The following is a 68974-nucleotide window of genomic DNA, read 5'->3' as shown; positions in this document are numbered from 1 at the left end:
CAAACATCTACCCCATCCCCGAAAAACGCCCACCTCACCCAGAAAAAAAAGAAAACACTTCCCTCAGAAATCCAAGCACGCACACACACATGCCAACGATCCGGAATGAAGTTCATAACAATTACTGGGGGCATAAACGGGCACAAAAGATACATTCGCATCCGAAAGATACATTCTGCAATTGCTGCAAATGACGCTCGCCTCCAATCGGACTTTCGTTTGCTGAATCAGCTGGAAAAGCGGAGGAGCGGAAAAGTGCAAAAGCAAAGGGGGGGCATCGAATTTTATGTCCAAGACACGTGCAAATGCAGGACTAAGGCCATCGTCCAAGTGGGGATTCGATTCATTCGGCCAGGGGATTCCCCCAAAGGCAGTCCATTCTCCATTCTCCGTTCTCCGATCGGAATGGAATGGAATGTGAGTGCGTGTCTGAGCATATGCAAATTGCCGAGAAAAACCCATGGGGCAATCATTCCAAATAGCCATTCACGTCAATCGCAATTTGCACGTCTCTATGAGTGTTTTTTTCGCCCTTGTTTTTTGTGCTGTTTAAAGTTAATGAATATGGGGATTAGTGATTAAGGGAGTCGATTGATGGGTAAGGGTAGCATAGCACAAATAAATAAGAAAACGTTATCATACCTAAGCAACGTAGTAATAATTGCACAAAGTGACTTATAGGTAAACTCGAATTATATCCCATTTATTTGTTTATTTAGGGTTATATGGAGAAGGTATGCAAATAAGTTGCAGTGTATGTAAACTTGCCTCGTTGATTTTCCATTTATGTTTGGAGTACCCAAAACACCGATCAGCGAATGCATTCGTAAGCAGCTGGGCGAGGAATTTCCAGCGGCAGTGTGAATGCATTCACAGTGCAGTTGAAATGTATACGCTTCATCCGCATTCATTTGCGAGTTGCCTGAATTATTCACTGTCAGCTTTATCGGGCGTTTGTCCTTCGAGAGCGTTTTGTCCTGCGGTTGCTTGGCCGGCATACGCTTTTCCCGCTTTCCCAGAGCAGTTCCCCACCCCCCACACAAGTGTTACATTTCGCACATGCCACCGCCTGCGGGGGCGCAAATAAAAGAAAAGCGAGCGGGGCGAGAAAAAATTATGCTGCGTGAAAAAGTTTTTGGCTCGACTCAAAAATGGGCGACACCTCACGTACTGTCTGCTGGTAGTTGCGTTTGTGTGTGTGTGTGTGTGTGTTTCAATGTGTGTGTTGGCCAGGACACGTTTGGTGTGTTGGCCATGTTTACGAGTCCTTGGGGCCCACTTGATCAGAAGGAGTTGCCTGGGAGTTGTAGCAGCATTTGTCCGGCTATCTTTAAGCCCTTTTCCCATTTTATTTCCGGCTGAGCTAGCCATTTTCCCCAGATCCTTTCGCTCCTTGCCCTCTTTCCTGCCCGCCTAACCACTTAATTAATTAAAAAAGAAGAGGAGTAGCACAAACAGCGACTTCATCTGGAATCAATAGCTGGGTGAAGCTCATAACTTGGCTTTTTGCCAAGGTGCGCTTATCGGCGCACACAAATCATCGAAAGCCATAATGAAAATGTCGCCGGAAAATGCGTATATATATATGCATAAATATATATATATATTCATTATGGCAGCAGCAGCTCATGTTAATTAGGAAAATGTGCGGGAATCTCTTTGGCCATGTGGAAAACTCTTTTTATCAAATTCATTAATCAGTGAGCCACGAAACGAAGCTCAAGTTCGAGACTTTTGGGCCAGACAAAGGCCCAGAAAACACACCTACCCGGAAAATGGAAAACGGATAAAGAAAAGGACCTCAAGGAGTGGGAGCTCTCCAATTGACCAAATAGTTGGGTCTCAAGCAAAAGGAAATAAATTTTACAAATATAAAATTTTATTTAGCTAAAAAATGATCTACAAGTTGCAGTGCTTAAGTGTACATAAAATTATATTTTTCAGTCTTTTTATAAGTTTATGTCTATTTTGAATTCCCATATTTGCATCGAAAGGTCCTGAATTATTCCATAAATATTTAGAATATAAGAATGGTGTCTTAATTAAAACATTATATTAAAAACAAGAAACCGAACAAAATCGTAGTGTGCCCCAAACACAAAGCCTTCTACGTAAATCATAAAGACCAGAAAAGTATTCGCAGTCAAAGTGGCAATGTGAAGACCCCTCAACCAAGAGGTCGAAGTTCAAGTCGTAGGCGTGCCTGCTACGCTTTCTGGGTGGGCGTGGCCCAATAGGCTTAGGCCCTGACGTTTGATCAAAGCCCTTTGGAATTATGAAAGAAGCGACCGCAGCATTGAAATTATTTATCGCCCCTCGCTGCCAATTGCCTTAGAAGATGCGGAGCCGTGTATTTTACGATTTCGTATTCGGTGTACTCCAGGCCACGCCCCCACAGCCTCCGGAAGGCGGAAAGGAGTAGTAGGCACCACCCATCTCATCAACGGCCAGCGAAATTGTTTGTCAGCTCCCCGCCATTCACCCCTCGCGGCTTTTGTATCTAAATGCCGGGGCAAATAAATCAAAACTCTGTCGGTGGGCGGAAATCGGGCGTTTTCGGTAGGGGCAACATTATGTTATGGCCCTGAATGTCTGCTGTCTTTAATGGTTATGCCGTGGAGATGGGCCAAGTGCCTGTAACCCGGCTAAATTGACGAAGGACCAACTATATGGGCTGGCCATGAAAACTATGGATATCTGGCTGGCATCTTTCTGGCCAAGTTAAAGTTATCGCTGAAGTTCAGCGCATACAAATTGCTGGCTGAAATCGTGTTGTAGACAAATAGCTGATGGAGCTGTAAGCTGCTTATGGCCTAGAGGGAGGGATCAAATCTCTGTAATAATAGGTGTTATATAGTATATCGGAGTGTTGGTATAAAACCCGTAAGATATGAACTTATGTTTTATAATACAGTTAAATTGTAAATTACTACATTTTCTATAACTCACAAAAACTATAATTTTAAATGTTTAAGTACCACTCCTTATATCCTGGAGATATCTACTGTTTATGACAGCAACTTCACACCCCCTTTCCTACGCCCATTTTTCACCAAGCTAGCGCCTTCAGTTTCAGCCACCACAAACTGTCGCGCTTTGTTTTGTTGGTCAGCAAAGCCGCTTAAGCAGCATTTAAGTCCAGAGAACAGGGCCAATTTCCCAGCCCTCCGGGCCACCCGTGTTTTACCACCTCCCTCCCCCCCCCACACTCCTCACTGATTTCCACTGTTAGTTAGTTAATTTAGCTTTAAGCTCATGTACGGTCAATGTTTGGCCAACACCTTGTAATATCCGTTTAAGCTGCCCGCCGCCGTCTGACTGACAGTTGGACATTTTCACCAGGACAGGGCCAATTTAGCTACAGTTCATTTGAGTTTCAGGGGGTGGTGGAAAATGTGGGTGGAAAATGTGGCAGCAGGAGGCGGTGTGGGGGAGCAGCAGCAGCAGTCAGTGCTCTAAACATGACTTATGACCAGTACGTGATGCAACATAAAAATGCCATTACATTGTGCGTGTTTCGCTGCTGCTCTGTTGAGTCGCCCCTCGCCATTGTCCCCCGCTTTTTCCGCGCCATTTTCCCAACCATTTTCCCAGCCCCCCACCCCCCTCACTATCTATGTCTCTATCTCCCTCTCGCCTTCACTCACTCGCGTCTCAGTCTCGTCCAACATGACGTATGAGTGTTGCACGTTTGCCTCGCCATTTCAGGCGACTGCCACTGACAGAAGAAGCTGCCCCCCCCACCCCCTCTCAACGCGACGGTCCCCCTAACAATTTCTCATCTGCCGCTCACCTTGCCATCCCCCCGCTGCCATTCATCCCCCTGCATGCCACGCATTGTTTGCTTTATTAGTGAAATTTAATGTGAAGTCTATTGGCAAAAGAAAAACAACGCCAGCAATCGAACCAACAGCAGGAAAATGAATAAAGGACACTAAGAACAATAATAATGCATTTTAAGTAATTTATTATTAAATAATTTTGGAAATTTCATAGGTAGAATTTACTATTCTTTAATTCAAAACCATACTATAGTATAGTATCATACTATTGTAATTAGTATTTATTAATGATAATAGATAAGATACAAATAGTTAAATTGTGCACTTTTTTCGAGTGCAACGCCAGATAGATGGGCAATCCAATCGGCTAGCCCAGAATGGCAAAGAGCAAAGGAGCCCCCATATCATTCGGCATTTCATTAAAAAAGTTCTTTTTTCTAACGTTTTCGATTCGGCAAACTTCCAAGCATCGATAGGTGCAAATTACACAACAATCGAGGGAAAAAGACCATAGAGTTGTGGGAAAATGTGGAGAAAAAAGGGATGGATACCACTAGAAGAGCAGGAAAGTTTGTTTTGTGCTTCTACTGGGGAGGGAAAAAGAAAGGAAATACAAAAAATCAGGGAAAAATAGGATGAGCTTGCTTGTTGTATTTGCTGTTGCTGATTTTGTTCAGAAAAACGTTAGTTTTTTGTTGTCTAGACCTGAAAGAGGTGAGTTGCATTGTTTGATGTGTTCCCTATATGCATACGAAGTATTTTACTTAATTGGAAACTTAACCGAAATAAGCGGACAATATGGTATGAAAGCAGTCGTTTATTGGTATTACGTAGTTAAATATGAAAAGCTACAGAGCCATGGAACAGTCTTTCTGAAAACCCATTGAACTGCCCTCGGTGTGTTGGTTACCTGCAAAAACTTTGACGTTGCGGCAGAGTCAACGCTTAATGAGTTGCAATTGCTTGTTTAGAGTGGACCGCCCCCTTTTCCCGTGGAAGCCCACCCTTTTCCCGCATTTGGGTAAACTTTGCCTACGCAAAAGTTTGTTAAGTGCCTAAAGACACAAACACAAGTACACGGATACACACAGGCGCACACCCAATTACACACACAAATAAACGAGAGGGGTTACGCAGCATTTAGAATTTGGTTTATGTAGCTAATTTTCTGCTGCCGCAACTAAATAGCCAATAAATCATGCAGTCAATCAATCAATCAGTGCCGCAGCAATGTCTGCCATTCAAATGCAGATTCAGTTACAGATAGGCAGATACAGATACACAGATACGAAGACACGAAGATACACAGATGCAAAGATACAGATACGTGGAACCAGACACGCACACAGAGAAAACGAACGAGTAAAATTGCATACTACATTCGACGAAATGTATGTAACAGGTAAAAGATCGGAAATATATATTTTTTGAAGGGTTAATGTACATATATATTTTCTTGATCAGAATTACTAACCGGGTCGTATGACATTGTTGATATCTTGGTATTCATATCCATTTTTTACGTGCAGATACAAGAGCAGCTGGTGGAAATGGAGGAGTGCGGCACGCCGGATTTCACGAATCCACAGGCTCCTCTTTTTAAATGCCTGTCAATGGCCTTTGGCGCATTAATGGAAGAGGGGTGCAAATAGGAAAATGGCGCTACCAAGTGGGTGGCAAATATCGGGTGGGGGGTTTTGAAAACAGGCCTGCATTGTTGCCCATCTGACTTTCGGTGTGCCAATGTCGCCCCAAAGCGTCAATTGCAGCGTGACAAGAAAGGACCAATTGAGTGGTGAGGCTCGATGTCGATTGTCGCTGAATAGCTGCAAGGTCTCAGGACTCTGGACACTAAATGACAGCTAATTGCTGGCTTGTCGGCGCAGCAACAACGGCGACAACATCGGACAAAACCGAAAATAAAAGGGACGGCTAGTGTGTGGGAAAGAGATCTAAATTGAAGATGTCCTAAAAGTAGACAATACTATTCTTTTTTCCATGCCATGAAAATGTATAATACTACAAAGCCTTATATGAAGATGGCTTTTTCCCGATTTGGACAATTTTTGTTTAAATTGTGCCAAAAAAACGGATTATTTGATGACGAAGTTCTGCAATTCGTAAAATTCGATATTTACGAATGGAATTTTCTTCATAACTTGGCTAAAAATGCTCATATATAGAAAAGGAAAACTGTTTTGAGCAGCTAATTACCAATGCTAAATACCTCTATTACTTTTTGACGGATTTTGGGAAATTCATTTTTAGGTAAATTTTTGCATTTTTTGTAAGGGGTAACATCATCAAAATTTGCAAAAAATGGCAACAAATTTAAATATCTAGTTTTAAACACCGTTTTATTGGAAATTTTGTTACGAGCTCAACGAGGTATGGCATTCTATATTTAAACCTTTATTTGGAATGTTCTGACAAAAAACTGATTATTTTGTTCACTAAAAAGACAGAGGATGATAATTTCCAAACCAATAAAAATAAAAGCAGTGCATAAAATGCTAATTTGGTATAACGAATGCAAAACTGTGAATTTCGAAAAGCTGGCAGCATTGCGCTTCAAATCTCTACTCTTTCGGGGCCACCGGGTGCATCGTCGGCATCACTTTTTTTATCAGCAATTTCCTTTCGCCTGTAGCGTTCGTCTCTCGCCTGAAATGATACAAATTAATAATCTCCATATGAATGAATGTTCAATTAAAAAATGAATGCGTACCCTCTTACGGTAGCGACTCTTCTGGGATGCCGATAAACCCTGCCACGCCACCGCTGCTCTTGATACGATAACGCGTTGTTGTTTTAGGGCTCGATGTTTTCTACGGTATGTAGCCACAAATTCAAAAAATGGATTGATCGAAGCCATTTTCCTTTTTTCTATAGAATATTGTAGATTTGTTTTATCAAATTTTGAAAAGAAAAGGAGAGGGGAGTTTAATATGGTATTTATTTGTTGAACTGTAATTTTTCTTTTTACTTTTATTTGTAAGAATTTTAAATAATTTGATGTGTCTTACAACTGTACCAAGTAACGAATGGGGTTCGAAAAACCGAATTGCTAGCTGTATACGTGTACGGCAAACCCCACGCCAACTAGATGGAATAAAGTTAGATTTGATCAAAACGACGCCGGCGGATTCGCATCCTGGGAAAAATCCTTCTGTTAGGTGGGTACGCCCCCATGTCTTCCTTTGCCGTTGGCAGTGTGGTAAGTTCATCATATTAAATTAAATATTTATTTTCAGCTTATTTAAATTTCTAGCCGCCGCGCTAATTAACTCGGTGTGGCTAAGAAATTTTGGTCGAATCGTATCGATTCTTGATAAAACAGCATCTGCTTTGCTTATAATTTCATGGTTTTATTACCATTTTTTGGAAGCGCTTATGTCATGCTGGCGATGCTGGTATTGATGTTGGGCACGAAGGCGTTGCAGCCGTCGACTACCTCTTGGTAGCATTGACGTAGCAGGAGGAGGTGTTGGAGGGCATGGCGGCGCCCTGCTTGATCATCGTGTTCATGCGGCGGACAAGAGACATGGTGGCGCAGAAGGCCTTCAGGGGGCAACGCATGACGCTCGACAAGGTATAACATTCCAAATTCAGGCTATTATTTTTATAGTTATGGAAAAAAACTGATTACTTTATGACCGAAATTCGGAAAATCGTCTTTTGCCAAAAATTTGATATTTACAATCGGAATTTTCATCATAACTTCGCTAAAAATAGTCATATATATGTAAGAGTAACTGTTTTGAGCAGTAAATTACCAATGCTAACGATCCCTATCACTTTTTGAAGAATTTAGGAAAATTAATTTTTGGGTCAATTTTCGCATTTTTTGTAAGGGGTAACATCATCAAAATTTGCCAAAAAAGGCAAAAAAACAGAATTTCCATTTTTGAACACAGTTTGATTGGAAATTTAAATACGAACTCAAAGAGGTATGGCATTCCAGATTAGGAATATTATTTTTAAAGTTGTAGCAAAAAAATGATTATTTGATGACCGAAATTCGAAAGAACGGCTTTTGCCAAAAACTTGATATTTACAATCGGAATTTTCAACATAACTTCGCTGAAAATTGTCATATAGATGAAAGAATAACTGTTTTGAGCAGCTAATTACCAATGCTAACGATCCCTATCACTTTTTGAAGAATTTAGGAAAATTAATTTTTGGGTCAATTTTCGCATTTTTGGAAAGGGGTAACATCATCAAAATTTGCAAAAAATGGCCAAAAAATAGAATTTCCATTTGCGGATACAGTTCGATTGGGAATTTAAATACGAACACAACGATATGTGGCATTTCATATTCAGACAATTATTTTTAAAGTTGTGGCAGAAATACTGATTATTTGATGACCAAAATTGGGAAAAATTGTTGTAATTTTAACGACTTTAACGTCGTATTAATAAGATCAAAGTTACAATTTTTAGAATTTAAAGATATAAGATATCCTGAAATATGCGCAAATGAAAGGGGCAGGTAAACGGCGTTTCCATGACATATTCGAGATGAAGGGAAATTCGAGACAACATTTCCGCTTCACAGCTGCAAAATTGGGGTTGTACACATAAAGCTATCTAGATTCTCAGACACAGAGGCCCACTGATGGGCCAACGTAACCAACTGGACCAAACAGCTGTTCTGTTGACCACTTTAAGGACGTAAGGACATCGGAAGCAGGCTGTTTTTCGGGGTCGGGGTGCTGGCTGGAGCTCCACATGGATACAATGTAGCATATATTGAATACGGGATGCCCACACAGCAGACGGCTCGTTAGACTTTTGGCCTGCGGTCTGGGCCATCAATGCGTCCGTAGAATTACACCCAATTAAAATAATTCCGCAACTAAGCAATGCAAATTGTATCAAATTACCAATTAATGTCGACCACCCCTTTATGGGGGCCGGGGCCAATCTTATGGCCTCGTCCAGGCGCCAAAATGTGACAAATTAAATGCCAAAACATCAAAAGGCAAACACACAGCACGTGTGTTCACTGTGTCCTTTTGTGTGTCTGATTTATAAGCCTTATTATTAGGGACAGCACGAAGAGCAGTCGGCTGTCTGAAGGCTAATTTAAGTGATTTCAAGTGCCATTATGTATTGATAGAAGCAGAAACACAGGAGACTCCCTGCCTAGATATGTGTACATACACACATACTTCGGCATTCATATGCGTGTTTGCCCAATAGGCTCGCACATCTGTTTGCATTCGAGTGACTTTCGTATCGGGCCAAATGAGATAACAAAAAGGCCGGCATATCGAAATCCCTTTAAGAACATCCTAGAGGTATTTTGCAACATTGCCGAGGTAATTGTCAAATTCATTGGAAATCAATTGCACACACATATCTCATAGCAAAATGTTGCAACGCTAAATGTCGAATAATTAAACGGTAAATATATTGCATTATTATTTTAATTTTCGTTTTGTCATATCGCACAGATAATTTGCGACTTGTCTAATAAAATCTACACTTTGCACTGTGTGTGCTCAGCACTTAAATATTATTATTTATTAAAAATAAATATTTTTCTTGACTAACAAAAATGGGCAACACAACTCTTTTTAGTTGGCCGCTTGCACGCTTTGTTTGCCTGTCCTTCTGTTGATTTTTCAAATTTTCAAATTCACCAAAAGGTTGCTTTGCCAGGTATTAAAATTTACTCACATGCTAAATATTTTGTTAAGAGCTGTCCGTCCGCCTGTGTGTGTGTGTTGTGCGGCTTAAGTGTGTGTGCTTGCACTCCTTTGTATGCGTGTGTGTGTTGCTTGTTTGTTTGCGTTTGTTTGGGTGTTTTGCGTGTGTCGCGTGTGAAATGCTTGGCAAACAACTACTAAACTAACAATAAGGACCTGCAGTAATTTCTGGCGACGCCTTTTTCACATTCCCTGTACATTTCTGGTGTGTAGAAGAGGGCGAAACCGAACTTATTGAAGTTTAAATGTAGCTTTAGTTAAGGAGAAATAACATTGTTATATTAATGTCTTTATAGTATAATATTTACTTAAATTCTAAGGCTCTTGTTTAATTATCAACTTATAAAGCTTAAATTTAAAAATTTCGGTATACATCAATATATAGCATTTACATATATCAGTAAATTTTTTATTAAATGATTTAAAATATATATATTTTCCTTAGTGCATGATCCTAAGTCTTGATTGATCATAGGGTATGATCCTTGCTTTTCTCCCTTTCTTCTCTGCAAATTGCTTTGTTGCCTCTGATGCTGTCCTTTAACTGCACTGGCGTGTGTGTGTGTGTGCGTGTGTGTGAGTGAGGAAAATCCTTGCGTTAACAGTAATCAGCACGTAGCGTTTAGTTCATTGTATGTGCGTGCTCATTCGCGTGCCGCTGTGTGAGTGATTGTGTGTTTGTGTTTGTGCTTGTGGGTGTATGTATAGGTGTTGGCTGCTTTTTGTGCATAGGTGTTGGTTTGAGTTTGTTTAAACAAAACCCCAAAGCACAAGTTGCCTTCTACTTGGGCTTTGGTTTATTTTTTCATGCAACCGCTAATACTTCTCTCTCCAGTTTTTTAACTTGTAATTTTCGCCTACCGCTCTCCCGGTTTTACACTCCTCCCATCTTAATTTCCACCATTTTCCCCCCAAACGAATTTTCCTTCGCTTGTGCCAGGATTTTTTGGCCTCGGGCAGGTCGAGAGCTACTTTTACATAAACACCAACTAGCGTCCAAATAACTTTTAAATGACGTTTGCTTGTGTGTGTGTGTGTATGTTCTCTGGTGTCTGTGTGCCTCTGTTTGCGTGTGTGTGAGTGTGTGGAAAGGGGGCGTGGCGCACGCCTTTGCGTGTGAACTTTGCGGTTGTTCGCCTCCTTTGACCCCCCACCCCGCTTCATTCTTCTTCATTCGCACTTTATTTTAAACTTTATTTATGCGATAGAGGGCTGCAAATTTTTGTTTGCGTTTTTAGCGCTGCGACCCGCGAGTGAATTTATTCGCCGCCCCACTCCCGCCCCTTTGTTGGCTTATGTAAGGGAGGTGGTGGTAGCAGGGGGCGTGGTCCGTGTGGGCGAATCGCATTGTTAACTTTATACCATTGTAATCTATTTTTAAGCATGTTATGTGTGCTTGTGCGCTGAAGTTTGTTTGTTATTTTGTGCAAATTATGCGTGCTTAGCGCGTGAGCTGCTTACTCGTTGTTGTTAATTTTTATTTGTACTTGTAGTTGTTGTGCCATCGCGTCCGCATGCGAATGTATTTGTATCTCGTATTTCTATTTGTGCGCCCGACAAGCGGATTTGTCGCTAAGCTGCCACCAATCCCCAAAATCCCCTTTTCGAATTCCCCACCCTACGTGCAAAATACTCTTTATGATGTAAGCGATCATAATTTTTGGCTGCCACTTGAACCGGCGTCGCGAAATGTATTTCAATATATTCTCCAGCTTTAAAAACATAATACTCGAGGGGGGGGGGGGGGGGAGGGGGTGTGTGTGGGGCTTGGCGAAAGGGGGCGGTGCTGTGTAAGGAGGAAGCTGAGACAAACTTCAATCAAGCACATAGCGGGCAACGTGAAACGTGCGCACTGCGCATAAAAACAAATGCCAGCCGAAAAGTATGCAACACACTCCTGCGTCAGCGTAAAAAACGAATGGGTGGCAGGATAAAGGACCTCCGGCAATTCAGACAATTCAGCGAAGGGAACAGCGACAATAACAGCTAACGCACAATATGGCCAGCCATTGAATACCCTTTGAGTACTTGAGGAGATCTCGGACTTAATAAATGCGATAAATCCTACGTTTTACATAAGAAGGCAATATCAAAAGGTTAATCTCTATAAAAACCTTTGCATTAAATAAAGCAGAATTACTCAAACTTTCCAGCGAAACCATTCTAAATTTTCAGCTTGTGATATGCTTAATATTAGACGTACATTACTTCGAATATTTAAGCAGCCCTCTTTCAGGGTATAAAAACTGATTTAACGTAATTCGTTGTTTTAGTTTTGTCTCCGAGTGCATGCCAGCCTGCATGTGTGTGTGTGTGCGAGGTGAATGGTTGAACATGGCGGAACAGGACAGAATGAAATGAGGAGACTGATAAAGGCGTGGAAGGGGATAGCGAGGAACTGGAGCAGAGTCAAGTAGCAAGGCATCAGGCGTGGAAAATCGCAACACAGCGGCGGAATTTGACAACAGGCGAATAAAGTGCTGGAAATCAATTCGGTTTTTAAAAGGGGAAATTTTCAGAAAAGGTGTTGGTCAAAATGAAATGTCAGAAAGGCTTAAAAGAAAATTTGTAGTTGCATTTGCAACATTTGTAGCCACAGCACTAAATGATTGAAACCTTTAATCAGTTAAGAATCAGAACTTCAAGAAATACGATAAGTGTTTATTCAAGGTACTTTCCCTTCCAACTGTTTTGTCGCCTGAACTTTGGCATATTGTGATTACCTTCTCGCTACGTTGCAACAACGCGTTGTCGTTCATGACTCCGCCGTGCGGGTGTGTGTGTGTGTGTGCGCGTTTGTGTGTGACAGCGCCGTTGGTGCTAGCTGTAAAAGGGGGAGGTGGGAACTGTGACTGTGACTGCGACTGGTGACTGCTGAATTGGTGACCCCGACACTACTTGTCCTCCCAGCCGCCGCCACTCCAGCGATTCAACAAACGCCAGCGACATGGCAACACAGCGACAACAACAATTACACTGAAGGAAAATTGGGTAATATAAATCGTAAGGGATATATTAAACAGGAATTATGTTAATTAACATGACACACACCAATTTAACTAAAACATGGATAGCCAAAAAGCATTCACCCTAAATCTGAAGTAAACTAGGAGCTTAAACTTAACCATACAATTTTCGCAGTGCTTGCAACGGCAACAGTAAAACAAAAAAACGACGGGACGGGCAAAAAAACTACAGCAACATGCTCACGTCGCTGACGACGTGTCTCAAGTGCGCCCCTCTCTTTCGGCCCACATATTTTGGTCTCTTTCCACCGAATATAGCCGTCCCTGTCACGCGGCAGTAGTGCTTGTCTGTTGTAATTCACGAAATTGCCAGCAATCGATATAAACATCAAGTCCCAATGCGTTTCGATGTCGCCCCCTCTCTTTCTTTAGCCCGCCTGCTGTCTCCTTCTACGCTCCATTGTTGTTGCTGTCGGCTTCTGGCCATGATCCTGTTGACGTTTTGCTGTTGTTGTTGTTGTTGTTATTTTGGGAGCTAGTCAAGTATCGAGTATCGAGTACTTGGGAGGAAAACAAAAATTGTTTGCCTGGCTTGTTTTTATTTTCATTTTAGTGCTGGCGAAACTGACATTGATGATGATTATTGGGAGTAAATAGAATTGAAAATGCCACCAATAACCTCCCGTGCTCCTTGCTCCGTTCTCAAGGCCCAGGACACGTGTGAGTATCAACATCTATCCTGGCGTCTATAAAGACAGACCCCCCACCCTCCCCGACTTCCATCCTTCGCATAATGCGCGCAAATAAATTGCAAAATCAATTGAGCGGTAAAATAGTTTCCCTTCGCGGAAGATAACAACAACAAATCGAAAGTCAATGCTGCTGCCACGCCCACACCATCGCCTGCGCCTGAAAAGACTGAAAATTGAAGCCGGGAAAATAGGAAAACAGGAGCCACACTCCACTACCACTCACATGGTTACGCCGAGCACTTTGAACTCGCTTTATTTTAAGCCTGAAAATGGAGAAAATATAAAGAAAGAAGGCGTGGCGAGGCAAAATGAAAATGGAGCAGCAGATGTTTGTTTATAATAAAGAACAGTATTCCTATTCCTTTTAGATATTTTTTAAGAACTTTCTTTAAACCTCTTCGAACACAATTTTCTAACCACTGGCAGTACTACCAAATATTCCCGAATTTCTAGCCGCTGCAATTGAATTTATAATTTTATTAAAATACCCTAAATGAAAATGGTGAGCCCTGGCTAGCTAATGGTTATGCTACAGCAAGTCTGCTGCATGAACTTAATCTAATTAAAATCCCGGGAAATACCCCGTAATTATCCCCACTCGTCGGCGACTTGTTGCATACTTTAAGGAGCCTTTAAGCTGTCGCCTCGCTAAGAGTCGGTCGCATTACGCATACGCCGCATTGTGCTGCGGCGTTGGCTGTGGATTCATTAAATGTTATAAACTCATTACGCGTTTTGTCTGCCCGAATGGATATTGGATGAAGGGTGTGATAGGAGCTGAGGTGACGGGTGCTGGATGGTGGGTGGTGGGTGGTGGGTGGTGGGTGGTGGATGGTGTGGTGTGTGTATCGGGGGTGTTGAACGAGAGTTGTTGGCTTGCTGTAATAACCACAAAACATCTGCGAGCACCACATACTCGCACACAGTTTCAAATGAAAATCTTTGTGCAGAATTAATTAAGTAAACAATACGAAAATTGTGGAAATTGCTTTGAATGCGTCCCCAAGCACTCACACATACGTATGCAAAAGTTATTGCCAGCAGCTGTTGTTGTTGCTCTTGTTGTTACACATTATTATTATGATGCTGCTTAATAGGCAACGCAACTGTGGGCGAAGCAGGCGGCTGGGGGCGCCTTTTGGGGGCATCCTAGCCCCTTTGGCCCCCTCCCCCCCCTCCCCCCTCTCATAACAATATCCAGCCATTGTCTGCGGCAACAATTAAGCCGCACTCTGCCTTAATGATAGAGCCACATGAAGAAAATGGCCAAAACAAAGGGGAGCAAAACTCCAAAGTGCATGAAAGGAAACCCGAAGAAAATGGCTGGGAAAATTCAGCGAACATTTGGGGGCGGACAAAAAACTTTTGATCATTCATGAATATTTAATCGGAAAAGCGATTGTCCCACTTCACCAAGAACCAAATTAAATTCATGCATACAAACTCTATGCATTTTATTACAATATCCGTAGTTTGAATATTTTTTTAACATTTAAAGTCTTTTATTGTCTCTTCAACTTCAACAGAAAATAAAATACATTTTTTTCAAGACCTAATGTCCAGAGTTCTTTTCTTCTTTCATTCATTTTAGCATTGATCATTGTTTAGCTTTCATTTTGGGCATTTATCATTCAATCTCGAGATACATTCCAATCTGCACGTCTTTACCATATTTTTTTCGGCCGGATTGATAGTGTTGAACATAAAGTTGACATTGAGGCCAGATAAACAAAAATACAGGTGGACAGCAGAAAGAAGCTACAGATAGATATGCAAATCGATCGACTGCCAAAAGCAGAAATCGCCAAAACAAAGCCAGAAGAAAGAGGGGAAGTAGAAATGGAGATTTGAAGACGAAGCTTTGGGGCTCTCCCAAGATTAAGATGAAAAACAATGGGGCGAAGACAACGAAATTCGTTTGGCACTTTACTTGCGCATCATTAGCGTTATTCTCTCTTTGCTTTCGTTTAACACATATTGGTTAGAAAGCTCGGCCAAAAAGTTAAAAATAATGCGGATGGCGAGGGGCGTCAGAGGGCGGGATTATATTATGTTTTATCTCTTGTGAGCTGAACATATTTTATGAGCGCGACATAAAAAAAAAGTTTGTAAGTTCTCCGCCATTTGGGTTGTCGTAAAGGCACTGGAAAAAATCGATTCGCAATCAAATCGCTTAAAAATGAAAACATATCAGAAAATAATTAAGAGCATAGTTTTAAAGTATGTAAACGGGTCTTTAAGTATATGATATATTAGTATAAGGTGCTTAGGATTACATCCATTTTTCTCTCAATGCATCGAGAAAGCGTGTGCCCAGATCAACTCCCTCTGAAGTTTATGGATGCACTAAAATTAACCTATTCGATCCGAGATGAGGCCTGAATGCGCCGCCTTGTCTTTCGGTTTTATTATCGATTTCGATGCTGTGCGGTTTGCTCAGCTGACAAAGTAAACTATAAACCATAAACAACAGCCGTGACAAGTCAGAAATTCGTGGCTACCGTTTGCTGGCTTCTATGTCAAGATCAGTGAAGTGCCGAGTACCGAATACCAAATACCAAACACCGAAAACCCAAAGCCGAATTCCCATTCGAAAGAAATCGAAATCGAAGTCAAAAAGTCGTTACAAGCTTTTTTGTACTTTCACTTGTGCAAACACGCGGCCAAGAACGCCAAAGATGTTTAGAGCTCTCGGAGAGCAGGGTCATCAGCATCACATGCACTGCGCGAAAATATGGGAAATTCATGTGGTGTGATACATTACTTCATCCCAAGGCTTCATCCCATAATAAAATTCATATATTTAAGAAATTAATACTATATACAAATTTATATCTTATCTTTTGAATATTGCTTCTAGCGTTCTTCAGAACAATGCTGGACTCGCTTATGATTTTCCCCAGTGTACTTTTCCATCACGATAATCAGCAGCATGATGATCATCGTCTTCACGGGTCTTTTGGAGTTACAAGCGAGTCGGGTTCTTCAGTAGCCAGCCACGGGGCAAACCATTCGGTCCAGAAGAGCGTGTCTTCCGTCTTGAGATCTCGGATTACTCCCCCAATTCTTCGGTCCTCTATTTTTTTTTCTGGTGCTGCTCAGTGACAGCGGGTGTGTGTGTGTGTGTGGTGTTTTCGGTGGTGCATGACCCTTTGACCGCATGCCCGGTCACGTGAACCACCTTCTGCTCCTTGGCTGCCTGCTCTGCCTGCTCGGCGATGTGCCGAGGATCGAGGCTTTCCACCGCTGGAGTCCCATGATGAAGGCCTTCCGCTATCTCCAGGAGACCATGCTCCGGAATAGCCTGGAACGTGCCCATCTCAATCATGGCATCGTCTTCGAGTGCCGCACCATGTAAGTGGGTGTAGGTTTTGTATTCGGCATTTTTCACTTGTTCTTCGATTTCAAATTTAAGCAATATTAAGAAGTGGAGTTATAGTGGAGTTTCCATATCAAATGAATATTTATAGCTGAAAACTGCCACTTTTTTCCAGATCAGCTAAGGATTTTGGCAACGAAGTGCATTTCAATCTGCAGCTTGGAGACCTTCGAGGATTTCGTCGCCTCGATCCTAACAAAAAGTTGGCCCTATTTTTGCACGGCTGGAATGATCAGGGCAGCAAGGATTGGGTGCAAGAATTACTGCTAAGTATGTATCCTCCACATAATAGATAATACGGATATCATTCGAATTTCGGTTCTTATTCCCAGCTTGGACCCTATTCGACTCCAATTACAACGTGTGCGTTGTGGACTGGGGAAACCTGTCGCAGAACGACTACAAGTCCGCCTCCATGTCCATTTTCGATGTGGGTTTAACGGTGGCTGGAATCATCATGGCCCTGGAGGAGCTGCGCCCCAATCACTTTCATCGGCGCAACGTGACCTTGGCGGGCTACAGCTTGGGTGCCCATGCCGCTGGATACGCGGGCGCGGTGCTGGAGGGTCAGGTGGAGCAGATCATTGGCTTGGATCCCGCTGGACCGCTGTTCTCGCTGCCCGCCGAGGTGGCGCCCAAGTACCGCTTGGATCCAGGAGATGCGCAGTTCGTCCAGGTACTTCACACTTCCGGCGGCTCCTTGGGCACCAGTCTGAAGTGCGGCCACGCCGATTTCTATCCCAACGGAGGCAGGGCGCCTCAAACGAACTGCAAGATGTTCGCCAATCTGCGCGACATGCAAAATACCAGTAAGTCATAGCCATCTATATCATGGGATTATTTCGAAGATAGCCCGTAGATACATTACTGATAGCTCTTACAATCCATTATCATTCGGCAGATCCCGTTTCCTGCAGTCACTCGGCGGCTGCGATCTTCTTCCGGCAATCGATGGATCCCGAGTACCCGTTCGTGGGCTACGAGTGCGGCAGCTACCGGGAGTTCGCCGCCGGATATTGCGATGGCAACCGGAAGGCGCGCTTCGGGATCCATTCGCAGAGGCGTGCGCAGGGGAGCTTCTACTTCCGCACCGCCCCCCAGCAGCCGTACGTGCCGAGGCGACAGGCCAACTGGCTGAGCGGGGTGGGGCGCATGTCGTCGAGCAAGGTCAGTCAGGTCAGCCAAAGCCCCCTGGTGCTGCGCCTCTGGTCGAACAGCTGGCGGCGGCGGGAGCGAGCGAGAGAGCGACAGCGAAGAGACAGAGACAGAGAAAGATCGCTGTGCGCGAATAAGTAGTTCCTAGTGTTTTGTTAGTGTTAAAATAAACGCAGCCTAAATGTATGCAATCATTTTTTGATGGAAGAGAGACGAGACAGCCTAAGGGTTAATCAACAAGATAGCACATTGTTAGAAAAAGTTTACTGTAATAATATCATACATAAAAATGTATTTTCATTTCACTTTATTTTATACTACGATTTTAGTTATTCCTTCACAAACAAATATTCCCTTAAAAAGACGAAAGATGGATACTTAAGCTTACTTAAAATCTCAAGCGAGTTCATCGTAATCCGCCGACGTTTCTCAAAAGAATATAAATCTCTAGAGCGTTTTTATTTTTTTATTTTACCGAACGTAGCAGCAAATATTTCCGTTCAATTTGGCAGCCAGCCGGTTTTCGCCATGTTCTTGTAAACTGCATAAAAAATAACAAGAAAGCCAAACAACACACATGGAAAAGTCGTTGACTTGCAGCCACAAAACGGCGAAAAGTCGGCTGCATTTAACAGTTAATCGTAAAGCAAAATGGACAGAAAAAAAAAAGAAAATAGAAAATGGAAAATGGTCGAACAAGAACAAGCAGCAGAAAACAATAAACTGAAATTCAATTTTCGCATTGTAAAACATAATTTTCTACAAAACTTGACGTCAGCTTGGCCCGCTTTTTGCTAAAAGGTAGTTAATATTTTTGCAGTCCATTGCGGCCGTGCCCCGCCCCCGCGCCCCTCTCACAACACTGGAAAAAACTATGTACAGTAGTGAAGCAAATAAAAAAAAGACTTAATTCATAAGTTTGGGTACAACTTTTATTTAAATATCATAAAATTGAGAGACTTAAAATATAAATCCTAACTTTTAATAGTATTGATATTAAGCTAGTGGCTTGAATTAATCAGTCCGCTACTTATATGTTACTACGTTTTTTCGCCGAGTGCAGCTATCCTGTTGTACATTCCACTCGAGTTGTTCTTGCTTTTTCCCGTTGCTCCTTGCCACTGTTGTTGTTATTGTTGTTGTTGCTCCGCCTGCTGCTTCCTGTTTTGTAGCTGTTTTTGAAATTTATGGCGGCGTCGTCGCCTCTGCCGGCGTCGCTGCCGTCGCCGACTTCTTCGCATGAGTTATGCGCTTTTTATTTCCAGCTCCTGGCCACGTTAAGTGTTAAATTGTTTTATGCATGCACGTGTGTGGGAGAGAGAGAGCGAGGGAGGTGGCTGTAGAGCGGGGGAGAGAGGGAGTGCGAATAGGAAGCTCCGACTCGCCATTTAATTATGAAAGTTGATTTAAAGGAATAGCGAGGGCGGGAAAGAGAGGGCCAAGGGAATGTGTGTGGCTTTTGGTCAAGTGTTAGAGAAGGATAGCACTTGCAACAGGATAACAGAAATTTGAATGAAATTCTAAAAGGAGCAGCAGACAGCACTGTTATCTAAAAGGTCGCACCTTTTTGATTTGAATATGATTTTTATTTATACTTCTATGAAGCTATTTGTAGCATTTTTAAGCTCAAGAACTTAAAATGCTTTGTTTAAACTTTTAATTTAATCAGTATATGTGTTTTATTTGTTTTTATTGCCCTTAATTTCTGGGCAAGCAAACAAAGGTGAAAAAAGGAAGGGAACGAGAGGGAAAAGGAGCAGTTTTTATTGCTCCGCTGACTTGAACCGCTCAAGTAGCACGCGTTAATGCGAAAATCACTTACACACACACTCAAACACACACACACTTGCAGAGGTGTGCGAGAGAGACAGGGAAGAAACTCCTGTAAAATCTAAAGCAAATTAACGTTTTAAACACCTCAAAAGTTTCGTGCATTCTCATGGTCCTTAACTCTAAGACCCTCTCTTTCTTTTTCCTCCGTCCGTCTCATTCTTTTCTATCCTACCCTCTCATTCTTTCCTAGCCCGCCCTCTCTATTCATTGCACCTGACGTCCTTGCTGATCCTGGCGCAAAGTTAAGTGTTTCTTTAGCTTAATAACGGAAACATTTTAGTTGCTGTTATGGAAAGCAGCTGGAGAATGGAGACTAGAAAGAGAGGGATAGAGGGCAGCAGAGAGAGAGGCCAGCAGGCAACTTGAGCGATAGACGCTTACACATAAACACATTCAAACGCTTCCGGCAATGTGTAATAGCTGTACAAGGACGACCTGCTCCTGCTCCTGTGGAAAATGTAAAAAAAAAGTACTTCGGAGCGGAGGAAGCGAGGAAAGAAAGGAATGCCCTCCAGTGGCTGTAAATAACTCGCAGCAGGTGCCGTCCTCATCCAACGGTAAACGTCCAACGTCCAACTCCCTGCAACGTCCAACTCCCCAATTCCTGAAGACATCGTCAATGGGAAAAACCTGCGAAATACCAAGGATAGGGGCGACAGACAGAAAAGACCCGCCAGAGAATTGCACAGCTCGAAAATAATATCCGATAACGCTTTAAGGCGATTAAATAGGCAGGGAAATATACTTTGGAATTCAATTTTCTAATGATATATAATGGTATCACGAGATTGCCTTCCAATGAATATAAACACAATATCAGTTTTAAGCGGCTTTTATTGTTATACATTTCGTTTTACATTTTTTACCTGTCTCAAAAGGATTTGAATTTTTGTAAGTGTGCCAAAAGAACATCGGCTAGCGGCAACATTTTCTTTTGATTACACGGCGTGTGGTCCTACCATTGTTCTCCCCAACACCCACACTCTATCCACTTGGAAAACCCCATTTTCCACCGCACATTTCCCACAGAGGTCCCCGCATAAGTGCAAATGAGCATGAAAGATGAAATATTAAGAGTCGTCTTGGACTTTGGTTTTTTTTTTCATCTTTGGGTCCTGACTCCTAAGGGATTCCACTTCCCACCTCCTGCTTCCTCTTCTTCTTCTTCTTCTTTGGTCGCTACACTCATTTGGCCAAATGCAATTTTCGCTAAGAGCGCATATCCGCCAAAACAGACAGAGACGGCAAAAAAGTCGGCCAGCAGAAGCCAAAAAAAACAAAAAAACTATCAAGTCAGCAAGTCGGCCAGCTATTGCACTGCAATAAATATTTATTTGTTAATAACATTTAAGTTAACAGTTCCCTAAAAACATGATGATGGTAGCTAAGATAAAAATATACTAAACTATCCATTAAATTTGTATTAAATATATCGTCAGTTTTAGTGTTCCGAATCAAGCCTTTGCATAATTAAAATATGTACGTGTTTACCCCAAAAGTTCAGTTCGATTTTGCTTGCTACATAGTATCCATAGTACATAGTTGACAGTGCATTTTTCCCTTATTTCACCATTTCCTTTCCTAGCCGCGCTTTTCGCATTCCCCAGCTGACCATCAGCAACATTTCTGAGTGCAACCCTCGCTGTGCGGCATGCTGCAACATGGCCGCGATGCTTGACAAAAGTTATGGGCCACCCCTCAAGAGGGGTCTTGAGTTTTAGAGGGGCTTCGGGAAAAGTAGGATCCAGTGCCACAGCCTGTAATTGCAGAAGGCGGTCATCGTCTGTCTTGCTTGTCGCTGCCCCAAAAACTAGGTGCTGCACATGGACAGCAGGATGCTTCAAGTGGAGTTAGAATGCCGGGACTCTTTCCATCACATAATCTATATGGAGATCAGTTGGTCTTCAAAAAAGGGTGATAGGGATCGTTAGCACTGGTAATAAGCTGCTCAAAATAGTTATTCTTTCATCTATATGACAATTTTCAGCGAAGTTGTAACGAAAATTCCGTTTGTAAATATCAAGTTTTTGGAAAAAGCCGTGTTTCCGAATTTTGGTCATCAAATAGTCAGTTTTTCTGCCACAACATTCAAAATAATTATCTGAATATGAAATGCCACATATCGTTGTGTTCGTATTTAAATTCCCAATCGAACTGTATCCGCAAATGGAAATTCTATTTTTTGGCCATTTTTTGCAAATTTTGATGATGTTACCCCTTACAAAAAATGCGAAAATTGACACAAAAATTGATTTTCCTAAATTCTTCAAAAAGTGATAGGGATCGTTAGCACTGGTAATTAGCTGCTCAAAACAGTTATTTTTTCATCTATATGACAATTTTCAGCGAAGTTATGTCGAAAATTCCGTTTGTAAATATCAAGTTTTTGGCAAATGTTGTGTTTCTGAATTTCGGTCATCAAATAATCAGTTTTGTTGCAAGAACTTTAAAAATAATTACCTGAATATGGAATGCCATATCTCGTTGTATTCGTATTTAAATTTCCAATCGAACTGTATCCACAAATGAAAATTTTATTTTTTGTCAATTTTTTGCAAATTTTAATGATGTTACCCCTTTCCAAAAATGCCAAAATTGACCCAAAAATTAATTTTCCTAAATTCTTCAAAAAGTGATAGGGATCGTTAGCATTGGTAATTTACTGCTCAAAACAGTTACTCTTACATATATATGACTATTTTTAGCGAAGTTATGATGAAAATTCCGATTGTAAATATCAAATTTTTGGCAAAAGACGATTTTCCGAATTTCGGTCATAAAGTAATCAGTTTTTTTGCCATAACTATAAAAATAATAGCCTGAATTTGGAATGTTATACCTTGTCGAGCGTCATGCGTTGCCCCCTGATGGCCTTCTGCGCCACCATGTCTCTTGTCCGCCGCATGAACACGATGATCAAGCAGGGCGCCGCCCTGCCCTTCAACACCTCCTCCTGCTACGTCAATGCTACCAAGAGGTAGTCGACGGCTGCAACGCCTTCGTGCCCAACATCAATACCTGCATCGCCAGCATGACATAAGCGCTTCCAAAAAATGGTAATAAAACCATGAAATTATAAGCAAAGCAGATGCTGTTTTATCAAGAATCGATACGATTCGACCAAAATTTCTTAGCCACACCGAGTTAATTAGCGCGGCGGCTAGAAATTTAAATAAGCTGAAAATAAATATTTAATTTAATATGAGGAACTTACCACACTGCCAACGGCAAAGGAAGACATGGGGGCGTACCCACCTAACAGAAGGATCTTTCCCAGGATGCGAATCCGCCGGCGTCGTTTTGATCAAATCTAACTTTATTCCATCTAGTTGGCGTGGGGTTTGCCGTACACGTATACAGCTAGCAATTCGGTTTTTCGAACCCTATTCGTTACTTGGTACAGTTGTAAGACACATCAAATTATTTAAAATTCTTACAAATAAAAGTAAAAAGAAAAATTACAGTTATCATACAACAAATAAATACCATATTAAACTCCCCTCTCCTTTTCTTTTCGGAATTTGATAAAATAATCTACAATATTCTATAGAAAAAAGGAAAATGGCTTCGATCAATCCATTTTTTTAATTTGTGGCTACATACCGTAGAAAACATCGAGCCCTAAAACAACAACGCGTTATCGTATCAAGAGCAGCGGTGGAGTGGAAGGCATTATCAAAGTCGCAGAAAGGTCGCTACCGCAAAAAGGTACGCATTCATTTTTTAATTGAACATTCATATTATGGAGATTATTAATTTTTATCATTTCAGGCGGGCGATGAACGCCATAGGCGGAGAGGTGCTGATAAAAAAAGCCAGAAAAAACCGATAACGGCAGTGAAGAAGACGATGCACCCGGTGGCCCCGAAAGAGTAGAGATTTGAAGCGCAATGCTGCCAGCTTTTCGAAATTCACAGTTTTGCATTCGTTATACCAAATTAGCATTTTATGCACTGCTTTTGTTTTTATTGGTTTGGAAATTACCATCCTCTGTCTTTTTAGTGAACAAAATAATCAGTTTTTTGTCAGAACATTCCAAATAAAGGTTTAAATATAGAATGCCATACCTCGTTGAGCTCGTAACAAAATTTCCAATAAAACGGTGTTTAAAACTAGATATTTAAATTTGTTGCCATTTTTTGCAAATTGTGCAAATTTACCCCTTACAAAAAATGCGAAAATTGACCCAAAAATGAACTTTCCTAAATTCTCCAAAAAATTATTGGTATCGTTAGCACTGGGAATTAGCTGCTCAAAACAGTTATTCTTTCATCTATATGACAAATTTCAGCGAAGTTATGACGAAATAACTATCCGCATTTTTAAGTTTTTCATATGTCTAAATAAATCAGCTAAGAGAGATTTTCTCTTGTTATATCGCGCAAGTTTTTAAGAACTTTTAATAGATCTTAAGTGTAATCTGGTATCCACTTTCTCTCCTAAATCTTTGCCTTTCTCATTAGGGAGTCCTTTGTTGTGACACTAAAATATTGTGTTGCAACCTTTGCTGGATTATCATTTGCCTTTGCAGTTGCACTTTTGCGCTGACCATTTGCACACCTGACCCCCGTGGAAGCGGCGCCTTTTCCACAGCTATTCCCAGGTCCTTTTCCCAGCACTTGAGGCGATTAAATTTCCGCGAGCGGCTGGACAAAGGAAAAGTCCCCTAACTCTCCGCCGGCATTCAATTTCAAGCGCACACAATTTAGTTAATAACTTTTAAGCGGAGCGCATCATAAACCCTATTTTCTCCTCGTTTCCCAGCGCCTTTTTGTTTTTACAAATGGCGAGCAATAAACTAAACGCAGCGGATTACGTTTGGGAATGATTTCGGCAAGAAAGAGACGACGGCATGATGTCAGAGTGAGAGGTCAGATCGGACTCAACGCCTCCAAAGAGTTGTGAGTGCAATTGCGTGGGTGATAAGTTGATTGCCAGTGATGAGGTCGTGATTTTACTATTTAAAAAGGGGTTAAAATTATACATACTTAAGCATCAAAATCAATTTAGACTTTCTCCGTTTGAACTGTTGGTATTAATATGCGTATTTAGACAATATCAAGTTCAAGAAGAAAGCTATCGCTACTTCTGTTTTCGCAATTACCCCCATCCATCACGTAACCAGCTCCAATACATGTGATTTTCGCATCCTGGTGCCCTCAGCATTGTCCTGGATATGGTTGTTCCGGGATAAGGATGCTTTTAACCAAACTGCAACAAGGCCAACAAGCAACTGCTACAACTTAAGCTTAGCAATGACAGTGGCGTGAAAGTGGCCAAGAGAATGTGGATGAAAAAAAGGAGTGGTGGAGGGGAGGTGGGGGGAGGCGGCAGTTTGGGGGGCTGTGGAATTGCAAGGGCAGGACGAAATGGATAAGCACAAAAACGGAGACAATGCGGAAAATTGTAAGACACTAAAATTGGCTAAAGGGACTCAACAGCCAGCAGGCGAGTATGTTGATGCTGCCCCATCACCACCACCACCACCCACTCGATCTTCCACCCCTTTCTCCACACTTTCCTCGGTGTTTGAGGGAAGGAACTCATAAAAGTGAGCAACAAATTGCATTGTTTATGGCCAAGCTCGGCTACATAAATACCCACGTGTGTGTGTGTGTGAGAACGCCATCTCCTTTAGTTTTCCTTTTTAGGTTTGCAATTTGCTCTGCCATAATGCTAGCCAATTCTGTGTAAGGCCTCCCAGCCAGCCATCACTTTCCCGCCACCAAAACACTTATCCCCTTTCGTCCTTGAGCCGCGCATAAATAAAAATTAGTTTCACTCTCATCCGAAAACTTTCGCCAAATTCCGTCAGCGAAATTCGAGATATTCAGGGAAAACATTTTGAAGTCTAGCACAAAAGCGAGTATTTTCCGAAATGGGAATTGGAAAATTTGCATTCATATTTCACAAATTTTAATGGCTTAGAAAAATACCTAATATTTACAGTAAATATAATAATAAATCTAATAGTGCCTCAAACATTTAAAAGATTTTTTAAATTAAATCCGATTATTTTTGGCAAACAGTAGAAGTAAGGACACTCCCTATCCTTGGCATCATAAAATTGTACAAAAATAATGTTTGCTTGTCCGTTTTTGCCATTCCCTAACATGGTTTATTAGAATTTTATTTTATTAATATTTTTAGGAGTGGGTTAGAGCGGACTAGCAAGGCGTGAAATTAAATTTGACTTGCTTCAATATCATTCTCAGCTACATTTTCATAGTTTTCCCCGCGTCGGGCTTTTTCGTAATAATCTTTTTTGGTTACCTTTTTTTTCAGACCGCTTTTTATGTCCCCTTTTCTTGTGCTGCACGCAAAGGAAAACTGGGAAACGCCAAAGAAAAATCCAGCAAGGGAAGCCGAAGCGTAACGAACAGTTTTATCCATGACCATGGATTTTTACTAGGCACTAAAATTATATTTTCATTGTTATGTCGTGGGGTCAAAGGAAGCCGAATCGGAACGCCCAATGCCCCACTGGTTTTACCCATTTTCGAAGAGAAGGCAATAAATTGTGGGAGACATCACACATTTGTGCTACCAAGTCAATGTTGCCGCTTTAAATGGCCCAAAGCAACTGAAGCCGAATGCCAAATAACTCTGCTTCGTGTCTCCTGTGGAGCGTGGTGATGTTGAGTTCAGCTGTGGTAAGTTTTTCACTGAGAGCGCGTGAGAGCTGGATTGAATCAACAAGTGGATACTGGAAGTCCTGGAAGGAAAGCGAGCTAACTACAAAAATTGCTTTAATAAATTGTATTAAGAATTCCCAAAATAATATAATAATAATATTTAGAAAAGAGAAAGTTAGAAATTTATTAATAATATTTTCTCTCAGTTTTAAACGTTCACAAAATACATGGTTAATTAAATTAATTAAATTATAGATGAAGTAATTAGAGTCATCAAGGAATAAATCAGACATTTTGGTTTTTATTTCCAACTTGCGATAGTTTTATTGATGGCCAATGACAAATGGTAACATTTATTTAAAACAGACATATTTGTGCAGCCTATAACTGAGCAGCCTAATAATTCACCCAATTAAAAGCAATTGGCAAATATGACATTTTATTTCAGCTAGAGGAATTTTCCCAGCTTTGGATAAATTTTATTTATCCCTTTGCACTGTCGCAAATGGTTGAAAAGTGACAAAAAATATCGAGACTTAGGAATGGGAATTTTTTGTTTGCCAATCAAATTGAAATCTAATGAAAATGGAGCAACAAAAAAAAATGGGCTTGCTTGTTGTGTGAATATGGTACACATTTTTTGCTGTTAATATATTTAAAAAATGCAGAAATATTGGAAATATACTTTCGTGGTGCCAGAAGGGGGGGCCAAGTGGATCGGAAGCAAAAACAATAATATGAAAAGGCCGACAAAATACTTTAACGAATACCGAAAACCGACATTTTACCAACTGCATATTACGATATGCATATTTCATTTATGCCCAAAACAAATGCATAAATACAATTGCACAATGCAGGCCCACAGGGATCTGAACGAATCGAAATCGATGGGCGGCGATTCTCCGAAAAGGAAAAGGATACTCTCGAATTGGTAAACTTATATCCATAAATATTTTATTAATATTTTGCAGGAATATTCATTTAAATTTCGATCTTTAACAATATGTTTGAAAATGTTTCTAAAATGCCATAATATTATTTTATTACTAAATATTTTCCTGTTTTTAACTATGTTTTTAACTATGTACTTTTATTAAGCCCTGCAAGCCAAGTGGGCGTGACAAGTGGGCGGTTGGCAACGTTAGTTCATTGCATCTGTTGGCATTTTTGCATTTAAAGCCATAAAAGTTTATCTGCAAATGTGTCGCAATGTGTGAATATTTTACTTTTATTTTCGTCATTTAAATTAAATAAAAATGTATTTGTTTATACACAGGCAGGAGAGCTTAATTGAGGGCATTTTGTATAATTGGGATCTCTCGCTTAAAATGGCCAACTTAAGCAAAAAAGCAAAATGAATAAGAAATTTTTACGATCAATTATCCACAGCTTATATACATAATACATTTTATTGAACTCAATAGGTATCTCCAGGTTAAGAGTCTTGTTTCACCTTTTTACCCTGCCTCGTTTGAATGAATTTCGGCGAGTTTTTACCAATTTCAGTTCCGGTTTTTAAATGTCGGTGCCCAAACTTACATTGCAGGCGCATCCGGAGCGAAAATGTTTTAATTTTATTTAATTTCAGTTGCTTGCGTTTTGGTCTCGTTTTGGCTGCCGCTGTTATTGTGATAAACATATCAAAAAAAAGGTTAGTTTTTATACAAAAAGTAAAGTGCAAAAAATGTGTCGCTTTTTAAGCATTTCCTCTGTTTTTCTTTTTTTGTAACTATTTTTTGCACTATCATAGAAATGGTGGCAATTAAAAGAGGGGGTCTTTTGTCTCTGTGTTTGATGGTGTTATCGCTATTGTTGCTATTGCCGTGGCTCCTGACAAAACGTTTCAATTAGTGCGATTATTGCATAAACAACAGAAGCAACAAAAGCGTCTAAAAATCATTGCTGTCGCTTACAATTTAACAAACGAAGAGGTAAAAAAATTGCTGGTTCGCTGGCTTCTTTCTCTATAAATTGCGGTACGTTTTGTAAGTGTTTTGTTGATTTTATTCACATTTATTAGTGGAGCAGTTGCAACTGAGATACTTGGCTTAAATAGATATCGTTCGGAAATTCGTATGATCTTACATGATTCCTGATCTCTGGCCAAGGCCCATGGTGCTATTGTCCATTAGCCAGTGGTTATGCAATGCCAGCAGCATTTAGCCGCGTCAGCTGAGCTCTTAACGTGGCTCTCTGTTGTCTTAGCCACGCCGTTGTTGTTGTGCTTCGCAGCATTTGCAGCTTGTGCCGTTTACAGCGTTTACTTTACAGCTTCGTGCGAGCTGCGCTGCCTCTGCCTCTGCCAGCGCCAGCTGCGACGTCGACTTCGAAGTCTATTTGACTGCACTTCTCAAGCCTGACTTGGCACAGTGGGCGCAATCGCTCGAAAAGTGCTCTTGTCAATATCAATAAATTGTAATATTTTTTTTTAAATAAGTTAATACGTTTTTCCTAAATACTCACACAGTGTGTTCTTTATACACAATTAAACTATATAAATATGTTTTGGAGAGCTTATATCTTAAACACAATAAAACCTTTATGCTAAATATTTACAAGAAACTTTAAAGCTTAATAATTATTTTTCAATTAGCCATTCATTCTGACCAGTGTTCACTGTGCCGGCGCCTCAGTACGTTTCAGGTTTTGGGCTCTGTACCGCCTCGTTTGGCTCTTTGAAATGGCCTCGGTCGCCGTCGACAGCGACGCCAGTTTTATGTTTTTCTGTAGTGTTTTTGAGGCTGCATAAAGTTTAAACAATTTGGCCGCCGCTCGCGTTTAGTTCTCTTTCGCGTGCGCCAAAACCAAGTAACCAAGTTAACAAGTTGCGGGGCCGAAAAATAAATTTCAGTTTCAGATTCAGTTCGAGTTTCGATTTCCGATTTCTGATTTTTTGCTAAAACGCAATTTAGTTTCGGTTTCGAACTCGATTGCTCTGCATTGCAGTGCTATAGATCTGATTTGAAGTGCTCGATTGATTGGCCGATTGATTAGCGGGCCACGTGAAAGTGAGTTTCATTGTTTGTTTTTCCCATTTATTTTTATTTTTTCTGGCTATATTTGCCGCCATGCTGCATTCCAAGTTACACATATAGTTTTTGGAAATATTTTTTGGCTGCGTCAGTTTGGCAAGCGGCGCAAACATTAACCCATGGCTGACCTCTGCCTTTTAACGCGCGTGTGTTGGGCAAGGATTTTAACGAGTGTGTGTTGAAAAAGTATGCGAAAAAGTGTGTAATGAATATTCGTTAATTGAAAAACAAAGTACGTGCTGTATTGGACCTAAACATTTTAAATAATAAAATATTTCGCTTGTTTGGGTTTTAATTGAGTGTTTGTCCTGTGAACAGCGAATGTTAAATTATTTTGCAACCTATTCATGGATTGATTCTCTTTCTTTTTCGATAAATACCATTTTTTGAATGCAATGTAACTGCATGATAATAATAATCATGTCATAAAAACCAGTGCAACATATATTTGTCGGAATTTTTTTCAATAAATGCAACGCAATGGCTTGGCCCCTATTAACCACTTAAAGCCGGTTTCCCTTGCTCCAGTTTTTTTTGTGGAGTCTCACAGAGTTCGACAGGTGAACATCGCACATTGCCCAGTTAACAAGATAGAGTCAACAAATCCCACGAAATCTTTAACGGCCTTGAAAAAGTCAAAAGCCGAAAGATCAACATCAACAAAATTCCACACAAAAGCGAATAAATAAAAAAATGGTTGGGTTTGGATTTTTGGTGAATTTAAATCGGCATTGCTGGGCTTTCTGGTCTTTTGAAGTCAGCTGAAGGCAGCGACGCATGCGCAGCGGCGTGTAAACAATAATGACCCAATTGCCTCATCTTTCGGCAAAATTGCTGGCTGCATCGGTAAAATGCAGTTGATTACGCAAAATGCGAGGGAGATTAACATATGCGTGGCAAGTGTGTGCAATTTGTGCAAATTGATAGGCGCCACATGTGGCAAGGCAGAGAGGCGTGGAAAACAATGGGGTTTTTCCAATTACGCAGCTTGAGGAAATGTTGCAGTGCAAAAATCTACCAGACACATGAGTCGGGAAATTTCCTGAAATCGAAAGCAAATCGAGTCAAATGAGTTGCAGCACGAAGTTTCTTTTTTTTTTTTGAAGTTCGAAAGCATTTACTAAAACATTGTTATGCGAATAACTACGTGCCATTGTTGCATTTTAGCCAAATTTATTTAACCAAGCGATAAATGCGTCAGCACTGCGGCAAATAATTTCCCAACTATCACCTTACCAAGCTAATAATAAGTCACACTTTCGAGAAACCACCAGCGATTCCTCACCCCAAGAAGGCCAACCAAAAATGTCAATTGACCAACTGACCAATTGAATGTTAATCAAAATGCAAAAAAGCGAAGTAACAACTCGGCCCTCGCCCATCAATTACCACCTGTCAATGTCGCCGCATCGCTGGCTTCTTTTCTTACCGGTTTCCATTTGCGGCCAAAAGCGACACGGCAATTGGCCGAAAGAATCCAAATCCAAATCCAAACGAAATAATCGGAGAAAACCGGCGGATGACCTTGAGGCGGGGGAATCGGGGTTTGTCGCTTGGGTTTTTGGTATGAAAGTCAAGGTTGCGTTTCGCTTGATAGTTGTTCCATGATTAGCATTAGCCATTGTTGTTGTTTTTTTTTTGTGTTTTGTTTTATATTTTCAATTCCACTTTGAGGGCTTATTTTTATTGTTTATAGTTTTTTTTTTTTCAAGCGCATTTTATGAGTGTCATCGGCGTGGAGACAGGCATAAATTGATTAGCCAAGAAAATATTTATACTGCCAATTAAAACGATTAGCAAATATTGAACATATGGCAGCTATAAATGGATATATAATTACCTTTGATATGAGTCATATCAGCCCGAAGGTTAATTGCATCTCTCAATTTTATTGCTAAGTTGCCTATATCTTTATGTAATATAAAGAAAAATCAGAATCGAGATGTTGCCAGTTTTTATTGCGTGCATAACTTGGTGTTCAGTCTCAACTAATTTTGGTTTTCATTTTCCCGCCGTTTGGCATATCTCTGCCCATTTTGAGTGTGGGAAACCGACAGTTGCAGATAAAATGTTGTGGAGCGATAAGTAATCGGTAGACTAACAAATGTGTTTATGCAGCTGCACTGAAAAATTAAAAGCAGTTTTAGAATGCAGTGGATTAAAAATTGCACGCCAGGGTTCGTATATTTCTGCAAGGGATAACTTAAAGTGCTGCTGCTCTGCCAGCACAAAAAAAACATGGCAATATCAATATGTATGTTTTATTTATTGACTTGCTGTGAAAACGGGATTGAGGAAAGGGAAGGCCACGCTGCAGGATGCGGCTTTCTGACAGTTGGCACGTAGCCGGCCCAAGACGATGGGGCGTATACGTATTATGAGTTATGAGCTCGCCTCGACGATCACGTATACGCCCCCTATGGCTGGCGTGGCGCCCCGCCGTCCGTTTTCCTGCTCCTTCTGCCACTTGAAATAATGTTGATGCCCAACAATTAAATAGAAGGCCCCCACGATTGTGAATTTAATTACAACTGTAAACAGTTTTTCCTCTAAATTGTGTTGTTTTTTTTAATCCAGGGCAAGAGCAAAAGGAAACCAAACGAAACAGTACACTTTTGAATGCAATATTTTGTGTTTTCCAGTTTGTTTTCCTTGTTTTTTTTAGCTAGCCATTAGCAGCGGAAAAACTAAAGGGAAAACTGTCGGGAAAAAGGGTTCGGGGCGGTGAAACACTACGCGCTGAGAAAAGCAATTTTCCGGTTGAGTTTACAAATAGCGGGCGCGGCCAGCGCTGAAAATAAATGACATATCACAGAGTCTGGTCACCTTTATGCGATGTCCAAAGTAAACACATGAAAGCAATGCGCCAGGGGTGTGCGAAGAGCGGGCTTCGAGGGGGATTTCCTCGGGTGGTGTATCCTTGTTTGTTTGTTTGCCCCCGTGGACTCCTTAGTTATGCATGTGTGCGGGCGTGTTGTGTGTATTTGGATGTATTTTGGGTGGATGCGGTCCTGTTTTAGTGGTGGCCTGTGGTTTGCTCGCTCTGTCGTCTCGGAATTCCACTGAAGCCCATTTAGCTTTGATTATATTAAATGGAATCAAGACTCTGAGTTTCGTGGGGATGCTTGTATTATTTTATTAGAATTTGATTATCTGCCAATTTGCAGGTATGTATCATTGTTAATTATTAACGAAATTGAGAGAAACTCAATATCTGTTTGAAATAGGTTCAACTAAACTTGCTAAGAACTGAAACTATTTCTAGAATAATTACATTCTGACTATTGTTTTTCGTGGAACGACCGAATGTTATGTTACACGTGTCTTCCGGCTGCTATTTAGTTAAATATTTCTGAATAAAATACTTTAAACAGTTGGTTTCAAAAATATTCCTACCTTTTTTTATGCACCTCCACCCATTCTGTTTATATATATTTTTTCAGGACCTTTTCGGCCTCCCTTCTGGATATCAATAAATGGTTGCCATTCATTTTCGGGCAACTTTTGTAGCTCTGCTAGTTGGTGTTGTTTACAAGACTACTCCTACAGATACACCCGTCCATGCACACACCCACACAGAGACACACACACTCACCCACAGACAGACACACATTCCCGAGGACAGTTATGAATGGCAATCCATTCGCTTAATGGAATTTCGTGTTGTTTAACTTTTACGTGGCGCCCACGTTGCGAGGCGTGGATTTTGGGGCAGGGGCGTGGAACATATGTGTGTCCTTGGGTCAGTGGTGCGGGGAGGGTGTAGGGGGGTCGACCGGTAGAGCGGTAGAGCCCTGAACCACCCACCCCTCTGTCCAGGCCATCATCGTAAAGCTTTATTAGCATTTATTATGCAAGACTTTGCCTCGGTCAAGTTTGTGTCTCTGTTTTAGTTTTATGATCGCTTCCGACTCGACACCTAAACTCCCCCTTAACCCATGTTGTCCAGGTTTTATGGCCACGTAGGATTTATTTATTTTTCATTACATTACGCCAAGTGCGGGGGCCAAGCTCCAAAACTCAACGGGTTGAATCAATTGGATGTGTTGCTGGTGGCTTGCTGTAATGGGTTAAGGGGGTGCGTGCGGTGTGTTAGTATTGGTTCGTATGTGTAATCAACAAAAATTGCCAAAATGTAACTCGATAATTTCGCTCACACACAGCAATGCACACGAAACCAAAACAGAAACAGAAATCGAAACTCTGAAACCGAAACTGAAATTGCCAAAATGGAAATCGAATTGCAGCACGGAAAATGCTGGATTCTGGATTCCGGATGGTATTGGGATTCGGGTTTGGTTGGCTTGGGCTAAGGGAAATTAGGGACACGGGGAAGAAAACGGGGGCAAATGCATTTTCAGGTGGACAAATGTGGCAGTGTGTGCGTAGTCGAGCGCCAGTGTGCAGCAGTGACAAATGTTGATAAGATGCCATCGATTCGCATAATTTATGCTGCCACTATGGTGCCACAGTGGCCGACAGAAGTATGCCGACAGCCGGATAAACAGAAAATAATCTATGTTGGAAACTAAAACTAGAAGTGGTGTAGCTTAGTAAGCTAAATAAATGTGGCATGCTGTTAGGAACTAGCTGGGTATTTAGCACATATAAATGTTACTAAAACAAATGAAATTGAACTTTTGTAACCAAGTCTCATCGATAGTGCAATTGAACTTTCAAATGCCACTGTAGACTCTTGGGAAATATTTCCTGGGACACCCACTCGAGCACACATGCACGGCCTCCTCACACACGCACACACACGAATACACGCACACACCTTGGAGCCCATACAACGGTAAATCTCTGCTGGCTTCGCTGCCGGCGTCGGCAACATATCGAGGACATTTAAATCGCTCTTAAGTCTCGTTTAATTGGTACTTAGCATGCAAATGCAAAATGAGGCGAGATCCAAGGCAGCAATTGTCGCACTGTCGCTCTCGCTCTGTCTCTTTCTCTCTGTCTCTCTCTCTCTCTCTTTACATCTATACCCCTCTCTTTTTGCAGGTCCTTGTGTGCGCTCGGTCTTTGCGTGTAAGCATGTGTGTGTGTATCATTAGTTACATGAACAATATGCCAGGCACATCGTCAGTTTGAGTTGCTTTCGTTGTCTCAGGCGTGAAAACCCTTTCTCCATTGTCCTTGCTCATTTCTCTCCTCCCTGCCCCCCTTCCCTTTTCATCAGCTTTGTTCAAGTGTGTTTACCAACACAGGCACACAAAGAGAGTTTTGGCCACACAGGGAAAATCAAACAAGCACTTGTCAAATCTGCTTATGTCCTTTTGAAATCATTTTATAATCATGTGTAGGAGGGAAAAATAATACTCAGTTTTACTATTTTCAATAAAGCTCACAAGCTTTTAGCTTTGGACATTAATTCGGAATTTATTGTGCACGTTTTTTGAAGACGTGCACATGGCAGCTGAAACTTTTAGTTAATGTCAAATTAAATATTAATCGAAAGTGATAGGCTGACAATCGTTTTGTTCAGTGCACTGGAACTGGAACTGGAGAGAGCGCTGAGCGTCGAAACGAATCGAATCACATTGCATTGCATCAAATCAAATTTAATTGAAATGCCATGCAAAAATATTTTGAGAGCAGAGACGAAAATTGAATGATTTTTGGCCAGCCATCGAAAAGTCCGATTTAAATGCCACGCCTCCTCACTGCTTTCTCTGCCCCTCCATTTTCCCTGCGGCCAGCTCTCATTGATATAATTACAAAGTTTTGTTGGCCAGTTGATGAGCCAGTTGGAAAACATAATCAAGAATGCGATTTCGCCGTTTTCCATTGCGCCATCTCGCTCTCGCAGCCGAAAAAGTTTTAATTTCAAATGAAGTTTGAACACGGGCGTGGGCAACGGGGGGCAATAAAATAATCAAAGCGTGCACAAAAGTGCAACGAGAATTGCCGAAAAACTGGTAACAAAAGTAAGCAAAATGAAGAAGAAAGACAGAAAGAAAAGGGCTGGCGATAGCCGTCATCCAAATAGTGTAAAAAGCCAAAAGGCATGAGACAAAAAGGAAAGGGTATCAGGCTGGAAAACAGAGGTATGATGTGCATCTTATGGATCTTAACTCTTCAGTTTGAAAGATTTCGAATCCACACGTTCATTGCTTGCATTCTTTGATACAACCGTTTAAGCGTTTTCAAGCAAAGACTTTTCATTTTCACCAGATCTATATATGTATAATGTATACCCCATGGTTTAGCTCATCTTACAGGGTGTTTGGACAGTGAAAAAAGGGCTAGCCCAGCTGGGGGCCAGTGCAAATTTACCTGAAGACAGGAGCGGAAGGAAGGGCGGCGGCGGGTGATAGCGGTGGGTGGGGCCGACAAACTTAACGGGAAATCTAGTCGAAAAATGGGCAAAGTTGGCAAACGGAAGCAGGCATCCAAAAATGCCAATGCCGTTAGTCCCGTCGTAATGAGAGTCAGCCAGAATGGGACAGTAGATCGGTGGTGGTTTTACGAGGGAAAGGGAGAGGGATAGCTATTATGCGCTATTAGGGCATAATTAAAATGCTCCGAGCAGCAGAAGCGCCGGCAACAACAACAAGTGCGGCCAAGACGCTGATAATGACAACACGCTGAAGGAGAAATATCAGGTGAAAGGAGCAAAAAGTGCAGGTGCGCGAAAGAAATCGGTTGAGCGGCGACAAAGTTGCCAAGGCAAACAGAAATGGTCTACAAAGAGATGGGCTAGCAAAAGTGGGATACCAAAAGGCAGGGGCGGATTTCACTTGGAGTCAAAAACCCCCATGACCAATTCGGCGTCTCTAAAAATCCTCGAGAATTAGAAAACTTGTTTTGAAGTGCCTGAGAGTATGCTACAGCATATCCGCAGGCAAAAAGCTAAATGAATTTCAAGTGTTTTACGAACTCTGCGTGGAACTATGATGTTGGGGAAACATTTACAATCCCATTTAAACCTTTTCAACGAATATCAAAAAATATAATTGAAATGTCTAGAATTTTCTTGGCACTTTTACATGCTTGAAATAAAGTTAATAAATTCCCTAGCAAACTCACATTGATTTATGCCCCCAATGCTAATTTCTCATCATAATTCCTGATAACATTTGGTGAATGAATTTCCATGGCAGCTGTGTGCAGCGTGCTGTCCATTTGGCATGGAATTGGCAATAAGGACTTCAAAGAGGACTTCACAGCTCTCCCCTTAGATTCGGCGCACTCCCTCCCCCTTTGGCAATTCTTTTTTTTTTTGCCCCTCTATCAATCTGTGCAATGAATTTTTGGCAATTAAGCAATCACTTCGCTCATATGCAAAGAAATTTTGGGTGTTCAGCTTGGGGGCATGTGGATGCAATGGAGGCGGCGGCGGAGGCGGAAGTGGGTGTGGAACTTGGGCTCCAAAGACGCTGGCAGAGCTCAAGTGCACCACCCATCCGAAAAACTCGTCTCAACTCAATGAAATGTTTGTCTGTTATATGTACCGTTTCGTTTCGTTTTCGTCCTTTTTTTGGGTGGTGGGGCGGTGGGAAGTAGAAGATCCTTCTGCTTTTTCTGCTGATTGCCTTACGCTACAACAGGCAATCTATGGGAATAAAGATATGCATATGTGTGCAGTGTGTGTGAGCCATGCATTTTTATGGCACTGCTTTTTTTTGGAGACGACTGGGATAGCATAGAACGCTCTCGAAAAAGCAAAAGTTTTCACTTCAAGTACTTTTTTCGCTCTGCTTCTTGGTACTGTTTTTTATTTTTGGCAATTTGCTGTTGTTGTTGTTGTTGTTTTGGTCGTTCCTGTTGTTGTTGTTGCATCATCATTCGCCTGGCAAAAGAGTTTGAGCACTTGAGTAGCATTAAAGCATCAAACGATTGTCTACGGAGCCAAAGGCAATTGACTTCTTCGCTCAACGATACCTGGGAATATGTGCAGTGCGATGGGATATCCAGTTCGAAATTGGTTACCAAGGTAGCGAGGAAATTATGGTAATATAATCCCTAAACGACACTTGAAATTCTCTATAAACAAATTTGAAATATAAACTATAAATATTGATTTAGTGCTGGAAAAAAACGACAGATGGCGTTGTACAACCTTTCGCCATGCTGAATTTTTCAGTAAGATGATGATATTGTTTCGTGTCTAAATTCTCACTAATCTTAGTACAAATTGACACACTTCAGTCAATGTGTTATCGTTAAAGTAACTGAAATCCCTTATAGGGTATTCGATTTTGACAATTTTCCATTGGCCCCTCACTCAACACACACAAATCGAATAGTACATATTCGTGGTGTAATTTCAGTGCTTCAGATTTCGATTGGGTATTTCGTTTTGGTACTCAGCTGACTTGACCTCAAACCCATCGTTGGGAAATTGATACCCTGCGCGCCCCTCGACCATCAATCAGATTTTCCTGCGTGATGGGGAAAATTAAGTGCCAACGTTTTCGGCAAATGGCAAACAATCAAAGCAAATGCGCCAATTCAGCCGTCAGCTGCCCAATTAGCCACACTGATAGAAAAATTAAATATATTTTGTATAAGTAGAAGTTTGAAAGAAATTATATTCCAAGAATTTCATTAATTTGATACCGTTTCTTGCAATATTAAATCTATTTGGATGTAATTACATTTCATTTGGGACATGGAGGCGCACACAAAGCCCTGGAAGTGATTCGAATGATTTCAATAATATTCTTACATATTTACATATTTTGTGCAATTTATTTGGGCTATAATTTCATCAATGCTACGCTTGCCCTCTCTTTCTGGCCATTGCATTTTCGATTGCGGCATAATCGGACGCAAAATGCGGTAAAATGTAGCAAATATAATATAATCAATGTATTTATTCTTTTTTTTTTGGTATTGCTTAGTTGGGGTGGCATTGAAATAATTTAAATTATTTTCACATTGCGTTGGAAATTATGGGCAAACAATTAAGCGGCCAGTTTTTGGCCTTTGCACGTGGCCAATTGCTGTTTTCTATTAACTCTTTTAGCCCAAAGGGGCTTAAATAACGCAAAAACACAGCCGCATTGTGACATTAAATGGCATTTGAATATTTTGTGCGCATTGCATTTGGCCAGCAGAAATGCAATTAAAATGTAAAAATTTATTAAGCTACTTTGGCAATTTTCCTAATTACGCGCATTAAAAACAAATAGTGCAAAAAATGCGCATTTTACACAATTTGCAAGGAGGTTTCGCCCAGAGCCGCGCGAAAGTTGACTAAATATTGCAAATTTGATTGTCACGCAATTTCGGCTGCATACTTTCAGGGGCGCAGTGAAAATGCCGCCATCTCGTGAAACTATGCTAAGCGGAAAACAGTTTTCCCATTTTCCACTGGACAAGTTGGACAATTACAATTTCTTGTAGTTAGCTAGTTATATTAATTGGGCGCAAATTTGTCTGGGAGATCTGAAAATTGAGTTTCTGCAAAGCACTTCTTACAGGCATGAGTTTGATTAGCCTCTTCTTACTTTTAGTAGAAATTTATAAAAGTTTGCAATGAAATGGTAGGGTGATAAGCATTTTTTATTTGCCGAGGTACACCAAAACTATTTAAAAAGTTATGAAAAGTAATTGGAACATAGCATTCACGGCATTTTTTGGGGTTTATTTGAATGCATTTTGCCGACACTCAACGCCTTTTGTTATTGACCTCTATTTTGGCGGCATACCCCGCTTTCCCATTTCCCATTCGCAATCCCCCCCCGCCAATTTCCATTTCAATTTCGCTTTCTGGTGTTGCTGTTCTCCTTTTCGAGAGCTGTCATCGAACATGATTTATGCACCGCCTCTGCGGGGGCGTGTCACTTCTATTGCTGTCGGTTTTTCCCCGGCCGATGACAGAATCTGCCATTGATCGATGCAATTTGCAATGGATTAATCACACAAAGAGCACTACAATAATGAAATATTTGTGTGTGTCTTTCTCCTCTTCACAGCATGCATTTCGGGCGTAGCAGAAACTTAACGTCGACCCTCTTGATTGGCGGCATTCTTCTGATGGCTCTGGTTTTGGTCCAAAGTAAGGATACGAGTTCCCAGGATGCACCGCATATACGACACAAGCGCGGAATCTTCTGGGACTTCTTCCAGAAGATGGTCATCACCAAGAATCTCATAGTGGATGTGAGTTGTTGTACCAAAACCTATTTTTCATAATAAACATGTATTTATTTGTTAATTTGTTTAGCAATATACAGACACCCGCAATACCCTGAATGATATCTACAATACTGTCAATGAACAATTCAGCGATCCAGGTCCCGCAAAACCCACCAATCGGCCCAGGGTGACAACAGAGAAAACTGTGAGTTCTAGATTGAATGAATATCCAAGAGTTATTCAATAACTTATACTTATCTTTATATTAAAGTCTATTAGTGGAGAGGAAAGTGGTAGTAACAGCGAGGAGCCCACAACCACGGAGGCTTTCCAGATCTCTCGCTATGAACTGGGTCGCATTCTGGGCAGGAACTTCCGGGGTCTTCAAAAGTTGGCCATGAGTGAGTTCAGCACGGCCCTGAACGTAAGTAGTATTATATCCACCATATTTGTTGAGCAAATATTTGATTCTTAAACATACTTGGCTTTTAGGCCACCAAGTACAATCTGGTTGAGTACAAATCCGAGGCGGATAAACAGTTTGCCAACAGTTTGGCCGTGGAGAAGAAAAACAAGCTGAAGAGTCTCAAGGGCTGAGCCACGCCACGCCCCCTTTTCCCAGTGCCTGATGATAGTTATCTCTGTGATAGGCTGATGACTGCATATCCCCCGCATTTCCTTTTTTTTTTTTTGCTTATTTATTTGTTGGCATCCCAGCAACTATATGGAATAAAAGGCGGATGTGGATGCGGTTGGGGAAGTGTCCCCAAACGCATACGGATTCGTGTCTACGACTATTGTGTGTCAAATTAAAAAGTTTTCTGTCATAATTTTATTGATAAACTTTTAAGTTAAAAAAGAAGCAGCAGCACCGAAAAAAAGCGCAAAACAAACACTGAATCGGATGAGAGTAACAGAAAGGACAAGTATGAAAATGAAAACATTGAAAGACGGAAAGGCTGCTGGGTAAAACTGTACACAAATTGAAAGCTTGTTGTGTTCTCTTTTTAGATTTTCTATGGGTGTATTTATTATTTTATATATATTGTAAATGGAATTTAAAGTATACAAGTAATGGAAAGCCGAATTGAAAATAAACTTAAGGACTTATTTCAAACATATAAGGACTTATAACAAAAAAAATATAATGAAGCTTTTGTAATACTAATTTGAAAATAAATTTTAAATAAAATATTTATAGTTATACTTATTACTTACTTATTACACTTTATTACCTACTGCGCTATGGAATTCTTCAGATTTTCCAGAGGAAGTTCCCTGTATTCCTCTTCGGTTTTTCCCCGCCTACAATTGTTGCAAGTTTGTGTTGGCTGAAATCGAAGTAAAGTTGCAAACAAATCCAAAAGGCGAAACTTGCTAAAATACAAAGACAGTTTTTGGGTCTCTGTCTCTGCCCTCAGCAGGATCTGCTTTCGCCTCGTCCTGTTTGCTCCTTTGGCGCAGCATAGTTAGCAGAAACCACTAAAAGTGTCATAATTCGATGCCCATGAGATGGCTGTCTCGAAAGTACGTTGGCCGACAAAACTTTGGCGGTAATGACTGTCGTTCTCGTAGTTCCCGAAAATCCCCCTCGAAACCCCTCAAAACCCCTCAAAACCTCTAAAACCCCTCCCCCCAAAAACAGCCTGGCGGTGCAACTGTGCGTATGAGTAACCTGCCTTGTCTGCAAAGTTCTGCCGAGGGAAAACAAGGGAAAAGCCAAAAAATACCAGGCGAATGTTTGCCAGCCGGAAACTTATCGAAAGTGGCGCGGAGTTGCAGCTGCAGCTGCCGGGGGAAATATCTCTCAGATAAACAGATTCCTCTACACTTTAATATTTATACCACAATTTGATTATCATAGAGTAAAGAGAATGTGGCTTCGGGGCATTACAATTCCATTTAAGTTTTTCACTGACATAAAATTGGAATTAATATGAATAAAAGCAATGCAACATTGTTCTTTGATATTAGGCTTTAAATGTAGTTAAAATTTACAGTTTGTGTCACATTTTCGATGATAAATATTTTATCAAGCATTTGAATATGATAAAAATAAATATCTTCTACCATCTGCAGTACAGCAGCGAACTGAATCTGTGAAATAAACATTTTTAGGCGTACAGAACAAACTCTAAGTGAATAATTTATTACTCTCTGTGTGTGAATTGCTATAGAAATATTGTTCTGGTCATTTTCCCTTAAACAAGTGACACTCCGTTGAAAACAAATCCTCTCCACATCCAGCTGCAATTTCAACTCAGCTTTCAAAAACCAAAGTGATAATCTGATTTATGTGAAGTGTTTATTTTCGTTGGCAGTTTTTATTTGTTGATTGTGACATGTGAGTCAGTTGCCTGTGTATGCTGATTGCCTTAATTGTTTCGAGTTTGGACACTGCGACGCATGTGCAATTATGAGTAATTTGCACAATAGAACAATTAGTCCAACAGCCCAACAACAACCAGTTCAACAGTAGCCACAAAAAAAGTGAAGTGAGCCATTGCGGAAGTCTCAACTAGAACAGCCTCATCCCAAACTGCATGCTAAAGTTCAGATACTATGAGTAATCCCCCCACTTACGTAAGATCAATGTTTGTTTGGCGAAAACAAGTTGTAATTCGATCAATCGATCGGGAAATCCTACTTGGCATGCTGAAAATGCCATGACATTCGTTTAAAAAATGTACGCTTTTTTGCTCGCTCGACATTGGGACATCCGCACTCATAAGTGAATAAATGAATTAGCTAAATGAAGGCAAGTCGATCAAATAGAAGCTGACCGAAATGTAAACAAGCTGCGAGTGACAAGACAAATGTCTAGAGGCAATAAAAAATACATTTCACACACAGACGAAAGGGGAATTTTCCCAGAAATATCGCAGATTACTGGAGGGCAGAGGGCACTACTGATTTTTAGTGCCTGAATTTATGTCATGGGGAACCTACCACTTTTTTCCTAATTAAAAATAACTTATAAGGTAGGTAAGGTAAAATGTGTAATTTGGAATAGTAACTTAATATAATAGGCAATTTTTAAGTTCTACGATAATCATAAATAAATATTTATTCTTGCCCAAAACGTTTTTGTTATCATATATTTGCATGACTGCTTCTCTCTTTTCTGATGTGAATATCATATGTATTTGGCCTAAATCCACCCACTTGTAATTCGTTTCCCTTCGACAAAAGAGCATGCCAATTCAAAACTAGATCACTTTCAAATACATATATTAATTTAATGCTAAACAATGTGTTTCGTGGTTTCCCCGATGCCAACTCGAATAAATCCCTCATAAATTACAGGCCAGAAAAATAAACAGACTGCCCGTCATGGTGACTGATCAGCAGCATCTCGGCTATATAATTTCGATCGGCGGTGAATGAAGGCTGATGATGGTTCGTCGGTGTTTATATAGGGGGAGAGGGTCAGTTGATGTTTGTCTTTATGTTCGCAGTTCTCAGAAGCAAATGTTTACGGTGCGGTAACAATTTGAATAATTACGATTCAAATGTAAATCACTTGCGGCTTGCTCTGCCATCCAGTTGTTTATTGTTTTAATGTGTCGCATTTTGTTACCTTGTTTTTTCCCAATAACTCAACATCAAAACTTTGTGTACTTGGGGGAAAAGTCCATTGAACTGTCTGTTCTACAAAATGAATGGTTAGGAAGTAGTGATTAGTAGCAGACATTTTAATCGTTTGCTGCTTTCTAGTTCATGTAGCTTATTCTATTTAATTTTAGTTATATTATGATTAGATTTTTGTGTTCTTCTTGAATGTTTTGTGTAAATTGTTTAAGGTTCAAAGATCCCCCAATAATTGATTTGTTGTTTCCTCAGTGTGTCTAACTTAATTAGCCCCCAACTGATAACCATCGATCTGTGATCCCCGCTTATCAGCCATACTTAAGTCGCAAAAAACACAGCTCACGATTCCAACATCACTTTAGTTTTTATTAATATAGATCACAAAGAAAAAAAACAAAGAAAGCTTATGCAACGAGACGAAGGGGACCTTCAAGCGATTGCAAAATCCCCGTAATCATAAGATTAATGGGTTTGTTAATGGACTGGGCTTTAGGTTCGGATCGAATCGGTGGGATGACCTCATGGGATCGGGGTGCTGGGTCCTCCGATGGGGGCCAAAAGGACCTTCTCGGTGGGGGCGTCATAGGCCACTGGGACTTTGGGCGTGGTCGAGGGCTCATCGGTCAGCTTGTGCTTCAGTTCGTCGTACTTCTGGGCCACCGAGCTGCCAAACTCCTTGGCGCCCTCGCCGATCTTGTCGGTGTAGGGCTTGGCGGCCTCGGCCACCTCCTTGGCCCCCTGGTTGACCTTGCAGCCGAGGTTCTTGAAGAAGTGCTTGAAGTCGCTGTCCTCGGGACTCTTGGCCTCGTCGCACTCGGCGCGAACTTGGCCAGCGGCCATTAGCAGGACCAATCCGATCAAAGAGGACACCACGAGCGATTTCATCTCGACGCTCTCAGCTTGACAACGTGACTGACTGATCGGTTCGCTCCGAGACGGCGGTCTACGATCTGAAATCTCGGGTCTCCGACAACCGGTTCCGCCCCTCCCAACCCCCCCGTCACAACTTATCCACCCTGGCTGAAAACTAAGCCCCAAACAAGTTGCGTTCGTGCGATCGGTTGTTTGGCGCTCACTCAATGCGAACTGCTCTAGCTTTTTTGTAATGTAAGCTTCACTGCACTGCGAGAAAGTAGATAGAAGTTTTTAAAGACCCTGAAAAGATCAGCCATAAAATGATTGTCATAAAACATTAATAATAAGTCCATAGTGTCTTCTTAGTTTGTTAAAATGAATTACATTAATTTGAACTTCGAACGCTTTTTGTCTATGTATTAGAATATTTATTTCTATGATTATTAATCAACAAAGAAACTTGCGATTAACGGGTAATTATTCTAAATAATTCATAAATTTTAGTTTAATTGTATAGAAAATTATTGATGAATAACGTGTGATAACGTGAATTTCAATTTATTCGTATGTGAAAAGTGTGCTCCATTAAATGTTCGCTTATTGTTTACACAAATTTTACGCGAAATTGATGGATAATCACCTAACTGAACAAAGCCACGGAAGCGTTATTATATTTCAAACAACTATCAAATGTTGTCAACCAAAGTTCTATTTAGTATTATTTGCACCCCAATTCGCTTTCCCATATTACAGATAAGTTGTGAAAGAAAAACAATCAATTTATTTCAGATATAGATTTTCAACAATTATTAGATCATTATTTCTTTATTCACGCTACAAAAAAAAAACATATGCTTATAATATAACTGACTTCAGTGGTTATTCATACTGTGAGTCCGTTTGCGCTGTGAAATTTATTATTTGCGGTGTTGGAGTTTTAAAGTGCATTGTTTTGTTTTATAATAATTAAAACAAAATATTATTTCTTGTGCTTGTAGAGCTCGAATTACTCATTTGGGTGTCTCATTCTTTTGACCCGAATTCCGACTGGTTCCGACTGGGGCACATGGCGGCCTGGGACGTGTGGGGTATACCCAATTGTAGCAGCAGCCGCGATGATCCCTTGCAGAGCATATGAATCCCGACCAGACCATTCCCTGGATAATTGGCAGTGACAGGGAGGTGATGACGATGATTATCAGCAGTCCGCAAGTGCCCAGAAGCTGCATCTTTCTCGACGACTGGCAATTAGCAATTGAAGCCCATCCAGTGAGATCGGGCCAAAGAGCCTCCTGTCGCTGGGATGATTCACTGATTCACTGATCCGTTGACACCAAAACCGGCTCACAAGTTATGCCGGAGTGGCAGGGCTTCAGTCAGCAGGCTGTTTGTTTATTTTAACCAATAACCACAGTGGTAAGAAAAGTCCAGAAGAGAAAGTCGGGAAAGAATCACAAGTGATGTGAGTCACCAAAGCGGAGGAAGAGGTTCATTAAGAACTTAAATCCAACTGGCTCTGTAGTCCCACAAGTTTTTGGGTTCCAGTTATGCTAAATTCAAGATTTCTTTTGTAAACACCGGACTTGAACAACAAACACATTGACCCTTTAGATTTGATCTATTAAAATTACTTTGGAAGTGAATTCTGCAAACAAAAAGATGTGTTAGAAAAAATAATATATGAAATGTGTTGTATACTTGAACTTACCCATATGTATACCAGTTGCAATGATGAATCAGCAAACGAGTTCGTACATTTTTCATTTGATATTATATAAAATAGATTATATAAGAATATATTAAATTAAATGCTGTCAACTCATAAATAGGAAATGCTCATCGAATAAAGATCAAAATAATTTATTAATATGTAATATTATACATATATATAAGTGCTTCACTAATTCTTCTCTGGAATGTAGTCCACCTCATTCGCATTGTCCTCCAGCCAGTCCAAGTGAACTGGCGGTGCAGAAGTGGTCAGTTCCTCCTTAACATCGTTTTTGGAGGAACTGGAAGCTTCCGAAGTGGAAGTGGTGGTAGTGGTGGGGACCTCCTCCGGCTCCTTTTGCTCATCCTTGTCCTTCTCCTTATCCTTTTCGAAGTTAACCGGTGAGGCGAGCACATTCACCAGCTTATTTATGCGCTGGAAGAGCGATATGGTGGCATCCCTGGCCTTCTCCTCCAAGATCTTGGCCTCCTTCTCGATATTGGCTATCCAGGGCTTGGCCTTCTCCAGAGTGCATTGCAGGCTGTGGACGAATTTGTTGACCTCACTGGTACTGGGAGTGGTCACCGAATCCGCATCCTCAGCAGACTTAGCCTCCGATCCGCAGACAATAGAGGCTGCCTGCATTTGACCACTACTGGCCAAGAGGCACAGGCTGGCCAAAAACACGGCGATGGTCAATGAATTAGTCATCGCAGTTGTGGATCTCAAATCTCGAATATCGTGTATCGCCTCTGAGGCCCCACAATCGACTGAAACCCGTTTGCAGTCGCAGTCGTAGCCACTTGACCAAGTTCTTGGGTATCTTGTGGCTTTTGGGTTGCGCTATGGGTTTTCAAGTTACGAAGCTCGGCGAGAAAGTCGTCGGGCAACTAAAATGCATTTTTGTGCGAAGAGAGAGGCCTAGGAAAAATGAGACTGGGGAAATGGAAAAGGCGGAAGGGACCGGAGAGACAGAGAATTCTTAACAATGTATAAGAGACAAAATGGGAAAAGAGAAATTTTTACGTCTACTAATTTGTAAAGGTGACTAATCCATCAAGTTCAACTTACACACGACATCCCAACTAAAATTAGAAAAATTAATTTTTGGGTGAATTTTTGCATTTTTTGTAAGGGGTAACATCATCAAAATTTGCAAAAAAATGATCCAAAAATAGAATTTCCATTTGTGGATACAGTTCGATTGGGAATTTAAATACGTACACAACGAGGTATGGCATTTCATATTCAGACAATTATTTTTAAAGTTGTGTAAGAAAAACTGATTATTTGACTACCGAAATTCGGAAAAACAGCTTTTGCCAAAAACTTGATATTTACAAATGGAATTATCGTCATAAAATCGCAAAAAATTTTCATATAGATAAATGAATTACTATTTTGAGCAGCTAATTACCAGTGCTAACGACCCCTATCACTTTTTGAACAATTAAGGAAAATTAATTTTTGGGTCCATTTTCGCATTTTTTGTAAGGGGTAACATCATCAAAATTTGAAAAAAATGACGAAAAAACAGAATTTGCATTTTTGAACACAGTTTGATTGGAAATTTAATTACGAACTCAAAGAGGTATGGCATTCCAGATTTGGAATATTATTTTTAAAGTTGTAGCAAAAAAATGATTATTTGATGACCGAAATTCGAAAGAACGGCTTTTGCCAAAAACTTGATATTTACAAACGGAATTTTCGTCATAACTTCGCTGAAAATTGTCATATAGACGAAAGAATAACTGTTTGGAACAGCTAATTACCAGTGCTAACGATCCCTATCACTTTTTAAAGAATTTAGAAAAAATTATTTTTGGGTCAATTTTTGCATTTTTTGTAAGGGGTAACATCATCATAATTTGCAAAAAATGGCAAAAAAACAGAATTTGCATTTTTGCACACAGTTTGATTGGAAATTTAATTACGAGCCCAACAAGTTATGGCATTTCATATTTAGACAATTATTTTTAAAGTTGTGGCCAAAAGACTGATTATTTTAGGATGAAAAATCACAAAAATTCATTTTTGAAAGAAATGCATTATATGCGAACTGTTTGTACAAAAACTTGACTAAAACCGGTCAGATGTCCGAGAAAATCACTGTTTTGATACGCATATATAGTTTCTCGCTGGTATTTAAATCTTTCAATATTAATATTCATGTTGATTTTCCTTTTTTTTTGCTATGAATGTAAAATCGCATTGGAGTCTGAAAAACTTCTTTTGTTGTTCCGCAACCTCATCCGGAAATCGTAGTTTTTTGTACGGAAATTCTTAATCGCTGATCGATTGCAGTCCCGCTGCCGTTGCCCCGTTGTTTTCCATTTTCATGTTTTATTCAGGCCTAGTTTACAAATTGTCGCAACGGCTCTGTGGAACGTGGCTAGCACGAAATGAATATTTTGAATACAAATAATTTAAAGGCGGACATTCGGAATAGGACAAGCTCTACGAACTCGGACTCCAAATTGCTCAATTCGCCAAAAAACAAAATGGACAAAAATATAAAAAAAAAAAACAAAAGCGAGGAGAGAGAACTTGTTGCCATGTTTTTCCACCGCCCAAAGTCGACTTTTCGAGTAAATAATTCCGATGCCAGAATAGTTTCAAGTTCACTTTCGACTCCATGAAGTAACTTCAAGCCAAACCAAATTTGAGGTTTCCGAAAATATTTCTACTTCTGCCGGCAGTCAGAGCTTAATTAAAGTGTCTGCTTATTACACTTTCAGCAAGCCGAACAAGTTAAGAACATGCTAATAAAACTAGCCGACATTTAAAATTAACTGCAGCTAGGTGATGTTCTGGAATGTGGGAAAAAGTTTTTTTTTCATTCGGAGGCAATGCAATATTTTCTAAAGGGATTTTCATCATAACTCGACTGCAAATGGTGATAAATCTAAATAAATGACAATTTTAAAAAGCTTATTACCAATACTAACGATCCCTATCACTTTTTGAAGAAGTTTTTTTTTTATTTATTAAAAAATAAATTTTTGGGTCAATTTTCGCATTATTTTGTTCACTTAAAAGACATAGGATGATAATTTCCAAACCAAAAAAACAACACCAAACAAAAGCAGTGCAGAAAATGCTAATTTGGTATAACGGCATCGTTGGCACGGCATCGCTGGCATTACTGCCACTCTCCGACGCCGATTTTGTTCATCGCGCGCCTGAAATGATACAAATTAATAATCTCCATAATATGAATTTTCAATTAAAAAATGAATGCGTACCTGTTCGCGGTAGATATTTTTCTCTTGTGTAGTTAAGGAATTCCAAGCATCCTTAGCTCTTTTTGCGATAACGCTTTGTTTTTTAAGCTCTTGATGTTCCTTACGGAATGTAGCTACATATTGAAAATATGGGTTGATTGAGGGCATCTTTTTTCGATAGATTATTTTAGATTATTTTATCAAATTGATGTGTCTTACAGCTGTCCCAAGTAACGAATGGGGTTCGAAAAACCGAATTGCTAGCTGTATACGTGTACGGCAAACCCCACGCCAACTAGATGGAATAAAGTTAGATTTGATCAAAACGACGCCGGCGGATTCGCATCCTGGGAAACATCCTTCTGTTAGGTGGGTACGCCCCCATGTTTTCCTTTGCCGTTGGCGGTGTGGTAAGTTCATCATATTAAATTAAATATTAATATTCAGCTTATTTAAATTTCTAGCCGCCGCGCTAATTAACTCGGTGTGGCTAAGAAATTTTGGTCAAATCGTATCGACGTGTTGTACACTTTATATGGTCGGAGACTAAGTTACATCATTTTCAACGAATCTAGAATACCCTTTTACTCTACGAGTAACGTGCTTAACTACGTGTTGTGAACTTCTAACTTGGACAAAATGGGTGTTGGTTGCAGTGATCTGTAATCCTTGCACTTCAGATTCTACTTTTTGGTTTTGTTGGTGTCCAGTCCCATTGATACTGCTAGAGCAGTATGTTTTCTTGATAAAACAGCATCATCTGCTTTGCTTATAATTTCATTGTTTTATTACCATTTTTTGGAAGCGCTTATGTCATGCTGGCGATGCTGGTATTGATGTTGGGCACGAAGGCGTTGCAGCCGTCGACTACCTCTTGGTAGCATTGACGTAGCAGGAGGAGGTGTTGAAGGGCAGGGCGGCGCCCTGCTTGATCATCGTGTTCATGCGGCGGACAAGAGACATGGTGGCGCAGAAGGCCTTCAGGGGGCAACGCATGACGCTCGACAAGGTATAACATTCCAAATTCAGGCTTTTATTTTTATAGTTAAGGCAAAAAAACTGATTACTTTATGACCGAAATTCGGAAAATCGTCTTTTGCCAAAAATTTGATATTTACAATCGGAATTTTCATCATAACTTCGCTAAAAATAGTCATATAGATGTAAGAGTAACTGTTTTGAGCAGCTAATTACCAATGCTAACGATCCCTATCACTTTTTGAAGAATTTAGGAAAATTAATTTTTGGGTCAATTTTCGCATTTTTTGTAAGGGGTAACATCATCAAAATTAGCAAAAAATGGCCAAAAAATAGAATTTGCATTTTTGAGCACAGTTTGATTGGAAATTTAATTACGAGCTCAACGAGGTATTGCAGTCTAGATTTGGACTCTTATTTCATAAGTTGTAGCTTAAAAAACCTATCAAATATCTAAAAAAATCAAATTTAATTGGGTATTTCATTAATAACTCAACGCAGTATGGCACAGTTTATTTGGAGCATTTTTTGCAATGCTGTGTCCAAAACACTTAAAATTCACATACCACGAACTAAAGACTTTTCCACATTTGTATTTTTACTTTCCATTTTTATTTACACAAAAAAAATCATAAAAAAACTTAAGTGTTAACGGGAAAGGGGAGGAATCTTTAGGGACTATTTCCTCAACTTGCTGCAGTTGCCCAAGGCATCCAGAATGTGTCCATGCCCACACTGTTGCTCGCCCTTGAGGATGTCCGGATTGATAATCTCTACGTTGGCCAGGAAACCGCGATCCTTGCTCATCTCCTCGGCGGAATCCTTGGCCAGCTTTTCGCGGAAGTCGTCGAAGCGATCCTTGAGATCGCTACCCAAGACCTTGGCCTTCTCGCCCAGCTTCTGGGCGCCCTCTTTGAGTTCCGTGCCCAAGTCCTTGGCCTTCTCGCCCAGCTTCTTGGCTCCTTCCTTGATGTGGCACCCCACGTTCTTGAAGAAGTCGCGCACCTCGTGCTCCGAACTGCTACTGCTGCCCGTAATCTCCGATATCTTATCGGTCACATCTCCAAGTCCGGGTATCTTGTCCTCGCAATCGAAGAGTCCCGCCTGACTTTGAAGAAAAACTCCGGCGAGCAGCAGGAGGACCAGCGATCCTTGCAAGCTATTCATCTTGATATATTCGGTTCCTTTGGCTTTATCCACAAAAACCAGACTGAACGTTGACTCCACTGATACTGGACTGACCTGGGGCGCTTCGATTTCCACCCATTTTATTCGTATCGCCGTCGCCTTTGTGTGTCACTTGCTTCGCATTTTCTTTAATTCAATTGGCGAACGGCAACAATCATCGCAATTGTGCGCTGATTTAAGCACAACTCGACAAAGATACAAATACACAATGATATGGATGGAGATACAGCTGCAGGCCGATGATTCCGTGATGGTCATCCAGATAATGTTGCCCTTTAAAATATATATCCCAGTATCGCTACGATTTCCCAAATAAATACGATTATTTCCTCGTTAAGCCGGAAGCTGTGACAAATATGGCATATAAATAGACCATATAGTATATATACTAGACGAGATCCGTTCAATTGGTATTTACACTCGACTCAGACGCACAAATCTGGAAGTGACCTACAATGGCACGAGCTACTAGTGATTATATAACAATTGGCGAGGCCAGAACATTCTCGAAAACTGAAAATATTTGAGGGAGATGCGTAAAACTGAAAAACTAATACTGAGTGTTCTAAAAAAAGTTTCCGATTTTTTTCAGGATTTTGTATAACATCAAAAAGTTACTCTGTCAACCCTCGAAAAGGCATTTATGTAGCATTACATTATGTATTGCCATTTTATTGATGTTCAATTGAGTCAACAGATGAAATCGAATTGCAATTACCCCGATCATTTGCTGCTTTTCATTGGGGTCTAATTCCAGGTGCCGTCATCATGAGCCCCAATTGAGTGGATTTTGCTATCGTAAGTGCCATCTATAGAGGCGTCATCCTCCTGATCCTCCTGATCTTCCTGATCTTCTTGATCCTCCTGATCCTCAATGTCCTCTTCATCGTCATCTAACAATTTGATGTCTTCATCTGAACTTGGTGCGTCTGTGGATTCAGTTGTGACTTCGGGTGCCTTGGGGGAGGTGGTGGTTCTGAGAGTGGTTGTGGTAAGGTTGGTGGTTGTGGTGGGATTGGTGGTTGTGGTGGGGTTGGTGGTTGTGGTGGGGTTGGTGGTTGTTGTGGGATTGGTAGTAGTGGGTGGCGCGATAGGGGCCACGGGATTCTTCACTAAATCTTCACCTAATATAGAGAAATCATTTTGTTTATGAAATGCTACGATGCTCGCCAGTAAAATTTGCGTAAAATCTAATTTCATGAGTGAATTGCAATTATGCAAAACTTGTTGTCTTGTTTCTTACACTCCGGATGGCTTGGATCGAAGTCACAGCGTATCCTCCAGTCGAATTCGTCCTCATCGAGCGGGACAACCACCTTCTTGGGCCGCCTTACGTAGAACACGTCCTTGACCTCGATGATTTCGAGATCGGGATCGTCGGGTGATGTGCGTCTGCGTATAAATCTTAGTTTTTTCCGCTCCGGGAGAGAGCGAGCCTGAAGAATCTCCAGGCAGGAGATTCCCAATAAAAGAATAAGAAACAGGGATCTGCTCATCGCGTTGTCTGCAGCTCAACTATTTTGGAAGAGCTTCTCTTGCAAGCTTCTCGCATGGAATTAAAACTGTGTGGAAGCTTATCAAATTCGATAACCTTCAGACCTTGGACCCAAGAGTGGTCTGGAGGGGTTGTGTGTGGAAGAATGTTGGATGTGGCATACTTTCGGTCCGCTTCGCATAATTGCGGCTCACGCCTCGTGACGATGCATCAACGTCCGCATAAATTAGATTTCCTCCACGGACGCGCAACAAATTAGCCGCAAACATAATTGCCTCGAGCTTGGCTAAAAGCCCAACCCCCTCTCCACCCCCGCCTTTAAAAGTGGCACGCCATGGGACACGAGAATCTGCGACAGATGGCGGAAATTGGTCGAGCAGTAAGACGCCTGTTTTCTTGGGCATATCGCAATCAGCGAGGCGCATAATTAATAAATAAACAAATGTGTGGAACTATTATTGTAAGTCCAAACAAATATTCAGTTCGCTTCTGTGGTAAAAAATTGGAGACCGGCTGGAAGAAAACGGATATCCTAGAAATTGCACGCCCTAGTGACACTGAAAAATAAAAATTATTTCTTTCGATTGTGAGAGATTCTAACTGCACACTTGCATTCAGCTCTTTATCTTAACTTAGTCAACAGGCATAGGCTTACAAATGTATCTTAACTTAAATTGATGTGCTCTCGATCCCCTTCCTTGATCTCCGAATTTCCGAGCAGCTGACTCATCCGCAAGTGTCAGGACCTCGCGCATCGATATGCTCGGCGAACTGATGAAAAATATGTGAAGAGTCATTTTCCCCAAACATATTTGCCCCATTCGCCTCACTTTCCCATCGTTTCTTGATGCCACTTTTTCATTTTGCCCCTGTTTGTTTGTCATTTTTCAATGGCAAAATGTTGGTGGGGCTGGCGAGGGCAGGGCGGTGCAAATTAGCCGAGCAACGGCGGCCACATATGTTTCAGTCATTTCCCAATAACATAACAGAATACTGTGTGTGTTTCCCTCGCCTCGAAATGTGGGCGGCCGCGGGGCGTGGCACGGGATAGATAAACAAAAGTGCTGCGTAGCAGCACACTGAAAATATTCATACGCTACACATTTAAGAGGCATTATCACTTTGATCTGTGGTCGGTGACATCTTAAAAAAGTATTCTTGAATTATTAATCGGTGACATGTTTTGTGAGATTTGTCGGATTGGTCTTGTCAAAATGTTGGAAGAACAGTCGTGTTAGGGAGAAACACTTTTCGGAGAAATATTACTTTTCTAATGCCTCATAGTTTTACTCTGATCTAAAATTGGGATTCTAATCAAGTAACTGCTGTGCCTGGCAATGCAAATAAGCAATTTACAATGAAATGTATTTTAATTAACAAATAAATCTTATTCAAATTGTCATTGAGAAGATAGATAGTTAATTTCCTTGTAACTATGTTACTTTTTAAAAACCACGTTTCTATTTTATATTTTATCAGCTATGCAGCTTATCTGGTTTTTCTTACTTTAAAAATTATATTTAAAATTATGAAACTGATCTGCTAGGGTATTCATATTGATATATCCGTGGCTGGTCTTTTACCAAAATGTTTTCCTTGTGAGAGCGTGAAATATGCAAATTGCCAGTGGGTCTGCCAGCGGGTAAGGGGGAGGGGCGGTTGCGTTTTCCCCGCTGCGGAAGGGGGCTGTGTGGGCGGGGCAGGGGCGGCTTTCTCGGCCCACTAGATGCGGCCAAGACGAACAGTTGGCTACGAGGCACGTTGGCGGGCGGAACACAACGCGATCGCAGCTGATCGCCGGTCATAGAAACGAGCGGGACGGCAGACGCGAGTCGGAGCGAGACGGCGAGCTTGGGAGCTGTGGAGCCCCAAGGGTGTGAGCGAGAGACAGCATTGGCACGTATATAATTGACTGCGGAAAATATCGCTCTGTTTTCCCACTCTGTTTTTGTTTGCCAGGCCATAAAACTCAGTTTTTGTGTGGTGTGTTCTTGGAACTTGTGGCACACTGTGTCCCACTCAAGTGTCACCATTGCGCGCGGGGTGAGGGGGAAAAGTTGAGGAAAATTGGGAAAGCGTTCGGGAACGCCTTTTTGGGAGCGGATCAACTATAAATAGCAGAACATAAAAGAGAGAGAATACTGACAAAAAGAAGCCGAAAATAATTGAAGCGTGGGCAGAATTCAAAGGACAGTCAAGCCAGGCTACAGTGAACATGGAACAAACAAAACAAGTTGTAAGCTAAAAAAAAAACCCAAATAAGAAGGCAAACAAAGAAAATCAAATGTGCATATAAATACCAAAGAAATATTAATAAAATTAAAGTCAAAGACCTTTTAGCGAGTGTCACCTATACAGACATAGTTGAGATAAACAATAAATTGGCCAAAGGCCAAAGCAGCTACCAAAAAACAAGAAGAAGCAGAAGATCAGCCGTGAATGAAGAAGAAGCAGCAGCAGATAAAGGCAGATCAAACAAGCGAACAACGGACAACCAACAGGTGGAAGGAAACAAAGACCCAAAAACCCATAGAGCGACCCCTGATCTTTAAATCCAAATTAAAAAGGGTGCCACAGCTGATGTGCCGCCATGTCCCAAGAAGCTGCAGAAGACGATGAGGCTCTGCAGGAGGAGGAGGAGGAGGAAGCGGAGCAGGAGGATGATCCGCTGGCCAATTTGCTGAGATTGAAGCTGAAGAAACCACCCCACTGGAACTGGGAGCTGAGCACCTCTCGCAGCTGCAGTAATATTGCTCTGCCCAGGATCTTGTTATACGATCACACGGGCAATCTTCTGGTGGATGCCGATGGCCAGAAGGAGGAGATCTACACATCCAGGGATTCGCAGAGGCGTCGCAAGCGCTCGGCCACCGCAAATTTGGAGCGCAATTTCCATGGCCTTCGAATAGCAGAGGCCACGCCCACTCCCACGCCCACCGTAACGCCCAGCGAGGCCACGCCCAGTTCGAGTCGGGAAAGTGGGCGGCGAAAAACGCATGGCAGCTGCATTGACTTCAGCACCCACGAACTGCCCAACTGGGAGCCACCGGTGAGTTCGCGGCGCTCCAGTTCGCTGCGTGGAGTTCGCTTCCAGGAGACGGAGGACCTGCCCGTTTATCCCACGCCCCCCTCCACGTCCACACTGAATTCGTCAAGCTCGGGACCCAGGGAGAAGCGACGCTACCGCCGCTCGCAAAGCTCCATCCTGGAGAGATTCAGTCTCTCGAAGGGCCGCCATTCATCGCCGGAGTTCGCCCAGGAGGAGGATGTGGTCAATGCGCCGCGTTACTACCTGCGAACCAGCAAGGCGGGAACCCTGGTGATTCGCGAGGAGAGCTTCAGTTCCCAGAAGATGAGACATCGCCGCCGTCGTCCGCCGAAGCACTCCTCCAGCGAGAATATCCTGCAGGAGCAGGAGAAGGAACCGCCAGCCACCAGTGTCGTGCAGGCCACGACTCGCAGGAGAGCGCAGGAAAGGACACTCTCTACGTCGGAGGAGGATGTGCGGAATGCGGCGCAGGAGACACGAAGATCCAGGGGCAGGCCCAGGAACACAAGCCAACGCAGCTGCGGCAAGGATGCGGCTCAGGGTATGTTGGGAATTTAATAAAATTGATTATTTGATCAAAATAAATATAAAAAATATATAAATATATCCATATTCTCAACCTTAAACTTTTAACATCCACTTGTAGAGCTCATCACCGTGGATCCCGATAATTGTGTATATCGAGCAGCGCCGGGCGCCACCGCACGATAGAAGAAGAGAAGCTACAAGACCCCTGCAAAACCAATGAAAGCCTCCCAAGACGACGGGATTTGGTCTAGAAAACTGCACAAAATGCCTGGAAATGCAGGCAGTTCGAGAACAGACAACCCTAGAGTTCCTCCATGTGATGTAAGACGATTAAACATATGAAAATAAAACCAATGCCTAAAACTCAGCAGCAGCAGTAATTTTTTGCTACACTTTGCCGCAATCACATTAATTAAGGTAAACATATAATGAGGACACTATTGAATTGGTTTGTTGGTGCCAGAATATAATTTTATCAAAACCCATTTGCGAAAAGATCTTACATTGTCATACTTTGACATTTGTCCCATTAAGCTGTTGAACATTTTTAAAAGTAGGTTGCCAAAAAGGTCTGTCAGCCTTTCGATCATTAAATATATAAAAAAAACTTAAGTGAGACTATTTAAAAAACATTAAAATATAATTTATTCTTATGTTTGAGCTCAATTAAATCATAGTATAGCACGGCACCGAATTCGCAAATAGCCTAGACAGCCTAGAAGTATGCAGCAATTTTGCTCGCATACAGATTGAGATGATTTCGATGTGAGATTGCAGAGTGTCCAGTGCGACACTTAGCGACTCGTGGCTCCCAGTAAACAAGCTAATCAGCAAGTGATAAGCTGGTCGTCGGGCCAGTTTTAAATCAGTGAAAACAGTGCGACTGAAACCCTTGGAACGAGATGCGATCTGTACTGCCGTCGGTGGAATTTCTGCTGCTCCTGGCTCTGCTGCTCGGCTTCTCGTGCACTGAATCCGGCAGGGTGATATATTTCAATGAACTGAACACCACCCAAGCCCGGGAGGCGGCCAATAACAACACCCATGCCCTGGGCAAAGGAATGCTCCTCGATGTGCGGGGAAATCGCTGCCCACGCGGATTCGTTCGCGATCATCATGGGCGTTGCAGAAGGGTGAGTGCTCTACCGATCTCAATTACGTTTAATTTGCTAATTCCAACTTGTTTACCCACTTAGCGTGTCTAAAATTGGACTCCCCCACTGGGCAAAGTTAAATTTAAATGCGTGTTTATTTTTAAGTCTGTTTGCCTCGCCAGATTAAAACTGTCTACGGATCTTGTAAAAACGATATGACAGATAACAGCAAATAGTATTTGTTTTTGCTTGGAAACAGCATCTTAAGATAAGATTATAACTTCGTTCATATGGGTACTTTCTTAAATGTATAAGTAATTGGACAGAAAACCAATAACTAATTTAATATTTAATCCTTTATAGCAATATACAAATATGAACACATAATATAATCGTTAAGAAAAGTAGTTGTTCTGAACAGACTGCGTTCTAAGGGCTCAAGGCTTTGCTAAAACTATGTTGGCCTATTGCATAAGTATGTTTCACATGTAGGAACCCCCAGATGGTACGATCCTAATGGACATTAACCCTTTCGCTTCGTCATGAAATCGAAACTACGTCACATCACGTGTCGTCGATCACGAAAAGTATGATGAAATACTGCGCTCTATGGGTTTCTGCAGATACAACGCAGATACAAGATACAAGATACTATACACAGAGCACTAGACCCAACAACTCCGGCGTCAATAAGATAACGATGAGTCGAGGAACACTTCTGACTCAGCGCTATAATAATAACAGTCAGTTGCTCTGGCAACGACCATTATTCGGTCACATTTTCGGGAAATTTCAGCGGGTGTGCGGTGCGATAACGTGGGTAAATATGTTGGATCTGTGACGTCTCTCGTTCCGTAATTGCCGTTAAATGCTCAATGGGTTGTCGCGTGGTCAAAACACCCACCACCACCACCTTCGCTTTTCCAGAAAGCCCCGATGATTGGCCAAAATATAATTTTACACGGAATTTCGCATGGCTCACTTTGTCACGATCGTTTCGAAGCTAAATTGATACCGAGGATTCTTTTTGTCAAAGTTCAAAAAGCTTTGGGAAATGTGTGTGCTATCTATTCGAAATCAGATAGATAGTTATTATGGCTAACTCATCAAAAATACGGGGAGCACAAGCCAATTAACCAATGTTCTTACTCAGCTCTAAAAATAAGGGTTATCAATGTCAATGGGGTTTGTGTTCAGGGAAGTTTGGTTGCTCAATCGTTTAGTGATTGGTTTTACTCCGTGCTAATCTCGGCCGAAGGAGTGGCTTTTATTTATTTAGATAAGACATTTGGCGCCTTAAGTATTATATTTACCCATCAGTATATTTGGTTGTCAAATCGTTGTTTAAAAAAATATTTAGGCTGCTGCTCTATAAGAAATTTTGGTTTTCTTCTCAGCATTTTACTTCGTATATAATCCAATTTATATTCGTTAATTGTTTTGTTAAATGCATATTTTTTTTAATATTTTTCTTTCTCTTTTTTGCGTAATTTTAATTTTGCATTTGTTTTTTTTTACCTTATTTGAAAACCCTGGTTTTTCTAGTCCCTAAATCAATAGGTGATATGCTGGTTCGGGTAAATCAAAGAAAATTCTGAGAAGAGTGGCGAAAATCCCCTATTCTATCTTCCGCAGAGAATCCCAAGAAATCGACTCGAAAAGAGTGTTGAGTATGGCCACGTCGAATGCAAATACAAGAAGCTCAACCATGATGATATTATCGGGTCCGTGTTGGAGTACATACGGTTATGAGAACGGGTCCCCGTGTCTTTAGATACCGCTATTCAACGCGCTCCCTAGGCAACCGCTCTATTTCGCATCGGGCGGGAATTGAAATCAGTGCTGGGCAAGCGAAGCACTCAATTACACAGATTGCAAATGGCATGGAGGCCCAGATAAGATTTTCCCCTGGTACCCCTTCGCGAAGAACAGGGTGATGTACTACCAGCCGGGGAAATCTATGGGCCCTCGTACCGAAGGAGGGGCTAGAACACCCTGTTGCCAGTTTATCAACTCAATGAAAAGACAAGCGGGCAGAGCACTTAAGAAGTGCTACCCGAAACTTGTATAAAATCAGTTAACTGCCGGCACTGGAACAAGCCACTTGGTTAGCTCAACTTTTTGTTTACGCGCCCTTCGGAGATACGTTTATATAATATATACACAATATAAATATAACCCCGTTTAACGAGAGAAAAGATGTCGATGCACCAGCTGCTTCTGTACTCACTTTGCCTTTGGGCCGTGGTCGTGTTTTGTGCCCCAACTCCCAGTGAATCCCGTCGCGTGATCTTCCTGAAGCCGAATGGCATTCATCGCGGCCAGATCCTGGCCACCCATGGCATGGAGAAGTCCTGCCCCAAATGCCACATGCTGGACCATCGTGGCAATTGCCGGCGCATCATAGCTTACAATGCAGGTGGGTGTTGGATATGGACGGATATCGCGGATACGCATTACGTATACGCCCCGTAAACGCCTTAGTCACGTTAAGGAGTGAAATATACTAATCTGTGCTGTATGTTTTGCAGATGGCGTGCGCTGCTGAAGTGATCCGAAGTGAATCCAATCATCGAACGAATCTCGCACTCTCTCAACAAACCCTATTTATTTATCCTATTTATCTGCCTCGCACGCTACCCAATTTAATAATAAAACGAAATCCATTTAGTAAGAGTGTTTATTTATTTTTTTTCATGTGTCTGGTGTGAATTGCAGAATTCAATTTCAATTTATGGTCAGTCAACAAGAGTGTATGCATTCCAAGGATAAGCGGTTATAGTAAAGGGCTTTCGGCACTCTTTAGGCCTCCACTCTGCTCTCTTATCATTTAAATATGCATTGCGCTGGGAATTTCTTAGATTGCGTATATGATATCAGCCCCTCGAGTGGAATCGGAAATATTTGATTTAACAATTATAATGCCGACTTGACGCAAAACGCTTTGGTTGACTAAATATCGTACTCACCTGCAACAGGTGGTGGCCAATCATTATTTTTCCCACAATTTATATCACCGTAATCGTACCAGCCGTAATTGTATCAGGAGGGAATTTTAGGTTTCATAGGTGTCGTAAATTTGCGGAGAAACGTACATCTTTTTTATTCCAAAAACAGTTTCCAAGATTATCTGTGAAAAAAATAATCGCTATTTTGATCAAAACATTGAAAATAATGGAATGATTCCTGTTATACCTCGTTGAACTCGTAATTAAATTTCCAATCAAACAGTATCCACAAATGGAAATTCTATTTTTTTGAAATTTTTGCAACTTTTAATGATGTTACCCCTTACAAAAAAAATCAAAAATTGATCCAAAAATTCATTTTCCTAAAATCTTCAATAAGTGACCGGGATCGTTAGCACTGGTAATTAGCTGCTCAAAACAGTTATTCATTTATCTATATGACAATTTTTAGCGATTGCATTATTAGCAAAAGCTGTTTTTCCGAATTTTGGTAATCATATAATCAGTTTTTCTGACACAACTTTAAAAATAATTGTCTGAATATGAAATGCCATACCTCGTTGTGTACGTATTTAAATTCCCAATCGAACTGTATCCACAAATGAAAATTCTATTTTTTGAAAATTTTTATTTACCCCTTCCCAAAAATGCGAAAATTGACCCAAAAATTAATTTTCCTAAATTCTTCAAAAAGTGATAGGGATCGTTAGCACTGGTAATAAGCTGCTCAAAATAGTTATTCTTTCATCGTTATGGCAATTTTCAGCGAAGTTATGTCGAAAATTCCGTTTGTAAATATCAAGTTTTTGGCAAAAGCCGTTCTTTCGAATTTCGGTCATCAAATAATCATTTTTTTGCTACAACTTTAAAAATAATATTCCAAATCTGGAATGCCATACCTCTTTGAGTTCGTAATTAAATTTCCAATCAAACTGTGTGCAAAAATGCAAATTCTGTTTTTTTGCCATTTTTTGCAAATTATGATGATGTTACCCCTACAAAAAATGCAAAAATTGACCCAAAAATAAATTTTTCTAAATTCTTTAAAAAGTGATAGGGATCGTTAGCACTGGTAATTAGCTGTTCCAAACAGTTATTCTTTCGTCTATATGACAATTTTCAGCGAAGTTATGACGAAAATTCCGTTTGTAAATATCAAGTTTTTGGCAAAAGCCGTGTTTCCGAATTTCGGTCATCAAATAATCAGTTTTGTTGCAACAACTTTAAAAATAATTACCTGAATATGGAATGTCATACCTCGTTGAGCTCGTAATTAAATTTCCAATCAAACTGTGTTCGAACATGGGAAATTTATTTTTTCGCCATTTTTTGCAAATTTTGATGATGTTACCCCTTACAAAAAATGCGAAAATTGACCCAAAAATTGATTTTCCTAAATTCTTCAAAAAGTGATAGGGATAGTTAGCAATGGTAATTAGCTGCTCAAAACAGTTATTCTTTCATCTATATGACAATTTTCAGCGAAGTTAAGATGAAAATTCCGATTGTAAATATCAAATTTTTGGCAAAAGACGATTTTCCGAATTTCGGTCATAAAGTAATCAGTTTTTTTGCCATAACTATAAAAATAATAGCCTGAATTTGGAATGTTATACCTTGTCGAGCGTCATGCGTTGCCCCCTGAAGGCCTTCTGCGCCACCATGTCTCTTGTCCGCCGCATGAACACGATGATCAAGCAGGGCGCCGCCCTGCCCTCCAACACCTCCTCCTGCTACGTCAATGCTACCAAGAAGGTAGTCGACGGCTGCAACGCCTTCGTGCCCAACATCAATACCTGCATCGCCAGCATCACATAAGCGCTTCCAAAAAATGGTAATAAAACCATGAAATTATAAGCAAAGCAGATGCTGTTTTATCAAGAAAACATACTGCTCTAGCAGTATCAATGGGGCTGGACACCAACAAAACCAAAAAGTAGAATCTGAAGTGCAAGGATTACAGATCACTTCAACCAACACCCATTTTGTCCAAGGTCACAACACCTAGTTAAGCACGTTACTCGTAGAGTAAAAGGGTATTCTAGATTCGTTGAAAATGATGTAACTTAGTCTCCGACCATATAAAGTGTACAACACGTTGATACGATTTGACCAAAATTTCTTAGCCACACCGAGTTAATTAGCGCGGCGGCTAGAAATTTAAATAAGCTGAAAATAAATATTTAATTTAATATGATGAACTTACCACACTGCCAACGGCAAAGGAAAACATGGGGGCGTACCCACCTAACAGAAGGATGTTTCCCAGGATGCGAATCCGCCGGCGTCGTTTTGATCAAATCTAACTTTATTCCATCTAGTTGGCGTGGGGTTTGCCGTACACGTATACAGCTAGCAATTCGGTTTTTCGAACCCCATTCGTTACTTGGTACAGTTGTAAGACACATCAAATTATTTAAAATTCTTACAAATAAAAGTAAAAAGAAAAATTACAGTTCAACAAATAAATACCATATTAAACTCCCCTCTCCTTTTCTTTTCAAAATTTGATAAAACAAATCTACAATATTCTATAGAAAAAAGGAAAATGGCTTCGATCAATCCATTTTTTGAATTTGTGGCTACATACCGTAGAAAACATCGAGACCTAAAACAACAACGAGTTATCGTATCAAGAGCAGCGGTAGCGTGGCAGGGTTTATCGGCATCCCAGAAGAGTCGCTACCGTAAGAGGGTACGCATTCATTTTTTAATTGAACATTCATATTATGGAGATTATTAATTTGTATCATTTCAGGCCATCGTTGAACGCCTGAGGCGCCTAAAAATTGCTAATAAAAAAAGCCAGAAAAAACCGATAACGACAGTGAAGAAGACGATGCACCCGGTGGCCCCGAAAGAGTAGATTTTTGAAGCGCAATGCTGCCTGCTTTTCGAAATTCACAGTTTTGCATTCGTTATACCAAATTAGCATTTTATGCACTGCTTTTGTTGTCAGAACATTCCAAATAAAGGTTTAAATATAGAATGCCATATACCTCGTTGAGCTCAACAAAATTTCCAATAAAACGGTGTTTAAAACTGGATATTTAAATTTTTTTACCATTTTTTGTAAATTTTTGATTTACGAAAAATGCGAAAATTGAGCCAAAAATTAATTTTCCTAAATTCTTCAAAAAGTGAAAGGGGTCGTTATCACTGGTAATTAGCTGCTCAAAGATGCTATTCCTTCATCTTTATGAGTATTTTTAGCCAAGTTATGACAAAAATTTCGTTTGAAAATATCAAGTTTTTCTAGATACCCGAGTTGTATTCTGTTTTTGCTTCCTAAGTCAACCTCATTAACAAAAATAGACCTCATCGATTCTCCAAATACCCCGATCATTTAATGCGAATAAACGTACTTTTTCATGCGTCAGAGACGTCGACCATCTATCGATCACTCGAATGTGCCAAAAGGCTCGTCAAGATCGGAAAAAGGTTTCACATACGTAGGTATTACGCCTTGTTATGTATGTATGTATGTAGGTGCACACGTTGTGAAGATCGGGTACCAAGGGCCGCTGGTCAGACGTCCACCCGACTTTGCACCACTACGTCAGTTGGGGGAGGGGCTGGCATCTTATCAGGTATCAGATGGCGCGGCCATCGGTCCGCAGGTGATTCGGCTTTGATTTAGATTCATCAAGCGCGCTATCGACATGTCAGCAGGTTAGGACTTAATTACTGAATGAAATACCGATTTCACAACTGACCACATATAATTTGCACTTGACCAACACTGAACGGTTTTAGTTTCGTAATGGGGAGATCGAAAAATAGGAGTGCAATAAATATACTTGATCGATTTCCCATCATAGCGATGCAATAATGTATGCTATATATATCTAGCTTACCTCTTAAGACTATTTGGCTAAAACAAGCCTAGAATCCACAGTTGATACTTATGTATATTTCTACCATTTTAAAGAGGTCTTAATTATCTTTTACTTGTCACTGTCCGATAAAAATGTACACTGGCTGTAAAGAATACTTGACAAGTCGAAAGGCCTCCAATTCTGATTTCTACATCATTCTAGACGGAAGACACCAAAAGGCACTGCATAATTTCAGGCTGTACCAGGAACGTTCCCTACCCTACCATAGATCACACCGGATGGAGCGTCACCGATAAGAGCGGTGGTCAGTGATCCATCCGATGACGAAGTGTCCCGGGACAATAACTCCCGAGTGCTGTCGCTTAGGGGGCGCCGACGCATGACGGTGGAATTTTACTACATCGACCGGCGGAGCACTCGTAAATTCCCCTGCGCTTTCGTCATGGCGAGGATCGAAAATAGCAGCCAATGGTGTTGGAGTACCATAGTAGCGTAGTACCAGGGGCAGCCCACACGAACCGCAGACCGCAGACAATAGGTATAGGTATAGGTATAGGTATATGAATATGTATACAAATACTTATGGGCCCGAGGGTTGCGGCTATAGTGAAAATATCTTATCGCGTGCCAGCGGAATACCTTTGGGACTTATCTTATCAATATGCGGGCCGGCGGTCGCCGTCTTTGGCTATCGGCGTTGAATATCGGCAGGCACAAGCCCGGAGAGCAACGGCAGTCATAAAAGCGACTCCCAAGCGGATCGAACACCCACGAAAAATATAAAATCGCGACGAAAACTACCAACTAACTTCAACGAAAATTCATAGAGCAAGCAGAAATAGCAAGCGGAATAAATTTTATACAAAAAAAAAAAAACACCAGCAAACATCTTAGTAAAATGCAAGTCCAGCGTCTGTTCATCCTGACCTTTGTCGTTCTGGCCATGATCTTAGCCCAAAGCCCCCGGATAACGGAAGCCCGCCGCCTGATCTTCTACAATCCGCATACCAAGCCACTCACCAGTCAGCTCCTCGTGTCCCGCAGGCTCACGAAACCCTGTCCCGCCGGAAAAATGAGGGATCACCGGGATCGGTGTCGTCGCGCCGTCATCTTTGGACGCAGCACCTGAACACCAAGCTGAAAAATCTCCCTTTTTTAGTAGTAGACATTTTTTTTTGACCTAGTCGTAAGCTAACTTATTTTAGTCGTAGTTACGTCACAATGTGACCGTCGAAGTATTTATTACAATATTTATTTTGTAGCTAGTAATAATGATAAGTAATAAACCGATGTCGATAAAGATAAAAAACCATGTTGTCGCCTCAATTGCGCAAAATGTTTGCTTAAACGTATTACATTGCGAAAGTTTGCCGTGGCATAAGAAAAGATATTTATTCAATAAATAGATTGCAGAGAGAAAATTCTGTATAAGCTGCAAAAAAGTGACCAAGAAGTTGCAAATAAAGTGTGTAAAATGGCGTGCAAATTGCCTAATGTAACGGGAATACAGTAAATTCTAAATATTCGAAATTCTAATGAATTCAGTCTACCTTTCCATGTTACAAGTGTCTTTTATGTAGAATAACCTTATTTAATTCTAACTTAAAAGAAAAAAGGTAATGTTCTTAAAACGAAAGTTATGCCAGGGAATTCCTAAGATGACTGGTTAATTTCCTCTAAAATTTCTTTGAATCCTATGATTCACTTGGAAGAGCAGAGTACGTTTAAATTAGTAATAGTCAGTTGTAAAAGAAAATCCAACGCTTTCAAAGTACACTTCATATGTCACCAGTATATTTTCGCAAAAAATCAGAGCAATCTGCAGTTACTGTGGGTACGAGCTCACCAACATCATCATCATTTTAAGCGTTTCGGTGTCATGGGCAAACAGTTTAATCTAGACCCAAATCGAGATTGTAGGCGATAGGTTGACATGTTTAGTAAATTGCACGCCGGAAATCAGTGACGTCAGTGATATGACGACCCGCAAAACGAGACAAATAAAAAGAGAGGGAAAACCTTCCTGGGGGAAACCCCTGTGGCAGCTGCTTTAGCATTTCATACGCACCGTTGCCAATAAGTCATATGCTCCCGAACGTCAAATACACTGTCTGCACACTTAAACAAGGGATTTCGAATGCTTTGGGCATTATTGAATTTTTTTTAGCTGGAAAAAACAAATATAAAAAAAGTCATTGCGCTTCATGTAAAAAAAAAAACATATAATAAATATTGTATGTATTTTAAAAAAATTGCTTTTAATGTCATTGAAGGTCACAATGAGCTTGACTTTGCGTTATGGATGCCGAAAACGGGAACCGGAAACGGGAACGAAAGTATCTTAAATGCGATTGGCTCGAATGGTGCTTTCTATCCAGTCCATGTAGCTGCTGACCCGGGTGTAAATTCCGGAAAACAACGCCGTGCCACAGTGCTTCCGTCCAATGGAGACCACTCCGGCCAGATAGACATACCGATTGCCGCTCGCCGTGTTCGCCTCCACGGTCAGTGGTCCGCCGGAGTCACCACTGCAGGAGTCCACGCCAATCTCGCCGCCGGCACACATCTGACTATCGGCGAGCGTAATATTGGTGTCCTTGTAGAACGCCTCCTGGCACTGATCCTGCGGCTGGATGTGCAGCATCGCCTTTTGCTTGATCTTGCTGCTGCCGCTGGACTCGGTTTTGCCCCAGCCGGAAACATCGGCGGCTGAGCCGGCCAGCTGATTGGCATACCTGCCCCTCTGCGGTGGCAAACAGACGGGCTCCAGATACTGCATCTGCAGCCAGTTTACTGGACGTGATAAGCGCAGCAGGGCTATATCGTTCCTATAGTTCAATTCCGAGTACTGTGCATGCGGCAGAATCCGATCGATGGTCACCCGGATATGTGGCGGAGCACATTCGCGTACGCCATTAAGATCATTCTCGCAATCCGGATCGGTGTCCCGGTTCCATTCGCCCAGAATGGCTGCGGTAAGATTCCTGCCCATTGTATGGATGCAGTGGGCGGCCGTTAAGAGCCATCTCTGGCCGATAAAAGATGCGCCGCATGCATAGTCCTTGCCACCGCCCACTGTATCGTACTCCAGCAGAGTGGTCCACGGGAACTCGAAGAGTCCGGTATTATGACCACCGACCAAGCGGAACGAGAACGCGGAGCCGCAATACGGATGCTGGGGCAGCTGGTCGACACCGCTGGGTGGGCGTGGCGTGGTGCGGGGCAGCAGTTTCAGCGTAGTGGTGCTGCTCGTGACATTGGTGGTCTCATTACTGATCCTGAGTGCCAATGGCGGTATGATATTCGTCTCGCGTGGGCAGCAAACCTGATGGAAAATAAATAAGAATAATAAATTGTTGTATATTATGTATATAAACATTTTTGGAAAATAAAAACTATAAACTGAAGTGCAGATTGGGTTGTTTTATTATTTTGGGGCAAATAAGTCATTCCTATGGGTATATAAGACGTTTTGGTTTTTTAATAGCTCTCTTATTTCCGCATAAATCAAAAAATGCATTAGAAACATTTATGTACAAGTCGCAAAGTAATTTTTACTCATTAAGTTGAGAAGCACACGATTTTCTTTGCCTGCTCAGTAAGACGTAAATAAACGTGAGGCCAATACATTTTTAGTTAGCTGTTAATGCTAATAAATAGCATTATTCAGGTGAAGAAGATCTCCACGGAGCGTGGAAAACTGGTTGATGGTGGGAAACGTGTTTGCTGAACATCGGGCAAATCTATATATACTATATATACCACTTACCAGATCGGGTCGCTGGCGGGAGAAGCACTCTTGTTTGCTGGTCAATTCCATAAGCTTATCAACGGCATAAAAGTCGCAGTCCTTCTTCTCGATACAGGTCCCCCTACCGAATTCCACCGAGTTGCAGTTGCCAAAATGCATGATAGCTTCTAAAAGATTGAAAATGGGTTAGGAAAGCTCGAAGATGCGGTGGCTTTGTGGAAAACTCACTGCCAAATTGCTGGGCCTCAGCCCCCAAAAGGGCCAGGAAAAGCGCTATCAGCAGGAGCATTTTGCGAGGTTTTCCTATTTCCTAATTCCTATCAATTTTAAATTTTCCTATTTTCCGCTCCGATTGATTCTCGAGTCGCTGGCAAAGCTGCGTCCCCGGTGGCTGGCAATCAACTACTGATCTCTGGCGATCGGCAATCTCAAGCCGCGACCCTCGGAAGCTTTTGAATCTCGGAGATTGGCTTTTGATTTGGCTTTTCCATCGTCGCGGCTGCGTTGATTAGCTGCGATCGGAGCGATTCTCATTGATTGCGGCTGGGCGGAAAAACCCGTTGCCGCCTTCCAAACGCTCTTCCAGTCGCTCAAAAAATTTAATAATATACTCGTAATTATATTCACCTACGTGTGCCATTTAACTCGCACCGCAAAAAGCCACAGCTTTTCGTTGCATATTTCTGTTTTTAGTTATCAGGTCGTAAAGTCGTTTATACACTTGTCGTTTATACACTTGCTTTTATTATTTAATTGTAATTCTCAATACATAGCAAATAAAGATTTTTGCATAGTTTGCTTGATTTATTCTATCTCTCTTGCTGTGCAAACATATAACTAAGTAAGAAGAAAAATCATATTTAAACACACATTGATTTATTATTTGCCTGTTTAAATATATTGGCTGCTAAATCAGGTTTGATAACTGTTCCGAATAGATTATTGGTGATCATGAATTAGTGATAGCTGCCTGGGAATCTCTTATTCTGGTTTTCCCAAGTCGGCGTCTTACCCCAGGAGACTTCTGGAGAAAACCCGGATTGGATGCAAAACCCAGACGAATCAATGCAGTTACCATTTCATGATTTTTTAGGTCTACGAGGCAGCTATAAATATTACTAATTCGACTTTCGCTTTTAGCCAAGAGCGAATATTACTGCGTTCAGTCAAAATAAATTCGCTAAAATGTATTTCAAGTAAAATTCTGGACTATTTTCCTCCTTTTCATCCGCCACACTTTCCCCCGCAGACTCACAGCGAAATCTACGAAAATGTCACAGCAAAAACCGCATGCAGCACCAAAGTTGCAACTTTTAGCCCAGTGGGCGTGGCAGATGGCGCCTTCTCCTTC

The 68974-nt window shown here is 41.1% G+C and overlaps 10 protein-coding genes across 11 annotated transcripts; 5 read left to right on the top strand and 5 right to left on the bottom strand.

The window, feature by feature from the left end:
* The first annotated feature begins 16379 nt into the window (after positions 1 to 16379).
* Positions 16380 to 17894, top strand: LOC117147122 (endothelial lipase). The gene is made up of 4 exons (XM_033313888.1): positions 16380 to 16573; positions 16714 to 16868; positions 16931 to 17407; positions 17500 to 17894. Exons 1-4 carry the CDS (start codon positions 16380 to 16382, stop codon positions 17892 to 17894), a joined length of 1221 nt encoding a protein of 406 aa, XP_033169779.1.
* Positions 17895 to 39185: 21291 nt separating this feature from the next.
* LOC117147336 lies at positions 39186 to 40164 on the top strand. The gene is made up of 4 exons (XM_033314191.1): positions 39186 to 39372; positions 39437 to 39553; positions 39620 to 39772; positions 39841 to 40164. Exons 1-4 carry the CDS (start codon positions 39187 to 39189, stop codon positions 39943 to 39945), a joined length of 561 nt encoding a protein of 186 aa, XP_033170082.1. The 5' UTR covers position 39186; the 3' UTR covers positions 39946 to 40164.
* A 3114-nt stretch (positions 40165 to 43278) lies between these two features.
* Positions 43279 to 43863, bottom strand: LOC117147114. The gene has a single exon (XM_033313883.1). The coding sequence runs from the start codon at positions 43822 to 43824 to the stop codon at positions 43459 to 43461; it is 366 nt and encodes a 121-aa protein (XP_033169774.1). The 5' UTR covers positions 43825 to 43863; the 3' UTR covers positions 43279 to 43458.
* A 1775-nt stretch (positions 43864 to 45638) lies between these two features.
* Positions 45639 to 46287, bottom strand: LOC117148175. Its single transcript, XM_033315444.1, has one exon. It carries the CDS (start codon positions 46214 to 46216, stop codon positions 45695 to 45697), a length of 522 nt encoding a protein of 173 aa, XP_033171335.1. The 5' UTR covers positions 46217 to 46287; the 3' UTR covers positions 45639 to 45694.
* Positions 46288 to 50299: 4012 nt separating this feature from the next.
* Positions 50300 to 50966, bottom strand: LOC117148313. Its single transcript, XM_033315642.1, has one exon. It carries the CDS (start codon positions 50875 to 50877, stop codon positions 50389 to 50391), a length of 489 nt encoding a protein of 162 aa, XP_033171533.1. The 5' UTR covers positions 50878 to 50966; the 3' UTR covers positions 50300 to 50388.
* Positions 50967 to 51544: 578 nt separating this feature from the next.
* On the bottom strand, positions 51545 to 52422 carry LOC117148312 (integumentary mucin A.1). Its single transcript, XM_033315641.1, has 2 exons — positions 52142 to 52422; positions 51545 to 52022 (listed from the first exon to the last, which is right to left on the bottom strand). Exons 1-2 carry the CDS (start codon positions 52392 to 52394, stop codon positions 51646 to 51648), a joined length of 630 nt encoding a protein of 209 aa, XP_033171532.1. The 5' UTR covers positions 52395 to 52422; the 3' UTR covers positions 51545 to 51645.
* A 1704-nt stretch (positions 52423 to 54126) lies between these two features.
* LOC117148324 lies at positions 54127 to 56337 on the top strand. Its single transcript, XM_033315656.1, has 2 exons — positions 54127 to 55983; positions 56089 to 56337. Exons 1-2 carry the CDS (start codon positions 54984 to 54986, stop codon positions 56151 to 56153), a joined length of 1065 nt encoding a protein of 354 aa, XP_033171547.1. The 5' UTR covers positions 54127 to 54983; the 3' UTR covers positions 56154 to 56337.
* Positions 56338 to 56830: 493 nt separating this feature from the next.
* On the top strand, positions 56831 to 57297 carry LOC117147282. The gene is made up of 2 exons (XM_033314124.1): positions 56831 to 57103; positions 57167 to 57297. The coding sequence occupies exons 1-2, from the start codon at positions 56873 to 56875 to the stop codon at positions 57173 to 57175; spliced, it is 240 nt and encodes a 79-aa protein (XP_033170015.1). The 5' UTR covers positions 56831 to 56872; the 3' UTR covers positions 57176 to 57297.
* Positions 57298 to 58554: 1257 nt separating this feature from the next.
* On the top strand, positions 58555 to 65120 carry LOC117147319. 2 transcript variants are annotated; one of them, XM_033314170.1, is made up of 2 exons: positions 58555 to 59483; positions 64778 to 65120. In XM_033314170.1, the coding sequence occupies exons 1-2, from the start codon at positions 59264 to 59266 to the stop codon at positions 64999 to 65001; spliced, it is 444 nt and encodes a 147-aa protein (XP_033170061.1). In that variant the 5' UTR covers positions 58555 to 59263; the 3' UTR covers positions 65002 to 65120. The 2 variants fall into 2 exon arrangements, with proteins under 2 accessions (XP_033170061.1, XP_033170060.1); XM_033314169.1 differs by lacking the exon at positions 64778 to 65120 and adding an exon at positions 59596 to 59718 and having other exon boundaries at positions 58557 to 59483.
* A 984-nt stretch (positions 65121 to 66104) lies between these two features.
* Positions 66105 to 68014, bottom strand: LOC117148472 (serine protease easter). The gene is made up of 3 exons (XM_033315846.1): positions 67852 to 68014; positions 67642 to 67790; positions 66105 to 67197 (listed from the first exon to the last, which is right to left on the bottom strand). Exons 1-3 carry the CDS (start codon positions 67910 to 67912, stop codon positions 66214 to 66216), a joined length of 1194 nt encoding a protein of 397 aa, XP_033171737.1. The 5' UTR covers positions 67913 to 68014; the 3' UTR covers positions 66105 to 66213.
* Between the last annotated feature and the right edge of the window lie 960 nt (positions 68015 to 68974).

Source organism: Drosophila mauritiana, chromosome X, assembly GCF_004382145.1.
Source record: "Drosophila mauritiana strain mau12 chromosome X, ASM438214v1, whole genome shotgun sequence".
In the NCBI taxonomy this organism is placed as follows: domain Eukaryota; kingdom Metazoa; phylum Arthropoda; class Insecta; order Diptera; family Drosophilidae; genus Drosophila; species Drosophila mauritiana.
Note: the sequence above shows the minus strand (reverse complement) of the source record. Positions and strands in the feature narration are given on the sequence as shown.

What these genes read in the sequence shown, in the direction of transcription:
- LOC117147122 (XM_033313888.1), top strand. Translation starts at nt 16,380, where the DNA reads ATGCCCGGTCACGTGAACCACCTTCTGCTCCTTGGCTGCCTGCTCTGC. An exon ending in GTCTTCGAGTGCCGCACCAT is followed by an intron (nt 16,574 to 16,713) that starts GTAAGTGGGTGT and finishes ACTTTTTTCCAG; the next exon opens with ATCAGCTAAGGATTTTGGCA. An exon ending in GCGCGACATGCAAAATACCA is followed by an intron (nt 17,408 to 17,499) that starts GTAAGTCATAGC and finishes ATCATTCGGCAG; the next exon opens with ATCCCGTTTCCTGCAGTCAC.
- LOC117147336 (XM_033314191.1), top strand. Translation starts at nt 39,187, where the DNA reads ATGCATTTCGGGCGTAGCAGAAACTTAACGTCGACCCTCTTGATTGGC. An exon ending in GGGTGACAACAGAGAAAACT is followed by an intron (nt 39,554 to 39,619) that starts GTGAGTTCTAGA and finishes TTTATATTAAAG; the next exon opens with TCTATTAGTGGAGAGGAAAG. An exon ending in AGTTCAGCACGGCCCTGAAC is followed by an intron (nt 39,773 to 39,840) that starts GTAAGTAGTATT and finishes CTTGGCTTTTAG; the next exon opens with GCCACCAAGTACAATCTGGT.
- LOC117147114 (XM_033313883.1), bottom strand. Translation starts at nt 43,824, where the DNA reads ATGAAATCGCTCGTGGTGTCCTCTTTGATCGGATTGGTCCTGCTAATG.
- LOC117148175 (XM_033315444.1), bottom strand. Translation starts at nt 46,216, where the DNA reads ATGACTAATTCATTGACCATCGCCGTGTTTTTGGCCAGCCTGTGCCTC.
- LOC117148313 (XM_033315642.1), bottom strand. Translation starts at nt 50,877, where the DNA reads ATGAATAGCTTGCAAGGATCGCTGGTCCTCCTGCTGCTCGCCGGAGTT.
- LOC117148312 (XM_033315641.1), bottom strand. Translation starts at nt 52,394, where the DNA reads ATGAGCAGATCCCTGTTTCTTATTCTTTTATTGGGAATCTCCTGCCTG. An exon ending in CGATCCAAGCCATCCGGAGT is followed by an intron (nt 52,023 to 52,141) that starts GTAAGAAACAAG and finishes TCTCTATATTAG; the next exon opens with GTGAAGATTTAGTGAAGAAT.
- LOC117148324 (XM_033315656.1), top strand. Translation starts at nt 54,984, where the DNA reads ATGTCCCAAGAAGCTGCAGAAGACGATGAGGCTCTGCAGGAGGAGGAG. An exon ending in CGGCAAGGATGCGGCTCAGG is followed by an intron (nt 55,984 to 56,088) that starts GTATGTTGGGAA and finishes ATCCACTTGTAG; the next exon opens with AGCTCATCACCGTGGATCCC.
- LOC117147282 (XM_033314124.1), top strand. Translation starts at nt 56,873, where the DNA reads ATGCGATCTGTACTGCCGTCGGTGGAATTTCTGCTGCTCCTGGCTCTG.
- LOC117147319 (XM_033314170.1), top strand. Translation starts at nt 59,264, where the DNA reads ATGTCGATGCACCAGCTGCTTCTGTACTCACTTTGCCTTTGGGCCGTG. An exon ending in CATCATAGCTTACAATGCAG is followed by an intron (nt 59,484 to 64,777) that starts GTGGGTGTTGGA and finishes GTAAAATGCAAG; the next exon opens with TCCAGCGTCTGTTCATCCTG.
- LOC117148472 (XM_033315846.1), bottom strand. Translation starts at nt 67,912, where the DNA reads ATGCTCCTGCTGATAGCGCTTTTCCTGGCCCTTTTGGGGGCTGAGGCC. An exon ending in TGAGGCCCAGCAATTTGGCA is followed by an intron (nt 67,791 to 67,851) that starts GTGAGTTTTCCA and finishes TCAATCTTTTAG; the next exon opens with AAGCTATCATGCATTTTGGC. An exon ending in CCCGCCAGCGACCCGATCTG is followed by an intron (nt 67,198 to 67,641) that starts GTAAGTGGTATA and finishes ATTTTCCATCAG; the next exon opens with GTTTGCTGCCCACGCGAGAC.